This window comes from Perna viridis, chromosome 1 (genome assembly GCF_037379345.1).
Source record: "Perna viridis isolate PV_CMFRI_1.1 ecotype Kerala chromosome 1, ASM3737934v1, whole genome shotgun sequence".
Classification (NCBI taxonomy): domain Eukaryota; kingdom Metazoa; phylum Mollusca; class Bivalvia; order Mytilida; family Mytilidae; genus Perna; species Perna viridis.
The window spans coordinates 72,090,852-72,152,061 of NC_142445.1; the positions used below are offsets into that span (position 1 = coordinate 72,090,852).

The 61,210-nt window shown below is 33.9% G+C and overlaps 2 protein-coding genes and 1 long non-coding RNA gene across 15 annotated transcripts; 2 read left to right on the forward strand and 1 right to left on the reverse strand.

The window, feature by feature from the left end:
• Positions 1-23,706: 23,706 nt before the first annotated feature.
• LOC148630267 (uncharacterized) lies at positions 23,707-54,968 on the forward strand. 12 transcript variants are annotated; one of them, XM_088564490.1, is made up of 7 exons: positions 28,290-28,544; positions 28,695-28,774; positions 36,003-36,145; positions 36,271-36,416; positions 38,438-38,630; positions 39,390-39,647; positions 51,052-54,968. In XM_088564490.1, the coding sequence occupies exon 7, from the start codon at positions 52,897-52,899 to the stop codon at positions 54,214-54,216; it is 1,320 nt and encodes a 439-aa protein (XP_088420616.1). In that variant the 5' UTR covers positions 28,290-28,544; positions 28,695-28,774; positions 36,003-36,145; positions 36,271-36,416; positions 38,438-38,630; positions 39,390-39,647; positions 51,052-52,896; the 3' UTR covers positions 54,217-54,968. The 12 variants fall into 12 exon arrangements, with proteins under 12 accessions (XP_088420640.1, XP_088420648.1, XP_088420657.1 ...); XM_088564514.1 differs by lacking the exons at positions 28,290-28,544; positions 36,271-36,416 and adding an exon at positions 23,707-23,725; XM_088564522.1 differs by lacking the exons at positions 28,290-28,544; positions 36,271-36,416 and adding an exon at positions 28,077-28,095.
• Positions 48,651-55,306, reverse strand: LOC148630268 (uncharacterized). Of its 2 annotated transcripts, XR_015919245.1 has the most exons (3): positions 54,966-55,099; positions 50,714-50,826; positions 48,651-49,030 (listed from the first exon to the last, which is right to left on the reverse strand). It is a non-coding gene; the product is annotated as an uncharacterized LOC148630268 (long non-coding RNA). The 2 variants fall into 2 exon arrangements; XR_015919246.1 differs by lacking the exon at positions 54,966-55,099 and adding an exon at positions 55,193-55,306 and having other exon boundaries at positions 48,651-50,826.
• A 1,306-nt stretch (positions 55,307-56,612) lies between these two features.
• On the forward strand, positions 56,613-60,345 carry LOC148630269 (protein L-Myc-1b-like). Its single transcript, XM_088581032.1, has 3 exons — positions 56,613-56,712; positions 57,334-57,840; positions 58,109-60,345. Exons 1-3 carry the CDS (start codon positions 56,628-56,630, stop codon positions 58,759-58,761), a joined length of 1,245 nt encoding a protein of 414 aa, XP_088437158.1. The 5' UTR covers positions 56,613-56,627; the 3' UTR covers positions 58,762-60,345.
• Positions 60,346-61,210: the final 865 nt, after the last annotated feature.

Sequence of the window (61,210 nt, forward strand, 5' to 3'; positions counted from 1 at the left end):
CTGTGGTATGTGCCTAGTTTTACACTCAATACATGTACTCGTACTTGTCAGGTTTACTGTGGTATGTGCCTAGTTTTATACTCAATACAAGTGATCATATATGTCAGGTTTACCATGGTATGTGCCTTGTTTTGTACTCAATACATGTACTTGTACTTCTCAGATTTAATGCAGTATGTGCCTAGTTTTATACTCAATACATGTACATGTACTTGTCAGGTTTACTATGGTATGTGCCTAGTTTTATACTAATTACTTGTACTGGTACATGTCAAGTTTACCACACTATTTGCCTAGTTTTACACTAGTACATATCAGGTTTACCACAATATGTGCCTAGTTTGTCAGTTTAGGCAGAATGAGATAAGAGGAACTCACCCATGTAGTGTAGGTCTCAGTATCGTATTAATTTTCCCATAGACTTCTATAGTGAAGTGCATATTTTTAGGATTTTTAAAAAAATATGTAAATTGATTCAATAAAACTTTCACTTATGTAACATTTCTAAGGACATGTGAAAAAATAATTTCCCACAAAGAAAATAGGGTGAGTCCACGAAGATCGGACAGAAAAGTAGTCTTAAACTATAAATAGCCATTTTCCCTACTTTCACTTTCGTTTTGCACTCACCAAACCAACCTTTTCAGTGGAACATTTTTATGATATTATGTTAGATTTTCGTTTAAAAAAGTTCTTCATCTTACAGTGTGATGTTTGCTCTATTTTATAAGTCATTGTTCATATCTTTTGACAAAATATTAGTTTGTAGAGAGGCAAAAAGAAAATGCACCATATTTTTATAGCATCCATGTTTTGACGTACACCTGCTCAGGGATATGCAATACGATACTGGTACCTGTACTGGTACGTGTCAATTATATGTGTGCCTAGGTTTATACTCAATACAAGTACCTGGATATGTACTTTTTGTAGGTTCATGTCAGATATATTTGTGCCTAGGTTTATAATCAATACATGTACCTAGATATGTACTTAATATATGTGTAGGCACATGTCAGGTATATATTTTGTATGTGTGCCCAGGTTTAAATTTAATAGATGTGTACTTAATACATGTGTTGGTATATATTTATGTCAGATATATATAAACTTTTAGGCAAAAAAAATTAGTATGTCTGTTTGCTGCTACCCTAGTTTTTTATGCCTACTCTAAAAAATTTATGGCTATTTTGGCTCACGCAAGTTTAGATTGTCTCCTTATTAACTCAATCTAAAATGGTTTTTGCTAAATAAAATAATTTCCCTACCTTCTTACCCAATTTTTTTTCTTGCTGTTGGGCTGACTAATGACCTCATTGGTGAATATGCTGATTGTAATTAGAAGAGCAGGTGTAAGGAGTCACTTACTGGGTGCTGTGGCCAACCTCCTCCTCTCTATAAATTGTACCCTCCATGTTTTAGTGATTACAGGGTCATATTTCAATTGCTATCATTATTGTAATTACCTGCTTATTTTATATTTAAATAGCTAATTTTCCAATCAGTGAATGAGATGACATTTTTATTGGTGATAGGGTATAAATGATTTGATTAATGTGGTCAAGTGTCTATTCTCTATTGAATCTACTCTGTGTAAGACTGAGAACTTAGTATTTACATGCAGGTCACAGATATAGTATATAGTATAGACTTGCTGTGTGATGCACAAAGACTTATATGATGTTTTATGTTAATTTATTATGCTTGTAATACCATATAAAATACAAGTGGTAGCCTGAAGCGTGCTACTATGGCATTCCATCTATGTGTGAAATATTTTAATCTGTTATTTTATAATTTTATTGTCTTTAAAAGGTCAAATTCAAAACATTGTATGACTCAAAAAATGTTTTTATTGGTTAATTTAACGTCTTTTGTGTCCAATTTAATAGTTGTCTGTTAGTTTGATACTTTAGGATGATTTACATAAACAGATATATAATACTTATTATTGTACACAGAGTGACATCATTGGATTATGGTCTCAGATTTCAACACCTTACTGTTGTTAAGAATGTGACTGACGAAACAAAGACAGAATAACTGTTAAACTGTTAAGATAATTTAATTGTTGAAAATGTTCTGTCTAAGTTTTACTGCTCCAGTTAACACCAATGGGTGCATGTTGATACCCATCATCAGAAGTATATTTGATTTCTATCAAGGTAGCTGACCCTCGAGTTTTATTCCCCTGTCCCTGGCCTGGCCTTGCAGCTTATAGATGTACTGTAACAAATGAACACTTTTATGATATCCATATGGTACCAGTATCGTATTGCATATCCCTGAGCGGGTGTACGTCAAAACATGGATGCTATAAAAATATAGTGCATTTTCTTTTTGCCTCTCTACAAACTAATATTTTGTCAAAAGATATGAACAATGACTTATAAAATAGAGCAAACATCACACTGTAAGATGAAGAACTTTTTTAAAAGAAAATCTAACATAATATCATAAAAATGTTCCACTGAAAAGGTTGGTTTGGTGAGTGCAAAACGAAAGTGAAAGTAGGGAAAATGGCTATTTATAGTTCGAGACTACTTTTCTGTCCGATCTTCGTGGACTCACCCTATTTTCTTTGCGGGAAATTATTTTTTCACATGTCCTTAGAAATGCTACATAAGTGAAAGTTTTATTGAATCAATTTACATATTTTTTTAAAAATCCTAGCAATATGCACTTCACTATAGAAGTCTATGGGAAAATTAATACGATACTGAGACCATATGGATAGATATGATAAACTCAGAATACTGTAGAGTTACCTCCCCTTGATAGAGTATACGATAGAGTTACTGCCCATGATAGAGTATAATATGAAGTTTAAACCTTTTGAAAGGTTATATTGTATATATACCACCCCTGTAGATAACATTAGGTAATCGTGACTTCATCAGTATTAACCCTGTTAACCTTGGGTATTAAATGGTCTATGACAATGTGAAGAACCCTAAAATGGTTGTTGACATGCAACAGTATCAGTATACCAAAGGAATCAAGCAGACTGATGGTTATCTAACGGTAGGTATTCACTGAATTAGTCTGGCTGGAAAATTGGCCATTCATGCACCTATCATAAGGTAACCAATGTTATCATTGACTATGGTGGCTTTTCTGGATGATCAGATGTGTAACCATCCCTTTTAACCCTGTAATGACACAATAGGTCCTATCGATACTAACATCAGTACATTGTGTAAGGAATCAACCTATAGAAATGTTTTATACAATACAGCCTGATTATACAAGTAAATAGTTGCTCTGTTTTACTGTTTCAAAGTCTTGATACAATCTCCATTACTTCTTATTGACAATTTGTGTAACATGAAAACTTTTGTCATGGGATTTCTGTTAGATTTGTCACTTTCCCTGATAAAATCTATGTATACTGTATGAACTTAGAGAGTACACCTTGACACTCAACAATAGAACTATCACATTTCAATGTGTTGTCCAATAGTAATTTATAAATGTCTTAATGATGTGATGCCAGGTCCTGTCAGTTCCTGTAGAGTTCTCTTCAATGAACATCAGTCTTTGCCATATAAAATTCTGACAACAAGCTCAAGCTCAAACATTTTAATGAACTTATGTAGCAATCATTGGCATGTTAGCAAAATTCTGCAAGCCCACCAGCATTTTTATCGAGAATCTGTAATATCATTATTCGTCACTAGAATTGGGATTAAGACGATTCAATTGTGTTGTAATTTCAGTATAATTAATACATATGTAATGTTCAAATCTTATGCAAGATGAGTTCTGTTTTGATCTTATTTAATCTTGACACTAAGACGCTGCATGTGACCTTGGTTTATGAGAATCAGGATACTACCTATATAACCAGGGCCCAGTCTGCTTGATTAGACCCTTTCTTCTGATACATCATTGTATACCAATTTAATTATCTATCTAGGTTTAGTCGTAACACTTTGTAGAATTTTCTTCTCCATTGACCTTAGTTATCAAATCATTTAATGTTCTTCCCAAACCTTTTAATTAGCGAGTTATATATTTTTCCTGCCTGTTGACCATAAATACCATTGTATAATTGTATAGATAGTTTGATGGTCACTGGGTAGACGTTATCTGTATAGGGGGATAAAGTATCACATGATTATGATGGTCATTGATGGCATGATTTACTGAGGTGATGGGTTTTAACAATGTACTTTATCCCTCTGATGGTTATCAGGATGTTAACTACCCCTGGTGTGTACTCAGTTCACCTACTAACAGATGGACAGATTGAACTAAGGACATGGTAGATCTAATTCTTCTTTGAGGAGATTGTTTTGTTCCTTTTATAAAAAAAAAACAACCTCATTACACTTCATACTGTTATTATATTCTTTGTTTTTTTTTCACCTTATTTTTTTTTACTTATAGTAGTATTGCTTATTCATTTTATCTTCTGTCTTATATACTAGTATTGTGTCTATGCAGGGTTAGATTGGACATATGATTGTTGTTGTCAGTCCATCATTTACATTATGTATTATAACTCAACTCTACCAGTTGTCATTAAATTTTGATGAATTGCTTTGCTCTGTTTTCAATTTTTATAAAGTTCCAGTTAAGCAGTATTTTTTTATAGAACTTTTTATACAGAGAGGACTTCCTATTTTCTGATTGTAACTCAAAATCATTCCCAGAAATTTTGATTCCACATTTTGTTCTGTTAATATCCGTTCCATACCTCCCACTTGTGTTTTGAGTGATGCATATTGTGGGAGCATGTTTTTGTGAGCATTGCTCTTAATTAGCAAATAGTTCATGATACTGAGTGTCATGTGGTATTATAAGGATCCGTTCTGTAGCCTCAAAATCATATGGACCAACCATTCCATATATTTCAGTTTGATGAAAAGTAGCATGAACTATTTGCTATATTATACTTTTTATATATAGTTTACTCTTGAACTTTGTGGAAAAAAAAGAGAAAACATACATAAATTATTATGTATAACTTAACTATATTATGATATCAAAGTGAGGCAGTCCATACGACATTATATGGACTGGCAATTTTATCATAAAAGGTACACAAATAAAAATCTTATAAGTTTTCACCTTATGATATATATATAGATGAGCTTAAATGGGACTACAAATCATATGTTTTAAAATATTTATTGCATTTTAATATATAAGTGTCTTTCCTGATAAAGTGCCCATCTTTGGTAAATGTCTGTTAGCTTAATATACCCACTATTACATGTATCAGCTTCCAATATACCCACTGTTGCATGTATCATCTTCCAATATACCCACTATTGCATGTATCATCTTCCAATATACCTGATATTACATGTATCATCTTCCAATATACCCACTATTGCATGTATCATCTTCCAATATACCTGATATTACATGTATCAGCTTCCAATATACCCACTATTACATGTATCAGCTTCCAATATACCCACTGTTGCATGCATCACAGTCCAATATACCTGATATTGCATGTATCAACTTCCAATATACCCGCTATTGCATTTATTAGCTTCCAATATACCCACTATAACATGTATCATCTTCCAATATACCCGCTGTTGCATGTATCAGCTTCCAATATACCCACTATTGCATGTATCAGCTTCCAATATACCCACTATTACATGTATCATCTTCCAATATACCTGATATTGCATGTATCAGCTTCCAATGTACCCACTATTGCATGCATCATAGTCCAATATACCTGATATTGCATGTATCAACTTCCAATATACCCGCTATTGCATTTATTAGCTTCCAATATACCTACTATAACATGTATCATCTTCCAATATACCCGCTATTGCATGTATCAGCTTCCAATATACCCACTATTACATGTATCATCTTCCAATATACCTGATATTGCATGTATCAGCTTCCAATATACCCACTATTGCATGTATCATCTTCCAATATACCCACTATTACATGTATCATCTTCCAATATACCCACTATTGCACGTATCATCTTCCAATATACCCACTATTACATGTATCATCTTCCAATATACCCACTATTGCATGCATCACAGTAACCTATAAATGTGGTGTAAAGACAGAACATAGCCTACCTACAGTCCATTCCACTGGAGAACCAACTTTTACAACATGATAACAGAAAAATTGCATGGTTTTTGCATTTTAAAACTCTTAAATAATATAATGACAAAAAATAAAATCAAGTTATGTCAATCTCATTTAGATAAACTACTGTATGAAAATAATTAAAATTAAAATTACAGGATTAAAAAGCCACATGTGTGACAGTGAATAATTGGTCTTACAGATGTATTTATTATTCAAATCCTTGGATAGCCTTTGTAGTTAAAGGATAGAAAAAACTAATTTGATCAATAACCATACTAAAGGTTGTGAATTCAAGTACAATTAGCAATAAAATTCTGGTAGCATATTGTCCCACTAAAAAAAAATAAATCATGTCATTAAAAGTATGACATGGTTAAGTATTTTAGATATAACTGTGTGGGTAACATCTGGGACCTGATCTATTACTGTGTAGTGTACAATCTATTACTCTATAGTGTACAATATTGTTTGTACTTACAGTAAGATTGAATGCTCTGATATATTACAATATAGTGTACAATATTGTTGATGTAAATATAATTTTTGTTGCAATGTTCAGTAGTTAGTGAATGAGGTAATGATCATAAGATAAGTACAAATATTGGTAATGTTATGTAAATGGTGATTTTTATGGTTTAAGCCTTGTTGTATAAGATTTTAACCTAAGTAAACAAGTATTATTTGGCTATTGGTAACAGAGTATTGAGAGTCTAATAAAGACTGTAAATCTCACACTGTCAGACCAGACAGCAAACAAATGTCAATGTTTAATCTTTTATTAACTTGCTCAATTTTATGATGTTTTGTCAGTTTAAAAGCTTATGGTTATACATGTAGTTATCATCATTTTCAAAGCTCTTATTTTTATACTAGATTTTTTTTGGAGTTTGTTTTCATAATGGAAATTTCCACCAAAATTGCAACCTTTTTGTAAAAAAATCTATTTGCTATTTTAAAGCATAAGAATATTTCCCCTGCAACTCCCTGCCTTAATCTACTTGTGATGAACTCCCTTCTTCCCCCTGCCTTAATCTACCCGGGATGCACTCCTGTCATTCCCCAGACATAATCTACTTGTGATGCACTCCCTTCTTCCCCCTGCCTAACCCTAACCCCAACCCTTGGGATGCACTCCTGTCATTCCCCAGCCTTAATCTACTCATAATGCACTCCTGTCATTCCCCGTCTAAATCTACCCGGGATGCACTCTGGCCATACCCTTGCCTAAATCTACTAAGGACGATCTTTTCCTGGAATGACCATTTGATACTCTTTTCCCCTTCTTTTCTTTATACACATGAAATTATTATGATTTTTTGCCTTTAGAGGTATGTCATTAATTTGCATATTGTCAAATTTGATGGATCTGTTTTGATTTTAAAGAGTTATAGGTCAAGTTTTAAGTGGTCATTTCTCAAATGGTGGTGAAAAAGTTAATACATTATAAATTGTTAATCCACTTGAAAGAGAATCTATGTTGGCGACAGGAGAAGTGAATGTCCCACATACAACCCGTCACTATTGTTATACTGTCTATGATAAAAAGTGTTTCAGAATATTAATAATAGTCATCTATTCTGAGGTCCCTATTGTCTCCTACAATAACACAACTTCCAGTAAAATTGTTTAACTATAGTTAAGCATCGCAGGACCTAATCTAAAAGTGTACCTAGGGAACCCCATGACTTGTTACTGTGCCAAATTTCCTTTCTTCTTGCCATGTCATCACTGGTGATCTCAAACTTATTCAAAATAAGAATATCCATAAAGTGATATCTCATGGCCTGAAGATATGAAAATTGCGACAAGTAAACTGGTACCATAATTTTAGTATAATAGACACAGTTGAAGATTGTGCAAGAGCATGGATAAAGAGAGAGAAGGAACAGGAACTTCATTCACTGTCAGATTATGTTAAAGCAATTAGGTTTTTGGTATAGCATCACATTTGCAACCTCGAGCACTGCATGAATGATATTTAACCTAAATCAGTATTCATAGACAGAGAAGCTACAAAATGTCTCTTCTTCCTTAATGAGAAATTTTGTTGTTGTCCTTGCGGACAAAGCCTCCAACAACATTATTTTTGTATGTAAAGCTTATTACTATGACTACTGAATAAAAGAACTAAGAACAAACCGTAATTCAGGTAAACCAACATACACACACACACAGTATATTTTGGCTTAACCCACCATTTCCATTGAATGGTAGTTGATATTATTTAGAACCAATAAACTGAACTAAGCAGAGGGTTATGAGTGGGATTGGTAGTTAGGTACTTTATTTTATTATTAGATAAATTAATTTAGGGCACTCAGCATTTTGAATTTATTTTCTGTGTCTATTTGTAGTTTATTGGATATTTGAATATTTACATATTATCTTTCATTTTGACATCCTGCTGGTCATAAAAATAAACATCCTGTTTAAAAATTCATTGATTGCCTCAACACTCATTACCAGTATCTTTAAATTGCTTTTTTCCTTCTTTATAGTTCAGATTGGGTGTCCTTAATATTTTCGAAAAATGACAAGTGAAAAGTGTTTTGAATATGTAAACTGGAGTTGATTCCCGAGTGTCTCTGAACAAAGCAGATTTCACTCTCTATTTTGCTGTATAGTAAATTTTTATATATCATATATATATGCGGTTATATTTTATCTCCTGTTTTTCTATGAAGGGGGAAACCTTTTTGTTCATCTTATTTCTACTTTAATCAGACAATTTTTCAGTGTGGTGTAAACTGTTTTATAAACATAGGAACCATGGTAATTATCTTTTAGTAGCTATAAGACATCTATTTATTATATTTAAAACTAAATTGTTTAGATTTTCACCATTTTTAGGTAATTAAGAAATTTTGACATTCCATAGGTCATAGTTACGTGACTCTTTCTGAAGGAGTCCTGTTAACTTTTATCATTTTCTGGAGTGGTGTAAATCATTTACCCCTCCTTAATACAATAAAATCTTGGTCTGTTTTTGTTATTTTATTAGTATTTCCAAACAGGTATTGTGTTACTATCTTGATTTATCAGTGTTTGTCTCAGTCTTACCTGTTACAGGTGAAACAGTTCTGAAAAATCTAATGGTGAAATCCTTATTTACTGGACAACCAGTTTATCTTGGATCTTGCCTATAGGTGGCAAAATTGATGAAATTGTTATCAGCCTTTTATAATCATTCAATGGTATTATAAATATTGTAAAACCTAAGTCAATATGGACATCTTAAGACTGAACTATGGCCACCATCAAAGCAGGGTATAGACTAGTTAGTTTGTATAGGGATAAGATAACTTTAGTTTGATGGTCTTATAAAAATCTGAGAGGTCACTTTAAATTGTCATAATGACTGTTAGTTTTCCCAGACACTGTAGTTTATCAGCAAGTAACATCAGAGAAATAACCTGGAGTTAGCTTGTTCATCCTACTCAAGAAAGATAAGGGTAAATTCCTCAATCTCACCCCTTTTATATCCCCTCTTATAAATATAAATTAATCAAATTTTGAGAATTTACATAAATTAGACTGATGAGGATCAAAAAGGAATTAAAGAGAAAAATGATAGATATTTTTTTCTTTGCTGCTCATTATAATGGAAGTATAATTTAGTATCTTCCATAATTCCTTAAACGGTTAATTTTTGGTACCTACCAGTAATACACTGTTTTGTTTTCACTTTCAGTTTACTTTTATGTTGCTGGAGTATATAAGGGCAACTATTTCAATGTACCTATGTATTATGTTGTCTTTGGGCCAGCTGCAGTCTACTCTGTAGTCTGTGGGGTTCACCATTGTTCATTGAAGACTCATTGAAGGGTAGCCTTAAGTTGACATTTTTCATCCTGGTAGGGTTGTTGTCTCTTTGACATGTTCTCCTAATATTGACCAACCATTAGTATTGAAATGAACTGGAATAAAATGGAACTTTGTTTATAAACACCTTTTGTCTGACTATTGTCCGGCCCTTTAAGCTACATAGGAAACAATGAAATATATTTTGTCTAATTTTTACTTACACAAGAAAAACACAATAGAGATGTACCCTACACCACAATTTCTTGGAACCTGATACTTTTACAATGACTTCCTCCATTTTGTTTTACATTCTTCCCTTATTGAGTATAATGTGACCATTGTTGTAATAAACCCTGTTGACACACACTCCCCACTGTAGCTTACCTATTAAACTCCATTTAAAGAACTGATATTGCCACTAAAAAGCGAAATCATAATAAAAATCTTAGGTCACAATTATAAAAAGACCTGTTCTGGATCAAAACACCTTTACTAGTAATACTTAACTATTGTTAATTGTCTAAGATTACATTTAAGTTTTAGGGACATAGGTGATTTCTGGTCTAAGTTTTAGGGACATAGGTGATTTCTGGTCTAAGTTTAAGTGTAGAATAATACCTACAGACCAGAAAATCATCCCAGTGTAAATCTCCAATTAATGGATGTCTGAAAACCAATTCATAGTAGGTTTTATGATCCGATTTTTCACAGGTGATGACTTTCTGGATCATCTGTTAGTAGTTAAAGAAATAAATGATTGTCTGTGTTAAGTCATATATGATTCTTGTCAGATATTACTACAATTGACATAAGTGTTTAAATCTTTTGATGTCTTCTCTTCAACATCATTTTTTCTGCTTCGCATGTTAATGTACTAGAGAGGTGTGTGACAGATTTATCTGTTTGTCAGACAATGTCTTAACATTGTCCCACAGGGGCTTTAATATTGCATCTTTCCAGTGATTATTTTAGTACCCCATTTTTAGGTTTTAACAATGTTTGCTATTTGCTTTGTCCATCTGTTACTTTTATGTCTTTCAAGTTAAACAACTAATGATTGAATATGTTAATGGTAAAACAGTTTGTTTAGGCAAAAGTGAGCAAGTTTAATATTTCTGTTATGTTGCCACTCAACCTATACTGAGTAATTAAATTTTTGCCACTTCTCCTATCTTGAGCCTATAAGGTTGTGCCTTCCACCAATCCTTACCATTACCTATCCCGAGTCTACAAGGTTGTGCCCTTTATCTATCCTGAGTCTATAAGGTAGTGCCCTCCACATATCCTGAGTCTACATAGTTGTGCCCTTTACCTTTTCTAAGGTTGCAAGATTAGGCCCTCTACATGTCCTAAGCTTACCAAGTTGTGCCCTCTACCTATACTAAACTAACAAAGTTGTACTCTCTACAATGTTGTGTCACTCAACCTATCCTGCCTGCACCTGCCATTAAAGAGTAATCAAGGGAACCAAGGTTATAGCAGCAGTGAAAAGAATGTAATCCAGGGACAAAGACCAGACATGGAAAACAGACATACACAACAAATAACATAAAGTAATAAAATCATACATACAAAGTAACAAAAGCAAATGAGCAACTCGGACTCCACTAAAAACTGGGAGCATGGACCAGGTGCACCGGTAGGGTAAGCGTCCTCTGCTTTTCTAGATACACCGGCCGAGTTGCTCATAAAAAGTCAAGTCCGGGGTGGACAAACGAGGAAAGGAAAACTATGACCCGTTGAATAAATCAGTTTTCATGGTGCAGATGGATACACCATAACGATCCATGAGTTCATGATGATGACCATAAAACTTCTGTAGTGATGACTTCAATCTTGTCGCAACATAACCCTGTTCCAGAAGCCTATTTGTTCGAGTTCTAGTGCGATACAAAAAGTCTGCGTAGTTTCGGCAAGCTCTGGCATAATGTATGAGTTGTGATATGAACACTCCATACGCAGGTGCCGAAAGGAAAGTTGACAATTCTGAATGAAAAGTCATCACATTTGTCGTAAAGTTTGGTCAATAGTTTTCCTTTACCATCGATTTTTATGTGTAGGTCAAGATATGAGGCTGACTTCAGTATCCTTTATCTCAAGTTCTTTTGGGTAGATGCAATGTAACAAATCCCCGAAATTAGTATTTTTTAAAGATAATACGTCATCTATATAGCGGAAACTGAGATTGAAGGATCTAGCCAAACGATATTCTTTCTTTCTGATCAGATCGGCTATAAAGTCAGCCTCATAAGATTGAAGGAATAGATCAGCAAGTAAAGGAACACAATTCGTTCCCATTGGGATGGCGATCGTTTTAAATTTTGCTCTCCGCCTTTCCTAAGATTATAAGGTGGTGCCCTCCACCTTATCATCAAGTTGCAAGATTGAGCCTTCCACCTATTCTAAGTGAAACTTTGAAAATTACTTTTTTAACATGTAAAGTAATGGAAATGTTAGAAGTGGTTAGTGAGACCTAAGATTACAAAGTTGTGCCTTCCACATATACTGAGCCCATAATGTTGTCCTGCACCTACTATTGAATTGTAGCCTAGCTTCATTTATCCTGAGCTTACAAGGTTATGCCATTCTTCCTGTCCTGAGCATACAAGGTTATGCCTCTCAACCTGTCCCGAGCTTACAAGGTTATGCCACTCTACCTAGCTTGAGCTTAAGTTTATTACATTTTGATGAATTTCGGGGTCATACTAAGATAAAATGTTTGTTAGAATGTATGAGTTGGTCAATTTAGAAGTTATTGAGAACAATGTATTGTTTCTATCACATCTGTTACACTATTAGATTTAATTACTTGTTACAGTTAGTCACTGAGGTTGTAAGACCATGGTTCCAGAGACTGAACACTTCACACACACTCAGTATACTTCTCTTTGAGTAGTTCATATAAATATTGTAAATATGTTTGTTATTAAATTATTATGATGAATACTTAATGGCATGACTTTTTTTTGTATTGATCATATTTGTCATGTAAAGGAAAGGATATATGGGTACTTGAATGGATAAAGAAATGAAGTAAAATTAGTAACAGTGCATTGCAGATAACATGTATAGAAAGGTAAACACTGAATTCTGTCGTTTCTCGGTTTTCATAATATGCAGATAAGGGGTGGTAAAATATTCAACTTAAAGAAAAGTCAATAAGATCTAAAATGTTGACTTAATTCAATTTTTTAAAAGTTTAAATTATTCAAGTGAAATTGAATGTGTCCAATGAAATTGATGTACTAGCAAGCAGTACATTTATGAATGAAAAAAGGGAGTGGTATGAATCTAGGTCAGTGTAAATATTGGATTAAAAAGTAAGGTGATAAAATAGAATGTAGGTAACTACAGGTACATTATTGGGGAGGTCTATTGTCATATAAATATTTTGGCGGGAAATATTACTCTGCTCCTGGCAATATGAAAGAAAAGATTAGACAATCTAAGATTGTGATCATGAATGACCTGTCAGTTTGACCACTGATCATAGATCACCCCAAAATCACTACTGTCCACTGAGGTCATGATCACAGGTGTGGGGTTCACTGATTCTTCTTTGTGAATGTTACTTGAATATTAAATGTTTTATACTAGGGATGGATCCAGGATTTGGATTGGGGGGGGGGGGGGGGGGCGGAGCGTTAATTGAATTAAATGCCGTGCAAAGCAAGGCACAACATATGGGGTGAAACTTGTGGTTAAAAAAAAAATAAGATTTCATGTAAACATTTTTTTCTTACCAATTTAAGGTGGGGGGTGGGGGGGGGGCGTATATCTGACACGCCCGTCCTCAGATCTGCGCGTGTATACTGGAAAAACCCTACATTAAAAAACAATTTCAAAATTGTGTATAACATAGATCGTACTGGTTTTGGCAACATTGATGCCAATTTCAAGAAAAATTATTAGGGAAAACAAGAAAGGAAGACTTGTACTGTTAATGAAAAAAAGTTACGTATATTGTTGTTATGACCTTTATAAACTGCAGAGCATTTCTTCTTAAATTTCTTAAAATATGGTTGACTTGACCCTGAAGATATCTGGAGCGACATCAGACAAAGGACGGGAAGTGGTTTAAATAACATTTACTAAGGTATAAATTTGTGTATTTAACATGATTTTAGGGCTTTATATTGAGATACAATACACAGAAATAGAGAAGATAAATTGTGGTGTTTTTGACAAGTTTGTTTTTACCTGAGATTACCTTTAGCAGGTATTTCCTGTTGATGTGACACCTACACTTAAGAGTTTCCTTACATGATCTCCTTGATCTTACCGATACCTAACACCCGTTATACTGTCAGTCTGCTATATCAGAACTTCATTCTGAAACGGGAGACTGTTCATCGGTACTCAAATCTTGACTCTTTTGTTGAATAGTTGGTCCTATATATTAGATTGTAAGTAAATTATTGTCAATGAAATCCTGTTCTTACTAATTCTGTATTTTGTACAAGTATGTCTTCAATTAGATCCCATGACATCTGTTAGAACAATTTAAACATTAGGGGTGTCTTGGTTTTCAATTTTAGATTCTAAAATTGAAAAAAAAAAGAAAAACATCTATCTTACAGTTCCTGTCTCAGAACTAAGACTTAAAGAGTAATCAATGGAACCAAGATTCTATCAGAAATCAAAAGAATGTATTCCAGGGACATAGACCAGACATGGAAAACAGACAAACACAACAAAGAACATAAAAATAACTAAAAAAATACATACAAAATAACAAAAGTAAATGAGCAACTCAAGACTCCACTAAAAACTAGGATCATGGACCAGGTGCACCTGTAGGGTTATCGTCCTCTGCTTTTCTAGAAATACCTGCCGAGTTGCTCATAAAAAGTCAAGTTTGGGGTAGACGAAAGAGGAAAGAAAAACTATGACATGTTGAACAAATCAGTTTTCATGGTGCAGATGGTACACTATAACGATCCATGAGTTCATGATGACGACCATAAAACTTTTGTAGTGATGACTTCAATCTTGTAGCAACATTATCCGGAAGCTTATTTGTAAGAAGTCTAGTGCTATACAAAAAGGTAAGGGCTAGCTCTGGCATAATGTAAAAACTTCATACGCAGGTGCTGAAGGGATGTTGCCACAGGTGACAGGAAAGTTGACAAAAGGGAATGAAAAGTATCACATTTGTCGTATAGTTTGGTCAGTAGTTTTCCTTTACCGTAGGTCTCTAAATGTAGGTCAAGATATGAGGCTGACTTCACAGTGTAAGCCTCATATCTGATGAAATGAATCGCTCTCCACGATATGGAGATGGATCTGTGGTTAATTTATATGTTCATTTGGGGGGCATATTGTTTTACCCCTCTCAGTCCGTCCCGTTCAGGGTATATAGATATTCTGCTTAACTCCTCCTGCAGTATTTAGGGTAAGAAGTTGGTACTTTGTAGAATAATTATATATGGATTTAAGATGTGCATATTATCAGGGTTTTCATTTCTATCAATATTTGACATTTTTATAGATAGTTGGACAGTCATTTTGTTACCATTTTGAGTGAATAGGGTACATGTCTTCTGGATAACTCCTCCTTCAGTATTTAGGCTATAATAATAATAATAATAATAATAAAATCTTTATTTCAAGAGGGTTACAGTTAGTTTACAAGCAAATCTTCCCTGAGGCCCACACGCACAAAAACTATATCTATTAAAAATTAAAAATAAACAACACAACACAAAAACAAAAGCTGATTTAACAATACCAAATCACTTTAAGACAATACAATATAGAACATTAAAAAAAAAAAACAGTATAAGCAACAATTTTCTCTTTTAAGATACTCTATTCAAAAGCGTTAAGGTACTTCTTTAGATTGATTTTGAATGAGTTGACTGTGGCTTGATTATGTAAATTTTTGGGTAACTTATTCCACAAGACAGACCCAGAATATATGAATGAATGTCTGAAAAGTTCAGTTTTACTTTTTGGGATTATCAAGTTTCCATGTTCAGCATTTCTTAGTGATTAAGATTTGTTTCTTGAAACATAGTTTAACTTTTCTGATACATAACTTGGTGCTTCCCCATTGAGAGATTTATAGATTAATAGGTATTTGTGATAATTTTAATCCTTGTTTCTATTTTCATGATTCCTAATTGTTTGAACAAGGGTTCTGATGGAGAAAAAGGTTCAGCATCTGGAATGAGGCGAATAGCGCTTTTTTGGAGTTTAAGAATTTTGTCTAATCCTTCAGAGCCACAGCCACTCCATACAATACAACAGTATATGGATTGAAGATGTACATGTTATCAGAGTTTTCATTTCTATCACTATTTGACATCTTCATGGATAGTTGAGCTTAGTCATTTTGGCACCATTTTGAGGTTATGATGTTGGTAATTTGTAGAAAAGTTATGTATGGATTGGAGATGTGCAATTTATCAGAATTTTGATTTCTTTCTATATTTGACATCTTCATGAATAGTTGGACTTATCCATTTTGTCACCATTTTTAGGGAATTGGGTATATGTCTATTCTGGATAACTCCTCCTACAGTATTTAGGTTAGGAAATTGATGATTTGCAGAATAATTATTTATGGATTGAAGATGTACATATTATCAGGGTTTTGATTTCTATCAATATTTGACCTTTTCATGGATAGTTGGGCTTAGTGATTTTGTCACCATTTTGAGGAAATAGGGTACATGTCTATTCTGGATATCTCCTTCTACAGTACTTAAGATAGGTAGTAAATAATTTTGAATACTATAAATGTACTAATTTCGCTATTTTTGCGGTTGACAGAAAACCGTGAGAAATAGTGCACATCAAATTGATTTTTAATACTTTTTAAACACTAATAATTTTTTTGAAAATACGAAAAATTGATACCCGCGGATATGTTCACTTAACAGAATCTGCAAAAATTAGCAACCGTTAAAATTAATGTGTTTACAGTAATCATGAAGGTTATAAACAAGATCCTACACACAACACTGGATCAACATTAGATTTAGTGTTTGTTCCTGTAGACCAATGCTATCAAATCAGGACATTTTCAACTTCTTTCTCTGATCATTAAATTGTTGCCATTCTAAAGAATTCAAGCTTGTTAGTATAAACTGACTTTAATATATGTCAGATAGTACATGTGGGGCATCAATGTGTCTCTCAGACACAACAATCTTCTCATAAATGAATTTTGACAACCAAACATTATGTGGTAGCTGTGTTCAAATGCGGGGGCATCCCTTTGTCTAGTTGTTTTTTAAAGTCTTCAAATTCTCCCATTTTTGATTTCTTGTGAGTATGCAAGTCTGCTTCTAGTCCTGAAGTTTTTAAAATTTGAGAAGTTTACTGATACCAGAAAATATCCTTAAGGATCCGTTTTAAAGGATATAATGAAGTAAAGTTTAAGGCATTTTGTGAAAATTGTCTAAAGCCATCCCTGAAATAAATGAAAACCTGTTTAGACCAGACACTTTTTTAAGTCATTGAGAATCATTCAAATGTATTTTGAACCTGTGTTAACTGTGTTTTTACAGTCCAGTAAGGGTTCAGACTTTCAGTTTGACTAGTGATGATATAGAGCTGTAATACACTCTGTTAATTATAACATGTTTTCTTTGTCTCATAAAGTAGTTCCATATAATACTTTTGTATGACATTATTCTCAGCTTGAAATGCCAATAAGATAACTGGCTTCAAAATAATTCATTACACAGCACTGACTTGGTTTAACAGTGATTATGCATTGATTATCATAGGCATGCCAAGGCATAATATCATCTGTACTGACCCCATTATACCCAATAAAGAAAAACCAAATTTATCATCCACTCTTTATTTACTTTTTATTCTACAGGTTGATGAGGGTCTTTGACTGCTTTCATATGATCAATGTTAAGGTGCTGACAGAAGGAAATATCAGTTTTCTCAGTTTGCTTAACCTATCAAGTCTTGATATTGAGACTGTAAACAAAATATGATCCATCAGGATTCTCAAGCAAATATTTATCTGGAATGGCTTGATGTCAGGACTCTCTAGCAAATATCTATCCGAAATGGCTTGATGTCCTGAATCTCAAGCAAATATCTATCTGGAATTGCTTGATGTCAGGACTCTCAAGCAAATATCTATCTGGAATGGCTAAACGTCCTGACTCTCAAGCAAATATCTATCTGGAATGGTTTAATGTCCTGACTCTCAAGTAAATATCTATCTGGAATGGCTTGATGTCAGGACTCTCTAGCAAAAATCTATCTGGAATGGCTTAATGTCCTGACTCTCAAGCAAATATCTATCTGGACTGGAATGGCTTGATGTCAGGACTCTCAAGCAAATATCTATTTGGAATGGCTTAATGTCCTGACTCTCAAGCAAATATCTATCTTGAATGGCTTGATATCACGAGTATGTCTGGAATGGCTTGATATCGGGACTGTCAAGTTAACAGTCTGTCTAAAATCTTTCCTCAGTGCCAGTCCATTTAAGCTATAATAGGTAATGTACTAGTAATCTATCATCTTTGAGTCACAGATTCCATCCCCTGTCTATTTCTCCCCATCATCTGAAGAACCAGGGGCGTAGCTGCCGTTAGGCAAAAAGCTTTTGCCTGCACTTAATTTTGCCAATTTATTTTTATTTTTATTTTTTTTTTAGATAAAATACATCCAGGAGAGGCATAAATGATGCTCTAAAATGCTATCTCCACGGAGCTTCCAGGGGGGGCTTTGCCCCTCTGGACCTGCTGAGGGCCTTAAGCGGCCCCCGGACCCCCTGCCGTAATTTTGCCTACACTGCAATTTGGCCTCAGCCAAGTGCCTGAGAACATCTAGTGAGGCTTGCATGTCTACCACTGATGTATACTATATAGACAGATTCCATGCCCTGTCTATTTCTCCCCTCATCACAAGAACATCTGGTAAGGCTACTGATGATGCTGTATAGACTTTTACTATCATCTGTCATCACTGAAATTGTCATTAAACAACTTAGGTTAGAAATGCTTAGAATAGCTATGATTGTAGTTAGTCTGTGATTAGATATTGAGCATTCCTCTTCATCCCTGACAATGTAGGCAATGTTTTTATATGTCATGAAAATATAGATAATTGTCTTTTAGTTTCTGTTCGACTGAAAGCTTTTGTCTATAACTTGAAACCAAGTTAACAATGTTGATTCCAGCTGTTTAACCTGATTCAAACCAAGAAGTTTGTGTGAATGTCTGAAGAATACTTCCTAAGAAAAGACTCAATCAAACAGTCATAATGTATTGTGTATAAAAATATTTTATTAAAATGAAATTTACTTTCTATATGACCACAATAATTTAAGGGTTATATTTTTCTCACCTATTGACAAGTGTAAATACTGTTTTTTTTTTTTCAATAAAACACCACAGTTCAGAAGCAAATATTGTAAGCATGAAAAGTCTTGGTCTCAAAATATAAATTAATTGAAGCTATTATGTCTGATCTAAAAATCTGTATGCATGCGCAGGTTGGTTTTTTTTTTACCATGATCATAAAAAGACCTCTGATGTCTAATGACATCTTATTATCATGTCTATATGAACTTTTATGTATTTGAAAATGTTATGAATGGATTTTCACCAATGTAAGATATGGTATAAATGACCTTATCTTGATAGAAAATAGAAACCTAATTCTACTTTTCATGATGCTTAATTTATCAATGAAAAATGTAAATCAGTATAAAATACTACTGTTGTCTAATGTAACCCTATATGAACTTACTCCTTTGTCAAAACTATTCAGAAATATATGTACAGTGAACTGATACCATTTAATGAAATATTTAAGTAGAAAAAGCCTGTAGGTTTGTGTCAGATTAATCCTGTTGGCTAATATATTTTGTATTTTGAATGAAGGTAAACCACAGCTCTAACAGTGATGCATATTTACTTACTTCCTGGTTCATGTCCATCCCTAAACCATCTCTGCATTTCTTTAGATGGCACTATTGACTGACTTTCATTCCCTAATACATGAGCCCCGTGCAAAAGGGGCTGGTCCGGGTGTCAAAAGAATAGGCCTGCAGCAGCGCTAAGCTTGTCGTAAAAGGCGACTAAATAGTGCTCAGAACCCTAGCCAGGGGCTAGGCACTCTGCCCACAGAGCAACTGGGATGTCTTGCATGACCAGTAGGTCATGCCTTTTCCTACATCACTGAAAATGGCCTTACCTAATGTATTTTATCCCCCCCACACATGACCATACCCTGTTCTCTTTATCACTTTATATGATCTTGTTAAATCTGATGTTTCAAAGCTTTTGTAAGTACTAGAAACCTGATAGTATAATGAAATAGTGAATCTAGAAGTAAGACAATGTCTCTATTGATGTCACACCTAATACTTGTAATTCTTGTTGTTCTTGTTTGTATGATGACTGATGATGCCTTTCCATGATGTATGGTTTAATTAACCTACATGTGTGTGCTTTGTCATTTATATTGTTCAAGTTGATGAACTGATACATTTATATCAAGAAAAGCCATGAATGCTTTTTTAATCAATATCATTTAATGATAGGATAATTAAAGTGCAATGGTTGAAGAAAGTAGGAATGCTTAAATACAGAACTTTCTGTTTCATACGAATAATTAAAAAAAACTGTCCGTTTGATTATAGACTTTACATAAGGGTATATAATGAAACCATATAAATCATTAAATTCTGACTTAAAGGTAAAATATACCAGTACTATTATGGTACACCATTAGTATACAGGTTATAAAGGTATAGTATACAGGTAATACAATGTATAATGGTACACTACTGGTATACTGGTTATAAAGGTATAGTGTACCAGTACTACAATGTATAATGTTACACTCATTAGTATACAGGTTATAAAGGTATAGTATACCAGTAATACAATGTATAATGGTACACTACTGGTATACTGGTTATAAAGTTACAGTATACCGGTAATACAATGTATAATGTTACACTCATGGTATACTGGTTATAAAGGTACAGTATACCATTACTACAATGTATAATGTTGCACTCATGGTATACTGGTTATAAAGGTATAGTATACCATTATTACTACAATGTATAATGTTGCACTCATTGGTATACTGGTTATAAAGTTACAGTATACCAGTACTACAATGTATAATGTACGGGTTATAAAGGTATTGCCATAGTGGCCAAGTATACGCAAAGCTCTTGGCTGGTATATTTTAACCACAGAAGCCAAGTAGCTCATAATTCCAGGCTAGCCACAAAATAAAGAGACTTGTCAATAATCTACAGTTTATTATGATTATACAGAAAATACATGTTACAGAATGAAAAGTTATTTTGACAACCGGAAATTTTGCAAACTCACATATAAGGTGCGCTCAAACAAATTATTTTCAAAAAGCTCTCAAATTCCTTAATATGGATTGGATCCACATGACACAAGGGAACAACACAACAGATAGCAAGCGAGGAATTCTCCATATAGCGATAACTTCCTGTTAAGGCAAGTTATACTATCTTCAACAACCTTGGACCACCTTGTCCTGAATACAAATAATTCCTATTAAGGCAAGTATATGTCAAAATGTCAAAGAAACATCATCAACAATAACGAGTAAACTTCCAGTTACAGCAAGTTGCAACTCTCAAACTCTTGCACCACTTGTCACCAAAAACACATCCCTTAACCACATAAAATAAATTCAATCTTACATTCAGTCTGAAACCATATATTCCTAAACATCAAATCTCCAATTGCACATCACCCTTTCGCTCCCTCTTAATTTTTTTCCCCAGCTATTTCATTTTATTCCACTACTAAATTTCAATCTCCAATCTTCTTTAAACTGAAAATCAAAGCCCTTATATATTGTTCAACACCAATTGAACACCAACTATTTTAATAATCAAATCTTACATAGCTGACCTAAATTAAGCACCAATTCAATACTACCTTAGCACCAATTTCCAATAAATCAAAAACTTTGACAACTACTTAAAACAATATCCTGCATGGGTAACATGATACTGTACTTCATCACCTTTCCTATGGCAAACTGCTTAAGTAGCAGTCTTTATAAAAATCAGACAGAAGGTGATTCATGCATGTCAAAATCTCACCAAATTCAGTTATATTTCTTGTTCAGAAACAGATACTGATCACATAACCAGTCATAGTTTTTTTTTCATTTGGTTTTTGCGCTTTTGAGATAAAAAGCATATATATAGTACATCAAATTGGCACTTGGTAAGAGTTATTGGTCCTGATTTGGATTTGCTTGTTTAATTTTAGTGGGAGATAAATGTATGGTTTTCTAAAAAGTGCAGATCTAAATGCAGAAATGATTGCATGGCACATATAGACTGAAAAGGTATTGTTTGTATGGTGGATTTTTTTATGCCATGAATCACTTTACCATAGGTAGTGTATGAATTTTATGTGGACTGGTACTTAAAATTATAATAAAGATGAACTCCTGGATATAAGACAAACGATACAATGACTAAATGAAAATATGCTTACGTAGACATGCAACTTATGAAAATATACACCTCTACAGTATAATATACCAATACTATGATATTACACTACTGGTATACTGGTTAAAAAAGTATAGTATACCAGTAAAACAATAATATCATGTTACACTCATAGTATATCAATCATTGACTTATCTTCTTTATATAATTCTATTACAGACTTGCACTAAAACTGATACCAAATCTTTAGATAAATTGTGCATGTGTTTGTATTTAATAGTGCACTGTGCCAATTTATCTACTGGTTAGGTAAAAATTGTCTTCAAAACTGAAATAATAACAGTTTATATTGGTGAAGGTGAATGGCAGTAAAGCTAGAAGTCTTATAGGGATACCTGAAAGTCTAACGGAGGTACAGATTGAATGGTACTCTCACTAGAAGTCTTATAGGGATACCTGGAAGTCTAATGGAGGTAGATTGAATGGTACTCTGACTAGAAGTCTTATAGAGATACCTGGAAGTCTAACGGAGGTACAGATTGAATGGTACTCTAACTAGAAGTCTTATAGGGATACCTGGAAGTCTAATGGAGGTACAAATTGAATGGTACTCTCACTAGAAGTTTGATTTGGATACAGATTGAATGTTACTATAGTTTGAAGTTTGGTGGGAGTGAGTAATCAAGGGAACCAAGATTCTAGCGGAAATCAAAAGAATGTAATCCTGGGACAAAGACCAGACATGGAAAACAGACAAACATGACAAAAAAACATATAATAAATAAAATAATACATACAAAGTAACTCAATAAGCAACTCGGACTCCACTATAAGATTGAATGGTACTATAGCTGGAAGTCTGATGGAGTGGTTCTGTAGCTGAAGTCTGATGGAGATACATACACCTTTGGTACTATAGCTAGGAGTGCAATGGGATTACAGATTGAATGGTACTATAGTGGGAAGTCTGATGGAGTGGTTCTGTAGCTGGAAGTCTGATGGGGATATGGATTGAATGGTTCTATAACTGGAAATCTGATGGAGTGGTTCTGTAGCTGGAAGTCTGATGGAGATACAGATTGAATGGTACTATAGCGGGACGTCTGATGGGGATATAGATTGAAGGCTTCTATAGCTGGAAGTCTGATGGAGATACATATTGAATGGTACTATAGCAAGGAGTGCAATGGGATTACAGATTGAATGGAACTATAACTGGAAGTCTGATGGAGATACACACTGAATAGTTCTGTAGCTGGAAGTCTGTTGTGGTTCCAGATTAAATGTTTCTAAAACTGGAAATGAGATGGGGATACAGATTGAATGGTGCTATAGCTTTACAAGTTGAGTTGTTGATGGTTGTACCTCATAGTTGTGGTAATTAACATTTTATTGTGTATAAATGAATTACTACTGCACTTTCTATGATATAATGCTATTGCCCTTAATTTTGTTCTGCCATTTGAATGACTTTAGGGATTTCCTGATGCAATAGACGTTCTTTGTCATTCGTTGACCAAGGAGGTGAGGGCTTTTTGTAAACCGTAACTCCTCTTAAACCACTGAATAGAATTTAATGAAACTTTTGCAAATTATTTAATCACATGATACATTATGTACCTCCTATTTATTTTACCATTAGAAATGACTTTTATGGTTTTCCTGATACAAAACATAGACTAAGACATTTGTTGACCAAGGGGGCTAACTTCAAATAAGGAACTCTAAAACAGCTGCATGGAATTTTAAGAAACTCACAATTTTTTTTATTTAATGATCCCATTGTTCACCTCCTATTTAATGTTTCCATCCTACATTGAAAGGTTGTCAAAATACCACTGTGTTAATTAACAAACACCATGTTATTATACCCCCACTTGCAAAGTGGGGGTATATGTTGATAAGGGTGTCCGCCCATCCTTCCATTACACTTGGGGACCTATCTCTTATCTGCTACTCCTCACTGAATGGAATTTAATGAAACTTTCTCTTTATAACATGTTTCCGTTGTGTACCTCCTATTTAAGAATTTGATCAAAATCACTTTGGGGGTTTCACATTGCAAACCATGGACTTTGTCATTTTTTTATGGGCAAATTGGGGAACCCATCTCTTGTCTGTTACTTCTCTTATACCACTCTTAATGGAATTGAATGAAACTTTCACAGAATCTTTATTACATGGTCTTACTGTGCACCTCCTATTTTAGATTTTGACCCAAATCAAATGGGGAGTGGGGGTATCAAGTAAGTGAGCATCACTGACAGTTTTTTCCAGTTTTATAATGTACATGTATGCATATACAACAATCCAATCATCTCTAATAAGCTTAAATTTAAAACTAAACTAACTTCATTGAATTCAATTGTTGGTAATTCGATGAATGAAAAAATAAGTTAATGGCATGAAAACAGGATAACTGAGGACGAATGACAAGAAGATAATAATATTCAGATTAAATTATAAGAATTTAAAAATATTCAAAAATTTACATTTTATACACAATGGAATTAAACTCAAATTTCCAATAAATAAATTATTGTACATTTTTTGTAATTAAAGCCAATATATGTCCTAAAAGAATTTTAAAAAATCAGGATGCCAATTTGACCTAATTGAACTTAATCCTGGTTCCATTTTGATCACAAGTACAGGTTTTGATTTTAACCAAGTGCCAATTTGAATTACTACCGAGAAGCCAATTTAATTTAGTCAGGCCGCCGAATTAACCATTAAAGTATGTGTGCCGATTAAACCAGGTGTCAATTTCACTTTTTATCAACTGGTTCTGGTAATGTGAAAGGCAAAACAAAATAAAATTAGATATTCCATAGGGAACCAGTGCAAGATCCTTTGTGGTGAATCCACAAGCTCTGAACAGCGTCTGATGTGTGAAATTCACCATAGACGCTGCCACCTGCCCTCTCAGAAAATGCAAGAATCTTGCAAAGTGGGGAAAAAATGATTTTACGTGACATTTTGCGATTGTCAAATGACATATGATTTGAATAAGGCAATGGCTGCTTGTCCACGCATTTGTGGATGGGGAACCTCTTCAGGCTAAGCCTCCACACATCCGGTTTGCGTGAAAAACATACAGAATCGTGACGGAAGCACCTGATTCGTTACAGAAATGTTGTCGAACTTATCCACAAATGTACAGCTGTTAATGTCATTGTGAACTGTGTTCAGATCTAATAAACTTCAGTTTTCTGTTTGTATTATATAGCTATTTTGATTGCATATTTGATAGTGGGAACAAGACGCTGTGCTTCAAAATGGACGGGTTTTATGTTGGCCAGACACAGAACAAGTCATAGAAGTTATGATGACTGGTGCAAAAGTCAATGCAATGTCTTTACTAGATGTTTAAAAAAAATTATTAAATCTTGGCCGAAAATGTAAATGTCCCTTGTGTTGAAAAATGCATGGAATATTTTTAAATTTTGGTTTATACAAAGAAGGACCAGTGTGAATGGATATGTTTCAAATCTGCTGTCTGAAATGGCAGCAATATGATTTAAAATAAGCCAAATCTTTCTCAATATGCAAACTTTGTTTATAATAGTCTTTCAAGTTTGTTAAATGTATATTTTGTATTAATTCTGAATGAATTTTAATCGTTACATCTGATACGATTTAAATTGTATAGGTATCATTTTGTATATACTTGTATTAAAAGAATTTCTCACAATTTCTACATTACTAACGTAAATGAACCGTTTTTGTCATGAGGTTACAGACCACCAATTCAACCAATGAGCATTTGGAACGTACGCAAAAATAGTCCTACACAGAAATTACCCCTGTTCCTCATAGTGCTGTGAAAAAAGTTCTCATCTCATTTAAAAAATTTAAACAGTTTCTGAAAGGAAAAACATTTCTGTACATTTTATAGGTGCATTTTGCTTCTTGTGATGTGAAGCCTAATCTCCATAATGATTTCTAAATATACCCCTATCTTGTGAAAACACTGGGATTTCCCATGCTATTTATAGACACTTCACTTCCGTTGACCAGTACTGCACTGCAAGTCTGCTAACCCCACATGCCATTCTGAGGATTGTGAGCTGACATATGTAGAATCATGCTGATATATAGTCCTCTCAGGTTAAAGTTAAGGTAAAGTCCAGAGAAGCCATTGAATATTGTGAAATTAGCATAGAAGCCTATGGGAAGTGGAATTAGTGGTTTTTAGCCTTAAGCTGAGGCCATGGCAAAATGATAAGTTTCTTGGAATAGCTTTAAACTACTTGAAGATCTTGTAAACTTTGCTATGAGCGGAATACACTACAAAAATCCTTCAAAATATGCATTTTTTTAAGTTATAGGTCCAAATTATGGGAAATTGGTCTTTTTGGCTGAATTTTATGTCCTATCTTGTGAAAAGTGTAGAAAACTTAGTAAAAATATCAAATATTTAACTTTGAGGGCTATATTTACTTAAATATGGTGGTAATCAGCACTTGAAATCAAGTTTTGTGTAAATTTGAGCAAAAATTTGATTAGAAATGAGGAAAAACTCACTTTCATTACTGCGGTTAAGGACATTTAAGCATTTCCCTATGGCAACATGGAAAATGCATTTTTGAGTACTTTGTTTGCTTTAGGTGCCCTTTACTTGTCATGTTTTATTGTGAAAACACTGTATTTACAAATTTAAAGCCAAAGATATCACCTTTTGCGAAAATTTAAAAATTTAGGGTTTTTGACGTGTGATCAAGAAAAAGGGGGAGGCATGTCAGACAAGAATTTTTAATAATAGACCAATTTTTCAGAAAATGACTACTTTTAAAGGCTATCTCTTTATCAATATTGTTAAAAAACAAGTTGTGATTGATTTTTTTATTTGAAAAGTCAGAAAAAGTTCTTTGCAAATATTTAATGCATTTAAGTATGGTAGAATATTGTCACTTTTTTGCTCGCACAACTTGGTTACCCTATATTTAAAAATCAAATATTTAAAAAAGTGCTTGTCATATTTCACTGAAACTTTGCAAATGCATTCAGTATGTGTATAGAAAGATACTTGTATAGTTATTTATTTTTTCTAAGACAGAAAGTCACTCTTTAGGTTACAGACCACCAATTCAACCAATGAGCATTTGGAACGTACGCAAAAATAGTCCTACGCAGAAATTACGCCTGTTCCTCATAGTGCTGTGAAAAAAGTTCTCATCTCATTTAAAAAATTTAAACAGTTTCTGAAAGGAAAAACATTTCTGTACATTTTATAGGTGCATTTTGCTTCTTGTGATGTGAAGCCTAATCTCCATAATGATTTCTAAATATACCCCTATCTTGTGAAAACACTGGGATTTCCCATGCTATTTATAGACACTTCACTTCCGGTGACCAGTACTGCACTGCAAGTCTGCTAACCCCACATGCCATTCTGAGGATTGTGAGCTGACATATGTAGAATCATGCTGATATATAGTCCTCTCAGGTTAAAGTTAAGGTAAAGTCCAGAGAAGCCATTGAATATTGTGAAATTAGCATAGAAGCCTATGGGAAGTGGAATTAGTGGTTTTTAGCCATGATTCCGTGTGTTATTGACTGAAACCGGATGTGTGGACGATTAGCCTGTAGAGGCACCCAGTCCATGAATGCGTGGACGAGCAGCCACTGCCTTTGAATAACGCCTGTGAATTTCGAAAGGCCTGCAGCCGTTAGTAAAAGAGGAAACAAACGCCTGCAGCTGCGTGGAGCATGGTAAATCCAATTCTACTCACCGATCATTATCGGTGAGCAAAAATTCAGAGACCAACCTTGGGAAAAAAAGTATGTGATTTTTATACTATTGTGCACAACAAACATTAGCTCTCATACACATTCACACCGAAAATTGATCACTGCTTATGATGTATGTCCTGTTTTCACCTCTTAAAACCTTAATTGAGCAATATTTCCCGCGATTTAAAACATGGTACTTACCTCCCCTTTCTTCCCGGAAGTAGCTCTTGTTTTGGATCGAGGTTTGTTTTGGTTTTGGAAGGCAAGGTCTCAGAGCAAAAATACATGAAATTTGGTCGTTGGTGCCGTAACAAAATGGAGGGATCGATTGAACTAGCCACGAGGAGTTCAAAAATTTAAGACTAACAATTTTACTTCCATTATTTTCCATATGACAAATTGCAGATTCAGCAAATTAATCAGACTAAAGTAATGGACATCATGGCTGCCTGAGCACATGGTAATTTTCCTCTCGAAAAGTTGCTTAGATGGACAAACGTTCAAGGTTTTACGTATCGCTGAATATTTTAATGATATATTGAGGTTTCGCATTATTGATTTTAGTCGTCCTCATATTCAAATCATTTGTTATTTCTTCAATTTTCTTCAGGTTTGTGAGATGGTTAGAAACGTGCTTCAGCATGCTGACATCGGAATCACACTCTAAAGCAGTTGTGGAACTTAATGGTTGTAAGTATCATTGTCATAAAGAAGCAGTGGTAAAATACGAAAATGGTATATGTTATATAGATGGAAGTTGTTGGTGGAAAAAATGTACCAGTTCAAATGTGATTTTTACAAGATGTCACTAAAATATGCCATAAGGGCCTTAGACTGGTCACTTAATTTATTTATATTGTTCAATTTCCTTATGTTGAAGAACTAATTGCAGCACTTAAGAATGTATCAGAACATGCTGGTTTAAGTTAATCTGCTCTGGTCAGAATGTGTGTATTGTAATCAGAAATGGCTGTACCAAGGAAGCACCTACATGAACATGTACAAAATGTACATTTTCCATACAATGATTGGGATTAAGATGAAAAATTAATTTGAATTTTTATACTAATAATGCAGATGTGGAGCTGATATTAGAGTGATGTGCAGATGTGAGAGAAAGGTCCATAAAATAACCATCCAAAAAGTCATTTGCAAACTTTAAAATGAAACAGCACAGTTCAAATCGTACATTGTACCATTCTTTTAAAGTAAATCAACAAGAGGGCACTGTCTAAATCTTACATTATACCATTCCTATAACTTGAGAAATACATGTAGTTATGACCCTAACCATTTAAGAATTATGGGTCTAACAGTTATTTCATTGAATTTAACTATACAACTCCAATAAAAGCATAGGAATGTCTATGGTATTGCTCCACAATATTCTTTACCACAATGGTCAGACTTAGATTGATTTTTGAACAGTTCAGAAATTAAAGGCTGAAAATGGGGGCCAGAAACATGCATTTTCCTGATGTCCTGAGAATAATTTGGCTATTAGTGAAGGAATCTTTTTGAAATTATACTTGTATTAAAAGGTGCCATACTGCAAAAGGAAGACTGGGGATTGATGTTTGGGATTGTGACTTGAGCCAAATATGAATAAGGGGCCAAACAAGTAATTTTTTACTGATTTCTTGACTTTATTTCTGGTCTGATTTTAAAAATTTTATTTATTTGATTTCTCATGTAAAACTTTGCCTGCATTTTTCAGGTATCTTTCACAGTTTTTGAATTATAAGGGGCTAAAGGCAAAGGGGGCCATGCCCTAAAAAATTGTCTATTTTACCACAAAATATATGCAGTCATATATTGGTATTGGGCTGTTGTCATCAGTCATAGATACTTGGTTTTCGAGCATGAGTTGTGTTGTGGTTGACCAATTGTTATGAAATTTTGATATGATTTTAGTTGAACTATTTAAAGGAATGTTCCTATTCAATTTCAAGCTAGTGGTCCCAGCTTAAGAATAAGGGGCCAAAAAGGATAAAAATAGATGGGTTTTTTTTTTTTTAAGCCCATGTAGAGTGCTTGTTTTTCTTCTGATTTTTGATAATTATTTATTTTGTTGCTTATTTGATTCTGGTAAACTAATGTTTCAAACAGATTTGATGCATTTTGAACCGTTTTTGAGTTACAGGAGTTCAAATTGGTCTCACCCCCAACAATTGATTATTTAAAATGTTTTGGTCTGATTTCAATTTTTTTTTTATCTTATTCTCTTTGAATTAATTTAGATTTAAGATATTTCTTATGGCTTTCAAGTTATAAAGGGTCAAAGGAGCCACATCCAAAAAAATCAACTTTTTTTATTTTTGGTCTGATTTAAAAAAAAAATTATGTGCTTCCTAATGAAAATTCCTGCCTTCATTTTTCAATCAGATTTCAGATATCTCTTATAGTTTTTGAGTTACAAGGGGTCAAGAGAGGCACACCATAAAAATTGACTTCTTTATTTTTGGTCTGATTTTGAAAATTTTTTATTTGAATTTTAATTTTTGTGTCCAAACCAGCTGTTGTGCCCATAATGAATTGTAAGTCCCTATGCCTAATTATGTTAAAAGCACACTTTATGTCCACTTTTGCCCCAACTGTTCTGAGTTGTACTACATTGTATCATGCTGTGCTCTGTGAAGCTTTTTTTATTATTTTTGGTGTGATTTTGAACATTTTTTTTAATTGGATTTCATATGAAAATCCAGTTTAAATAGAAGAAGTTCAAGAAGTATGCTTACCAAATTATCCCTATCATTTACTCTTTTTGAAATAATAATGTGTTCTAGGATTCCACTTCCATGTCGAGTGCAATTTTGGTGTGGGAACGTTAAAGTTTATTCTGAGTTTTCCTGTGGAAACCTGAAAATTAAAAAATCCTAGAAGACTGAATAATGAGGTACAAAGTGATCCATGAATGCACCCTGAAGCAGACCTTTATCTTTAAATTGAACTTCAAAATATTGTGCAAAATGTTTCTGTAATGAACTGTAAGTCCCTATTTTTAGTGTGTCAAAAACTGTTATCATGTCTACACTTTCCTGAAGTGAACAGAGTTCACCTGGCTGGGGTCACATTATGTGTACTTGGCAAAGCTTTTAATTTACACATATTTCCTAATCTGTTAGGTTTAGCCAATTTATAATGTATGATAAGTTATATCTTTGGTCAAAATTTTATTAAAATATGTTGACTAAATGTTCAAGTTGTTTCCTCCTTTTTGGACGTATTTTTATTTTTTTATTTTATTACTTCAAAAAGCTGCTCAGAAACTATTGGACATCAAAACCTATGCTGCTTCAAACATTTAATTAGAATTAATATTCAGAGATACAGTGAAACTTCTTCAAACTGGCCACCACTGGGACAAGAAAAAATGACCAGTTTTGTGAAAAATAGCAATGCATTCTAAGAGCTGTTTCCATTAATGTGTTCTATAACCCTAAACCTTGTCAGTTTGTTGGTCAAGACATATTTAATGCCAATTCAAAACTATTGGCCTTTTATTACATTTCTAAGCTTGCATCATTTGTAAATGATTTGTTTTTACAAACGGTACTTCCGACAAAATAATGTTCATGGTTTTGAAAAAATGTGTATTAAAGATCAAAGGGCTATTGATGGTAATTAATTTTTGTATTCCTTTTTCGTAAATTACCTGTCAGCAAAGTCTAATAATTTCACCCCTATGTTGTTTTGGCTTGGGTACAGGTCATATTAATTGACAGAGTTAAAAGATCGTAAAGATCATACTATTAAATGAACCCAGTTGCCTGACGCATGTACACACCAATTAACAGCCAACCTGTGACAAAATATAATGTCTGGATTAAATTTGTTGTTTAAACTACTGTCCCCTTCAATTATCATCTATCCAATGACGAAATGCAAACTGGTCAGTGAATGAATTTTTAATTATGAAATATTACGTAATCATTTAGAGTTCAGTTGACACATTTACTACAGGTAAACAATAACCGGGTGGTGGGAATTGAGAGGATGTTTTTATTTGAAATATGTAACTAAAACTGTGAAAAACCTGCCAATGAACGGTTTATGGGGGTGGCTGGTCTATTTAAGACAAAACACACAGGTTTTAAGGTATATTGGCCAGGACTTCTGAAAACGGCCGGTTTGAAAGGAAGACAGGTTTTCTGAGGGTCCGGTTTGGAGAAGTTTCACTGTATTACTAGCTGGAATGTACTGACCATACTTTAAACACTTTTTAGGGCTTTACCACTACTGTCATATCAAGCTGTGCCCTGCAAAGCAGTTTACGTCTATTATATCAACACCAAATCTTGAAAAAGCAGACCTGGCGAAATCATTTTTCAACCTGTCTGACATTTGGTCCAGCAACCTAACAAAATCTGCTGGACTGAACAATTATCTGTCGGACTGAAATCATTTCTCTGATCCAATTTAAATTTGGCTCAATTCAGACGCCATCTTTAAACCGGAAGTTACGGTGTTCAGGCGTGTCTAATAAAAAAAAACGTACCAGACATCTTGTCTGGAAATCACACAAATTTTACCAGAGCGGCGGCTAAAAGTACCAGTCATGTCCGACGAATTTCGCCATGACTGAAAAAGAAAAAAAGAAATATTAATGGTATGAAAGTGAAACATGAATAAATATCAAAATCAATGTTACATGCACTTTTAATGAAGTTAAGTCATAGTATTGGTTAGCTTGTGTGTCTGAATGTATAATGTGAAGTTTGATCTCATTATCCACATACTAAAGATTTGTAAATATTGTGTTGGAGGATTCAAACGATGCACTTGATGTTATATATTTGGTCTGAGCACCTTGTTAATGGGTCAAGTTAAGGACTTGTTGTTGATTTTTGTTGTTGAACTTTGTTATTTTGGCTGTCACGAGGAAGTACCTTTTTTAAGTAATTATAACTCCACCAATTTAACAAAGTATTACTGAAACCCACACACCATTGTTAAAATATTGAAATGTGAGTTTGATTTGAAAAAAAAAGAATGATGCAAATTGTAAAATCTTCTCATTGTCAATGGAACCAATTTTTATAGGCCTATCTATTATGATGGGACTTGATAACAAAGTACACCTGTATCTGTCGGTCTGTCCATTGTTCACACTTTGCACTATATGAATATGCTGCCACCAATTTGTGTAGCTTTGGTGAGTTGTATCTTTTTATTGATGGGAGCTCCCTTTTGATTTTTTTTTCATATTTCTGAAATATGGGACTAATTCATAAAAAAGGAGAATTTCACATATTTTCACAATAATTTGTGTTGTCTGTGAGACATGTTGTATGTCTGTCTAAGAACCAATGGTGTTTGTGAGATATATTGTGTACTGTCTTAGTGCCAGTAGTATTGTATCTGAAAGATATGCTTTAGGTCTGTCCCATGGTCAGTAGCAGTGATTTAGCTAGAGCTAGTCACTTTAGTCATTGACTAATCAAATTGTCAAGTGACTAATCAGTTTTGCTCAAAAAGATACAACATTAGTCACTTTTTATATGATTTTCATTAAATTTAGCAAAAGTTACTAATGGTTTCAAAATCACTGGTCAGTAGTGTTGTCTGTGAGATATGGTGTAGGTCTGTCCCAGTGTCAGTAGTCTTGTTTGTGAGATGGTGTAGGTCTGTCCCAGTGTCAGTAGTCTTGTCTGTGAGATATGATGTAGGTCTGTCCCAGTGTCAGTAGTCTTGTCTGTGAGATATGATGTAGGTCTGTCCCCGTGTCAGTAGTCTTGTCTGTGAGATATGGTGTAGGTCTGTCCCAGTGTCAGTAGTCTTGTCTGTGAGATATGATGTAGGTTTGACCCAGTGTCAGTAGCGTTGTCTACATGATACATATTGTAGGTCTGTCCCAGGGACAGTACTGTTGAATGTGAGATGTGTTGTGGGTTTTTACCAGGGATAGTAGTGTTGTCTGTGAGATGTGTTGTAGGCCTGTCCAAGTGTCAGTAGTTTTGGTTGTGAGGTATGTTGTAGGTCTGTCTCAGTGTCAGAAGTGTTGTCTGTGAGATATGTAATAGGTCTGTCCCAGTGTCAGATGTGTTGTCTGTGAGATATGCTGTAGGTTTGTCCCATTGTCAGTAGTTTTGTCTGAGATATGCTTTAGGTCTGTCTTAGTAGTGTTGTCTGTGAATTTGAAAATAATTCATAAGTAGAATCTTAGGTGCAGTTTATCACAGTTTTCATATTTTTTATTGAAATCAATGAGTATTACAAAATTTATCTAGTAGAATGGAGAAAGTGTTTAGTCTTTCTAACAAATCTCTGTTGGTATCATGTCCATTATTTTAATATCTTGACTTTTGTTGATTTACATCTGTAGTTTCACCATAGAGGAGTTGTTGTGGGATTCTACTGTATTGAATCAGATTCTATCACATTTTAACAGACACTGTTGAAAATGTAGGTGACAGGGCTAGTATTAGAAGAAATAACTTTTTAAAACCAAATGCAGGCTTTTAGCTAGTGCAGCTAGTGGAGCTAGTTTTTGTCACGAATGGTTCAAAACCTTGCATGCTTGTTCCTTATGCTTTATTCATTTTAAGTGCAGTGCTTACATAGAATAAGATAGATTACCCCCAAATGATCAGGGATTTATATATGAACATTACGGTACAGTTTTAACCAGATCTTGGGAAATGGGGCTGAAATTCATACAAAATCAGATGTGTCTCATAGTCAGTTTTGTTGTCTGTGATACATTTTCTAGATCTACCCTATTTCTAATATTGTTATGATGAAGCTCCCCATTTTAATGATGTTGAAATTGGTACATTGTGAAAATATCTTTTCAAATAAATGTTGAGATACAACTGAATCAGGGTAAGATCTTGAGAGTACAAATGTATTACGTTGAAGTTGATTATGTGTAAAGGCTTCACTCTAACATGTGATACCTAGGTATGAATGCTTCCATTAACTAGAGTAGTGTGTACATGTTAACTTTTGTTTACTTATCCAAAAGCTTATTAAACCAGCAATAAATGTTTTAAATCTTGTACCTCTTACATGTACCTGTAAGTGAAATTACTGAAGGTTGTGAAATCTTGGACTACTTTTTATTGATCTGTCTGTGTCTGGTTGTCAATTTATGTATGGGGGTGTGGCTTATGTTAGATTGACATTCATAATCCTTTTGATGATGATATCTTGATTATCTGCAGGTTATGATTATTAATAATATGTTACAATAGTTATAGATAATCATGGTCTGATTTGTTAAAAAGATGTTAATCCTATATTGATACCTGGGGATTAAAGAAGGTGAGAAAATGAATCACTCCAGTACTTGAAAGTTAATAGGGCAGGCAGAAGTATTAAGTGTCTGTATTACATGTTTCTTCTGTGATCATTTAACTTCTCAACAGTCATGGGGGTATGTGGGTAGATTGGAAAAAATGGGCAATGGGGGTAAATTGGAATATAACATAGAGCAGAGGATACTAGAGGAACAGAAATAATTCAATGAAGATAAAGAATGTATATACATGTACTAACCAATGTTATTGATTACCAATCAGTTGGTTCAATGGACTAACTTTGTTGTAGATCAACATATCTTTTCTTTAAAGTAACAAAATGATATACCTGAACTGTAGTACCCTTAAGTACTAAGTGCTCCCAGGGATTTTATCAACCTTGGGCCTGGTAGTACTTTATGTTACCATAGCCATCACTTTATGGAAGTGTACCAAACCCCCACCAAAACTAACACCTACCCATTTATTTTTGTCAAATGAACCAAGATTGCTTATGTATGCAATAAGAACATTTTTATGAATTACCTCATTGGTTCTTTGAGCAATGGCTATTACGATCCCTGAAATTGAACTAACTGAATAATTTTTCCATCTTTACAATGAAAAGATTAGTCTAGAGTTGAGTCATTTGACAAAATCTGAATATACAACTGCAGGTCAAAGAAATCCAGGAATGTCCATATGATGAATAACTTTGATGGTTTAATGGAAGTTGATAGCATGTCACAGCTCATTTGGTGCCTAAATACATGTATCCTGGTCGGAGATCCAATGTATCCTGTGTACATTATATTTAGTGGTATGTTATGATAAGTATAATAACTTTTGACTTAATGTTATACCACAAACAACAAAGAAACGTACTTTTGTCACTATGGGTTACATTAGTCTTGAAATACAGCTCTGATAAATTGTCTTTTTTAGTGTTGAAATGTAAAGCCACCCAATCTGTGTGATAAAACTGAGTAACCTTTGGACAAAGATATACAAGATTTACTTAGTCACTGCATAGTTGATAATAAGTATGCCTGATCAACTTGTCTGAGAAATTATGTAAAGCTTGAGGTCAGGTAATCTTTAAGTTTTAAGACTCTTAACTATGGCTTCAAGGTAATGATGTGAACAAGCCCAGAACTTGAATTTCTTGACATTAATTCTATTGTGTGAACTATCAGATGATTATAAAGTTCAGAGATAAAATTTTGACCAAAAGTAGCTTTTCTCAGTTAATACCTGATAAGTATCAAGTGATCAGTCGGCTACTGATTAAGTTGTATAGATAAGTGGTTAGAACCGTCTTACAGCCATGTTTTAAGAAAGTGGCTTCTCATACTTAGGCTTGACCACTTAATCTGGACCTCCAGCATTCTGTCCAAAATCTCTAGTCTTTAATTAGCATGGATAAACTTTTGATGAAATATGATTCAGATTACCTACTAACAGCACTTCTCTCGTTTCTATAATTATGAGACAAAATTATGGAAAAAAATGTTTGGGTAGGCTATTGCATGTTTATTACTAACAGCACTTCTCTCGTTTCTATGATTATGAGACAAAATTGTGAAAAAAAAATGTTTGGGTAGGCTATTACATGTTCATTACTAATATGTACAACATTAAAAAAATATATAGTACCCGTTTTTAAGCAGTGTTCTAGAATGTTTCTACAGGAACACTCTAATGAAGATTAACTTTCCAACACTTGAAGTTTGATTTCCAAATTTAACATATGGTTATATCCTTTAAAAAATTACAGCTTTCTACTGGCCAAAGGAAGAGTGGGCCATATTAATCAACTTTCCTACACTAAAATTGCACTTGCCGCAGGTGGCAGGAAGTGGAAACACTGCGACATGTAGCAAATTCAATGTTTTATAAAAAAAAAAAAAAAAAAACTCATGGGTTTTAACTATTTCATTATCATAAAGAAAGTTATTTTATTTGTATTTCTAACAAGTTTGAAGAATGAAGTATTATTCTACAGAGATACATTATTTATTAATTATGGACTTTTAACGAAGTCAATATGTTATATATGGACCTGATCAGATTATATAATCTAACAGGTCCATGTATAACGCAGTGACTGAGTGAAAGTCTTTAATTTATATGTTGCATACATGTGTATGTAGATAATATATTTTCTTTTTGACTGCTTTGTCTGTTGTGCTTCCACCTTGATTGGCTGAGAGTAATTACGGAATGTTACGGTTTATATTCAGATCTAAATTTAGAAGTACAGCGTCAATATACATATTAATAGAAACATTGCATCAGTATATTTAAAAGTAGAAGCCTAGAGCAAGGCTTCAGAGGCCTTTCATTAAGAGGTGGTACCAGGTACTTTTACTCATTTAGGCTACTGAAAGGTACCTCCAGAATATAAAATTTTACATTGTGTTTAAAAGAGAAAATGATTAAAAGTACCTTCTTCAAAACCAAAGGTACCTGCATTGCAAATAATAAATGAAACCCCTGGGTTTTATGTATATGGAATATGCTTTCATCATGTGATCATAATGACCAATGGACAAAGAAGACGCCATATGTAATATATATTTATATATTGACCTCAATATAGTTCAGTTACGTCACGTTACAAGGTGAACTTATGCCCATTTGACCACAGTTACGCAGACGTATTGGTTTCTTATTGTCATCTAAGTTGTATTTACATTAGGATTATAAGCATTTTAAATCGGGTATTAAAGTTATAACATACAGATTCATGCCAATTTATTCTGATCCCTACATACATGTATGCCCTCTTTATGTGTACAAATGTATGTAATTGTACTCGACAAAAGTAATTCACACAAACTAAGAAAGTACAAAAATAGAAACCCTTCCACCCATAGTTTGCTTTGTCTTTATAATTTATCCACTACCCTAGTTTTTAAGTAATGTTTACCTTGTTGAATATGTCCAGATTTCAGAGCATATGATAAAGAACTTGAGAAATTGTTTAAAAAGTAAATGAATAGGCTTGTATGTATCAATAAAGTGTACATTAATGTGCATATAAATTAAAGAATGTTTATAAGGATGATGATTTGACCATTTTATCATTATTTATACAACTTCCCTTAAGATTTAACTAGTAATGCCACTGGAGGAATACTTGAAGCCTATAATAATGGAAACTGGACAACTCGGCCTGTGTCTCCTGTCCACTCCAACTGTATTTTCAAGGACTCGGAATGTCATACAAGACAATTCAGCCCATGTTGAATGAGTGCTCTGACAATATTTAAGGATTGTTTGGATACCACAATAAAGCCAAGGTAAGGAAATTGTATTTGGGACCCAGTCCATGAAACAAGACAACTCGGCCCGTGCTATTGATATCCTTCTCTATGAATTTACCGTTGTTTAAAAAAAGATTTTAAAAAAAACATGGAACAAAAAGTCTGCATTACAAAGTCTTTTATTTTCTTTTTTTTTTTAATTACATAATATAGAAAATGTTAAAAAGTTTACTTTTCTTGACATGAAATCATAAAAAAATAATATATTTGATATGTGTTAATTATATTTTTTTTTTATGACAAATAAGTAAAAGTATTTTAAACTCAGATATTTTGAAATCATAGTTTACACTTCAACTGCAAGATATCAATAATTGAATTTGATAGAGATTGTAAAATCAGAAGTTACAAATTATTTGATAACTTAATTTAAGTAAGCTTGAGTTGTCCTGTAACAAAGTACTATTAGTCCTGTAACACAGCCCAATTAGTTCGGAGACACGGTCGAGTGGTCCGCGGGCAGAGATGTCCGTAATTCATAATGATGTAAGTGTTGCCACTATTATCTGGAGGAATATGTGAAGCCTATAATAATGATGTTAAGTGATGCCACTGTAATCTAGAGGTTTAAGGTACCCTACATGTACAGTGGCATTTATTATAGTTTGTGTATTTAGTGCTCCCTTGGTACACGATAAAATTAAGTCGAATATTACATGAACAATGTACATAGACTTACAGCAGTATTTATTACTAGGACTGTGAAGTAACTTATTTAAGTCTTTTTCTTTTCAGAGACTACAATTTACCAAGGCTACACTTAAAGTATTGGATAACCAGTTGTGTTGAACCGGATAAATGTCTTATTCTTCTACAAATACATATCATTTGTTGATGGAATATTATTTGACTTCTGTGCATATTATTAAATGAGTATTTGTTGAGTGTGAGTGAAGTCAATATTCAGAAGGATTACCAGTGTGATGTGTATTCAGTAGGATTTATATGTTGACACAGATTTATTTCCTATGTTTGGATTTATATTAAAACCTTGTAAGTATAATATTTCTTAATAAATCAATTCAGGTGATGTTAGAGTGAATCATTGCTACGGCAACAGGTTTTTACCCTGCCTGTACTGCCAGGGATTGACTCTGTGGTTGAAGCATCATGTGGATAAATTTGATTAGACTCTTAGTTGATTATTACAGTTAGTTAAAGTTAATGAAGTTCTATTGGGTGACAATATCACAAGGCATGCAGTAAAGAAAACGGGGTCATACACTACAACAGAAACCATACACCACCGAATCTTGCACTCTCTGACTTAAACTTCTAAATTACTAATAACAAGGCATTAATGAAGTCAGATGTAAGACACATGTATATATAACAGTAAAAATAATGGTAGTGTTAATGTGCCAATAGGAGGGTTCAAATACAGGTTCTTTGGTCTGCCCCTGTTTTGTCTGTGTCACAGACTAGTGTGTCTGTCATGTTAAATTGTTGAGCCATTCCACCTACCAAGCTGTGAAGACTTTCAGCTATTTATCTACTGTGATAAGTTAGTTTTTCAATAAGTTGTTTTAAAGTACATTTTGTTAATGTGGATCCATATATCGGTGTATCTACGTGTGGCTGTGGGGGTGTCTATAATTGATGTACATATTTGTTCTGTAGTTTAGTTGTCAATGAGAGGAGAAAATTTGAATGAATTATATTTTTGCACTGTAATTCAATCCAGAATGTTTTGTGTCATTATTCAGAGCATTACATAATATTGGCTTAGTTTTTAATAACACTCCTTCACTTGATATGTTACATGAGGTTTGTGTATGTTTGGTTAGCTGTTAACTAATGTTATGCTTTTTCTGGATGTTGGAAAGGAATTACTTTATTTTACCAGACATATTCATGGAATGGCTTTAGTTAATGTTTCTTACTTTATAGTTTTTAAAGTTATTGGATACACTGGGTTTATCCAAGTATGTTAATGCCATTGCTTTGCATTGTAAGCAATGTGAGAAAAGACTTTTTAAGTATAACAAATGATCCTTCTAGTGTTCATTCCAGAAGATAGCAAAAGTGGGCAAGTGGCTCTTTTACAGTAAAACATTGGGTCATTTTCAGAAAAAAAGAGGCCAGTATGGCAGTGTGATGGAAGTCAATTTTAGATAACTGGAGATATTCAACCAACAAATAAGTTCACCTCAGATTATTATACACTTCATAGGTTCATTTTTGGGCGAGAGGTTTACCTCTAATGAATAAAACAATATTAGCAGATGTTGGTTATTAATAATGGCAATCTGCTGATTACAATTGTCATTCATTTTGATGATTCAGCTCCACTAAAAATCTCTTTGTTCTTATGGAGGTCATATCCCACCAAGGCCCACAGACATTCAGTTTTCCATTTTACTCAAATTTCTCCAGGTTTGCCGGCTGTGTCCATTTGTTTTCAGTCAGTCAGCGCATCTGTAATTTATTGCAGGGTCAGGGGAAACGAATGTGTCCCTTGCGGCACTGCTGGAAGTTTCCTTAAGTTGTTTTGATCCAAAAAATAGTTTTCTACGAATGGTCAATGCCATTGGTGCTTTAAATAATGAAAACTTGTCCGAATACAGAACTGAAAATAATCTGGGAATTCAGAGATTGGCCTCTGGAATACTGTGCACCCTCAGGCCCATATTCCACACTTTTTGGGTACCATACATTTTTGTATATTAAATATCTGCGCCAATAGGGTTTGTAAGTCTCGTCATGTGCTCCTGAGATTTCACGAGAATGGGTCCTAGTCTACCATTCAAAAGCATGGAGACTTGTCATTAAGAGAGTGTTGAGTTCAGTGTTGAGGGCAAAACATCTTTTTGTGTAAAAAAATACCAATAAAAAATAACAAATATCTATTTTTACATGATAAAGGTATTAAGAAAAAACATAAAATAGAAGATAAAGCATTGTTATACCACGTTTCAATTACCCGGAAGTAAACAATAAAATGCAGATTGGTCTTCAGTTTTCAATACATTCTACGTTGTAAATTCAGGTAAAGAAAATGAAACTAGAACGAGACTTACATACCCTATGGTGCAAGGTTCACAGCCTGGAATGAACACTGTCCTTCTTAGGCTTTAGTGTGGTACATTGTAGGTTGCAGGCTTGATCCTTGGTCAAGTCACACCAAAAAGCTCTAAAAAGTTGGTAGTCACTGCTTCTCAAGCAAGCTTGCAATATTTAAGGGGATAGAGTGAAGACTGGTTGGTTTGAAGTCAGAATGGTATACCTACATGTACCTGCAGACTGATGCTTCTATGAGTTTGCACAACAAAAATTTAGCTCAGAGTGTTGGACTACTACAAGACAGTGTCTGTTGGATTGGTCAGTCGTTCTCATTCTGAAATTCATCAAATATCTGCCATAGGACATTAAACCATAATCAGTTTTAGGTTTTGATAAGGTGACAAGCAGAGGCTTTCTCATTACAGATGTTATGAATTGGCTATGATGCAGTCAAAGTAATTAAAAAAACATATTTACAAGACGGGCAGACCTGTAACACTGTTAACATAATATAGGGTTCACAACAAGAAAATAATTAAATGGTATCATTAATTTATTCTCTGGAATACAGGAAGATCATTTGATGTTCTCTTTGTTTATGAATTGTAGCCAAGGTGGGTTATTCATCCAACTTTCCTTAAATTTCCCATGTCAATTTGTAGCGTTTTTACAGGAATTCGCTTCATCCCCTGTAACTTTTCTCTTCAAGGGCTTTCTGGGGATAGCCTCATCAATGTATTTCAGCATAAATGTCAGTTTTATGTTTTTAAATTTATGTACTACACACTTCTTGACTGGTGATATATTGAGTGACTGCCAAAAAAACCAGAAGTAATTCTGAATGAAAAGATAAAAGCATCAAGAAATCAGCACTTATTACATGCATGGTCAATTTTAATTCTAAAAATAGTAGAATACATCTAGAAAACAACAAAAAAGTCACAATATGCACATAGCGTATTTTCATTCTAAAAATTGTCCAATGCACCAACCTGACATCAAAACAAAAAGGTATAATATGCAAAAAGCGTATTTAATTCTTGGGTAAGGGTTAAAATTTCTTCGGACCTACAAAACTTAGAGATATATCGAACTGCAATATTTTTTATTGGTCACAGTCCATCAGACTGATGTAAATTTCAATAACTGATGTTGGCCTCTTCAGTCAAGTACAAAATATATCAATCATGTCAAATACATATACGTGGATTGAAAAATGATACTAATTCACCATACTGCTTTTGAAATCTCGTGGGTAGACACTGAATCAGTTGACATTTTGGCTTGAGCAATATGTGTTTCTTATGAATGTACATAGCTTACTTGTAGCCTGTTTATTTTATTGGCAAATTGGAAAATATATTTCTAGATATCAAATCTGGTATTCAAGTGATCGTCATTTCTGGTTATTCATCATTATTAGAAGTTCTGAAATGTTTTTGCTATATTACACACACTACATTGATGATTTCCAGTTGTCCATCCTCCTGACTCAATGACTACATTTTGTCTTTCATGAACCAACATATTTGTCTCCATGAATCAGTCAAACATGCCAAAGGTATAGAATTAGTGCCTTACTTTTTGTTCATGTAAGAAATAATTACAGATATGCCTTCAACACCTGTCAGTTACCTGTCACCTACTAAGCAATCAAAGAAATATTCCTGTTTGTTTACATGGGCAATACACATTATGCCTAGGGGTCTAGAATAGCATGTTATAAAGACTAGGATCAACATTTATCTACATACATGTATAAGATCCTCAGTCAGGACATGGGAACACCATTTTCAATTTTACAACTTTTAAGTAAAATGTGGAATTTGTATACTTCCACTTCTCAAGTTCACATGTACAGTGTACAATGTACATGTATGTAATACATGTAAGCCTTTCTTTCTCAAACTCTTTATATTAGATGGAAAGACCACCTTTGCATTAAGTTCTTATGATAAATCATACCTACGTAAACAAAAATAAATAACCTTTAATGCAAAATGTGCTTTTATAAAATGCTCAAGACTATGCAAAGTTTGAAATCCTTGAAATATAAGGGGATAGCCATCTTGCAGAACTCTCCTATCTGAAGGAAGATCATAGTCAGACTTTATTGATTTTAACCAATAGCTTCCGATTGGCTCGTAACATCACTAAGTCAGTTTGGTACTGATACAAGTACTGCAAAATAATATGTAAACAAAGAATATTCCGTAAATATTTCTATGATCCTGTTTATTTAACCACCAAAACATGATGACTTTTCAAGCTTACAATTGCGCAAATGATAAAAGAGAAATGTTCTAAAAGTTTTTTTTACCAGCAACACGAACATTCTTCTGAAGTCATTGAAGTAGCCATAAGATTTTCTTTACAAATACTAGCCATCTGGCTGCAAATCCCATTGTTCATCAATGATGTCTGACATATGCTTACATGTTGTGCCTCAATTTCCTCTTCTATTTATTTTGGGTTAAATTTATAGTGGGAAAGTCCCAAATTTGCGATTTCTTTGGGCATCGTAATCAATTACATGTATCTATTTACTTCCACTTTACAAACCGACTTTGTGACATCACAGTTCAACCGATCATGGTGGCACCTATAGGAGCGGGAAATTCAGATTTCCTAATTATATATCTCGATTAATTAATTAAGAAAAGGAAATTATTTTGTTTCAGTTTAATTTTCATGAATATTTAACAGATTAGTTTCGATATTTATGACTTGCACAAAAACATTGTCTTCTCCTTTAAGAAATTTTTTTTTTTTTTAATTGGAGTCCTGAGCTGCTCATTTGCTTTTGTTAGTTTGTACATGTATGTATTATTTGATATTTTAAATAGTTACTTTATGTTCTTTTTTGTGTATGTCCGTTTTCTATGTCTGGTCTTTGTCCCAGGATTATATTCTTTTGATTACCGCTAGAACCTTGGTTCCCTTGATTACTCTTGCTCAATAACTCAGAAATACTGCCACAAATTCTTGTGGAATTGTTTTGTTTTATTTTTTTTACTGAAAAAAGTTTGCAGTCATATAATGGTTTAGCACTGTCGTTGTCCATAGACTTTTGGTTTTGGTGTCATAACTTGAATATTAGTTGGTTGATTTTAATGAAATTTTATAACAGGGTACTAATAAACCACAAAAGGAAGGTTGGTATTGATTTTGGGGTTATGGTCCCAACTGTTTTGGAATTAGGGGTCAAGAGGGGTAAAAAAATCAAGCATTTCATGGAACTTATAACTTTATAACTTGAGTGAAAGCATAGGAACATATATGATATTGTTTCACATTATATAAGCCACGATAGTCAGACTGGTATTGATTTTTTTGGGGTTAGGACTTCAGTATATTAGAAATTATGGGCTAAAAAGGGGGTCAGAAACATGCATTTTCCTGATGTTCAGACAATAACTTGAGTATAAGTGGCTGGATTTCATGTAAATTTTACTACAAGGTGCCATAGCATTTAAGGAAGACTGGAATTATTATTTTTGGCTGTTAGAAGAACCTAGTAAGAATTAGTGGCCAGAAACTATAGGTGTCATTCCCCAAAGGAAGGTTTGGTTTGATTTAAGGTTATGACTGGAACCACTAAGGAATAAGGGCCAGGAAGTCCCCCCTGATTTTGGTCAGATATTTATCCTGTGTCTAATCCTAATCAACATTCAACACTGTATCAAGTTTGAATGGTGTCCATACTTGTCCCAACTTTTCATGGTTCAACCTCTGCAGTCATATAAACTGTGCCCTGTGAATCATTTCATTATTTCGAGTTACATGTATTATTACAAAAATGGGATGATTTTCTGTTTTCGGACTAACTTAAAAACTCTTGCAGTAATGTCAATTGAGATTTATAGAACTTTACTCATTATAAAAGGGGTTTTCCCTGCTGCAGAATACATGTACATGTAACTTGAAAACCCTTTTTGTAATTTTCATGCGACTTTGATGAATTGTTTCTTTCTATCAATTAAAGCTCATTTTTTTATTTTATTTTACACATGTACATGTATTTATTATCTGCTGTAAGGAATGGTAGTACATTGTCCGTGTCTCACACTGCCTCGTATCCCTGCTTCCATGCTTCGATGTCTGGTTTAGACAGATGCCCAATTTATTCTGTGTTTGGTCTAGACAGATTTTGCTGTTCATCTTGATTGAACCCTATTTGTGTTTATCTGGTGTAATATCATTTTAAAGTCACTGCAACATCATTGTGATGATGATTTCCCTTAAGAGTTCATTTTTTGTACAAGTTGTTTAAAGATAACTTTCAAGAACTAAACTTCTTAGAGTTGAAAATAACCAATCTGTGTTCTTAATGCTTGCTGTTATTCACATCTGTCACTCAACCTTGGGAAGGCTGTTTACATTATAACATAATTTACATATATCTTAGTGTACTAATAACTTATTTTTTTTGTCAAGTCCAAAATCTCAGATGTAAATAGTTGTTAGACTAAAATAACTATTGTTCTGATCAGATCAAGCCTTGTTTCCCTTTTTTATACCCTCCCTTTACTAAAAACAGGAGTTACATCGAATGATATACATGTACATTGTATATAGTGATCATGGTGTCCATCTGCTCATTTTTATACCCTTGTTACTTTGTTTGCAGAGGATATATACATGTAGGTTTCACCCTGTCCATATGTCTGTCTGCAACTATTTTCTAAGCAGCTTGCAGTATTGTTAGGAAACTTTATGTGAAGAAATATAACCAAATGAAGATGTGCAGGAATTTAAGTTTGGGCAAAAATTGTAGAAATGACGGCTGTTGGACTTTTTTCAGCAAAACTTGTTCTGATGTGTTGTCCACAACTCCTCCTCAACAACTTACAAGATTGTTATGAAACTTAGTTACATGTTAAATTACCATATTAGAATGTACATGTACATATGCCAGTATTTTATGTTTTTGCAAAAATTGTAGAAATGATGGCTGTTGGACTTGGGTATTATTATTGAGCAAATATTGGGTCTGATGTGTTGTCTGCAACTCCTCCTTAACAACTTGCAGGATTGTTATGGAACTTGATAGAGTGTTAGATTACCATATAGATGTGTGCATTTTGTTAGGAATTTATGTTTAAGTAAATTTACAGTCATATTGATAATTCTGTGATTGTGTTTTCAACAACAAAAAATAGTACTGAAATCTGTTTGGAGTAGAATGTTTCAGAATCGTTTGTCAAAAGTGCTTAGTCTATCCCCCCATAAAAATTGGGTCCAAAATGAATCGTATGTCCATACTGGTCCCCAAATATACAGGGTTCAATATGCTGCGGGGGGTATTAGGGGCAATGTTTAGTTTGTTACAGTTTTATGGTCAACTAGTCTACATGTACTTACATGTATGTAGTAATGCAATACATTGGGATTTGATTTCAGATTGAAGCATTTGCTGGGCCTTGTTTATATTTTGACTATACCTCTATGATTTTAATACAAAATTTTCATAATATTTTTTTCTGCAACAACCTTTATGTACCTGTATATCCAGCCCCACTTGATTTTTTGACAGAAAGGATGATTATGGGATTATATGGCCATATGGTTTATGGGGGGATATCCTTGAGTAAGCTTTGCTCAGTTTTTCTAAATTTATATCAAGGAATGGCGTTAAAGATTATCCTATCGCCAGGGACAAGTGAAACTAAATTAAAACATTAACTAACTTGAAGTTCAATTATACTTCCCCAGAGGACAAAAAGTTCGATTATTTTTGCCCAGACGACAACCAAATTTCATTCTTTTTTTCAACATCCATTTACTACATGTAGATTTCAATTTGGGCAAGTAGAATTTTCATCAACTTCTCCAATAGGACAAGTTTCATAAAATGTTAACATTATACCCTGATCCTCTTTTTTTGGTCATTAACATGTACAATGAGAACCGTTTAACTTTGTGACAATTGCACTGTACACATATATAACAATGAGAACTGTTTAACTTTGTGACAATTGCACTGTACACACATATATATATATATATATTTTTTTTTTTTACAAATCCATGTATACATCTTAATTGTATTGTGGTTTGTCAGTCTTTACTCATCTTCTAAATTCTAAGGTATTGGACTGATCATTTCTATAACTGCATATTGGTTATTACAGAATCACTAGTCAGGTTGAGGATTTAAAAATAGAGTAATTCTCTAATGTGTACTTTTAGCTGTATATATGTATTGACCCCTTGTATTTCATATTTCTGTTGTAATACAGTTATATACATATATTGATTTGGCAGTTGTTCAAGTATTAGTCTTGTATCGAGATCACTTCTAGCTTGTACATGGAGAATATTGGTTTTCATGGTGGATGACTTTTTTCCATGGTTTATTTTTTGACATGATCTGTTTGTTATAATTTTAGATAAGTTGATTTATTTTTCAATGTACTTGACATTTATTGTGGTGTACCAGTACTAAATGGCTGCTTGGCAAATGTCCCTTTTATGTGTAAAGCTTCTTAGGAACAGAACAGGCAAGGAAGGGAGAACAAGGATAATATTAGATGGTTAAGTGTTAACCCAGGTTAAATGATGGAATTCAATGAAAATCTACTGTCAACTTCATGTGTCGTTATTTAATTGACCAGCACCCTACAGCATTACTTTCAACATGTATTACCTGGTACCAATGTGAAAGGGCCCAAACTTCTGAAGTGATCACATACTGACCATAGTGTGAATATCCTATTACTCCAACGATTTTCAGAAATTTAGCGATAGGGGTAACAGAAAGGCCAAAATTACAGAGACAAAAATTAGCTGTTGCCCATGACTACTTAACTTTGAGCTTAGCTACCAAACTTTTGGGAGAAATTTAGTTGAACATATAGAAAATATTAAACAAAAATACATATGCGAGTACAGAAATTACAAGTGCAAGAAGTCGCTAACAATATTAGTGACTAAAAAGTGACAGAGAATGAAAATAAAATTCTTTTCAGACCTATCTACCCTATATTTTTCTTGCTGGTAGTAGAAATCAATATTTTAATTTTTTTTAGTTTATTGGTTTTTTTTTTGGCCTTACTGGCATGTGGATTATCTGGATAGAATGCTGTGTAATGTATTTCTGGATGACTCTAACCATACAATAGTGACAGTCTAGCAGTTTTTTTAAAATTTCTAAATATGAAATTCTGAATAAGATATTTTGATAGTCCAGTTCCAGAGAAGGTCATAAAAGTTGTCCTACTGTCGGCATCAGGGATGTACATGTACATGTGTACCTTTATAAGGACTGCAAAGTTTTTCCTGTACATCAAGGAATGCCCTATAAATCTTCACTGTAAAGTTCATCTTGCATGTGTGTAGCTGCATGTGTAATTACCAATAATTTGCCATTCCTGAAATACACTGAAAATTAAAAAGTAACAAAAGAAAAAGATACATATATGAATATCAGTGTTTTTACACAGCATGCATACTGACTCCCCCATCCACAGAAGTAACTTGTCATACACAAATACTAAGTTGTGTGGTACCGTATATTTTGCTGTCCTACTGACCATCCTAAAACTAATGCTGTCCTAATTACCACCCTGTAGCTAATGCTGTCCTAATGAATACCCTGTAACCAATGCTGTCCTACTGACCACCCTGAAACTAATACTGTCCTACTGACCACCCTGAAAATAATGCTGTCCTACTGACCACCCTGAAAATAATGCTGTCCTACTGACCACCCTGTAACTAAAGCTGTCCTAATGACTACCCTGTAAGTAATGCTGTCCTAATGACTACCCTGAAACTAATGCTGTCCTACTGACCACCCTGAAACTAATGCTGTCGTAATGACTACCCTGAAACTAATGCTGTCGTAATGACCACCCTGTAACTAAAGCTGTCCTACTGACCACCCTGTAACTAATGCTGTCCTGTCCTACTGACCACCCTGAAACTAATGCTGTCCTACTGACCACCCTGTAACTAATGCTGTTCTACTGACCACCCTGTAACTAATGCTGTCCTAATGACCACCCTGTAACTTAATGCTGTCCTACTGACCACCCTGTAACTAATGCTGTCCTACTGACCACCCTGTAACTAATGCTGCCCTACTGACCACCCTGTAACTAATGCTGTCCTACTGACCACCCTGTAACTAATGCTGTCCTACTGACCACCCTGTAACTAATGCTGCCCTACTGACCACCCTTAACTTAATGCTGTCCTAATGACCACCCTGTAACCAATGCTGCCCTACTGACCACCCTGTAACTAATGCTGTCCTACTGACCACCCTGTAACTAATGCTGTCCTACTGACCACCCTGTAACTTAATGCTGTCCTACTGACCACCCTGTAACTAATGCTGTCCTACTGACCACCCTGTAACTAATGCTGTCCTACTGACCACCTTGTAACTAATGCTGTCCTATTGACCACCCTGTAACTAATGCTGCCCTACTTACTGGCCTGTTAATTGGTCAATTTAGTCTGTTGATATCATTAGCCAATATCTTTGATGATACATGTATATGTACCTGTACATTATTGTACATGACAACTGACAGCTTTGTACAATAACCTGTTATGGTTAGATCTCTTATATCAGTCAACATTGAACAAAATGAAACGTTTTAGACACAAGCGACATTTTTGTACATTGAATATTGTGGAGAAAGCAAGAAGTGATTGTATCAAATGTATAACTATCACTATGTCAATGTGACTATTATAATTGTTACTGCATCTGTTTCTTGTCTTGTAACTGTTAGTTTACCATTAGTGTTCTTGTCTATAATAATTACACTGTCTTCTTACTGTTGAAATGATGGTAATGTAAAATGGTCAGACTGTGTTCGATTCTGGCTTGATTCTGGCCAAATTCTTATCCTGTGTCAAATATCTAATTGTAATCAAATTTCAAAGCTGTATAAAGTTCGAATGGTGCGTCTGTTATACTTGCCAAAACTGTTTGGGGGTTCAACCTTTGCAGTTGTATTAAGCTGTGCCCTGTGAAGCATTTTATTTGGCTTTGCCTTAAAAAATTCAACTTGTAGATTCTATGGGGAGAATAGTAATACTTGTTTCACTTTTGGCATGTCACATGTTTTTTCTTTGTTCCATGATTCCACTGTTAGTATCCCTATGGTCTTGTCATCTATACTCCCATGTGATGGTGTATCATTATATGATCCTATAAAAGATTATAAACAGCTAATGGAATGGAATTAGTTGAATATAAATTCAGTATTGATATTTTACAGTCTGGTCTAAATGGTTGACTATTTTACTACTGCATGTTATTGATTATTGACATTATGTAATATTTACTTGTGTGTTGTTATTCATCTCTTGTGTGTCATTCCAGTGCTTAATAACCTTTTAAATTATTGTTGAATCATTCTGTTTTTCATTGCAGGTTCAACATATGCACAGATGAAGAAATAAATGGAAAAAAAGAGAGAGCTTCTGTAGCCCTGACATTATTACCATCATACTATCAGCCATCAATTAGTTCCTTGTGTCAATAAAACAGCTCAAACAAGATTCTTCCTTTACTTTAACATGGATGCTTCATTTTCTTGTCCCCTGTAGCATTGGATGTCTGTCCATCTGAATGGTCTTGGGAAATCATTTCCTCCTTTGAAACTGCTGTTCAGATTCCTTCCATGTTCAATGGGATTTATTATTGTACATATCATACTACTATTTTGACATTTTAGGAGTTATGGGAGTTGCATATATGTATGGTCGGTAGAAGTGAAAATTCTAGCTTTATCAATATTAGGTGCATCTCCTCTGAAAACCATTTCTTCCATATTTGGAGTGATCATGGAAGACCTTATGAACATATCTCCATAGAAACTGCTTTTGTAGGATTTATATTGTGTTGAAGTTTTTATGTTCATAGTGACTACCGTTAGGGCACTTCTGTATTTATTTCATTTTCAAGATTTCTAAAAAATACATGAATACCTTGTAGATGAATCTCCTTCTGCTTGATGCATTACTGTTTACTAGGATGTACTAGTATGTGTACTACATTGTTTTGTATAGAGCAAATTTTATAAGAGTTTTCAAGGGTTTTTTAATATGCTAAGGGTTGTTCTATTGCCAATGATAGTTAAAATCAAGTCAAATTATGCTTGTTTGAAAGATGACCAAGTTTTCTTTTTTACCGTCTTATGTTCAGTTTGGGCAAGTTCCCTGAACTTTCATTTAAGGCCCAATAGGACAAGGTTTACAAAATGTCAATATCATATCCTGTAGTAGCTAATGATGCATCTTCTCTAAAACTGCCTGGCAATTTGATTCTGTATTTTGTAGAATGCATTATGAAGTTCAGCTGTGCATACTACACAACCATTTTGATGAAACATTTTTATATGAAATTTGAGATTTGGGCAGTAACTTCGAATGGGGATATATAACTACTTGCAGTAGTAGTTTTTTTATGTGCCAATCTTTGTATTATAATGTACCATTGTTTATCAATCTGTTGGTCCATCCTTCACACTTCAAACAAGAACTCGACAATGCACTTAAAAATACTGTTCCTTTCCACTGATTTTCAATTTTACCATTTTTGTACATAAAAAGGGGGACATTTCCCTTTTCAAATTGATCTCATCTTCCATATGTTTTGGGATCAAATGCATATTATGGTGGCATGGTTTTTGTTTTGTTTTGTTTTTTTTGGGGGGATGGGATATAATCTGAGCATATGTAAATATTACTACAGGCTTAAAAGAGATGGGTGTATAATGCAGTGGCGGTACAGTTTTTTATTGAACTGAGAAATATCAGTCAACAGAACACTATAGTATTATTAGTTAACTCCTCCTTTTAATTCTGTTACAATATGATATTGTACCCCTATTTTATCTGGTTGGAGTACTGTAGTTTTGTAATTATGTTTTGTTTTGGCTATGGCTGACAACAATAAGTTATCAATTGAAATTGTACAGCAAGGTTGCATACCAAAGAGGAAAGGTGGGGATTTACGATGGGGTTGTGACAGGGCCCATTTAGTAATTATGGCCAAAAAGGATCGTATTCATTTATTTATCCTGTGTCAATTGTCTTATCTCAATAAAAAAAAATCGAATCTGTATCGAACATACTTGTTCCTACTTTTATTTGACAAAAAAAGTTCTTATGGATGCCGTCGAGGACTATGCAAGAAAATGGATAAAACGAGAACAAGAAAACTGATTCTCTGTCAGAGTGGTTAAAGGCCGTGAGGTCTTTAATTTTGAAACGAATGAAAGTTTTAAGTAGGTCAATGAGTGCCAAGGCTACATCAGTTTTCAAAGACCCCGATGTAGCAAAAACATTGTCTACTATACATGACAAATATGTTGTCGTACCAGCAGACAAAGCCCAAAACAACATTGTTTTTGTCAGCAAAACGTTTTATATCCAGTGTTTATTATCAGAGGTAGACGTAGAAAATAATAGCAGTGATAAGACCTATAATGCTACCACCCTCTCCAAAGAAGAGATTGTGGAAAACCATAAATCTGTGTTATCCTCTTTTGGTCTCTCTACCAAGGACGATGATTGTGATTTGCCGTCTATGTACTGGATTCCTAAACTTCACAAGAATCCATACAAACAAAGTTTCATAGCTGGATCTACAAAATGTACCACCAAACCTCTTTCAAAACTTTTAACTTCTATACTCACAATTGTCAAAGAGGGTCTGCAGTCCTACCACAACACTTGTTACTCCCGTAGTGGTATTAATTCAATGTGGATCCTCAAAACTTCGAAAGATCTTTTGGGGACAATCAGTTCAAGACTATTATCTGAATATAATAGCATTAAAACCTATGATTTTTCAACACTGTATACTTCTATTCCCCATACTCAATTAAAATCCCGACTTAAAAACATTATGCATCGTTGTTTTTCCAAAAAAGATGGTACACCTAGATACAAATATATAGTTCTTGGTAGAGATTCCTCATACTTTGTAAGAAATAATTCCAAATCATCTTCCAAATATACAGAGGAAGATGTTTACAAAATGCTGGAATTTTTAATCGACAACATGTTTGTGCAGCGTGGTGGACGTGTTTTTCAACAAACGGTCGGCATTCTTATGGGAACAAATTGTGCTCCTTTACTTGCTGACCTATTTCTTCACTTTTATGAGGCTGACTTTATAGCTGATTTGATCAGAAAGAAAGAATATCGTTTGGCTAGATCCTTCAATCTCAGTTTCCGCTATATAGATGACGTATTATCTTTAAACAATCCTAATTTCGGGGATTTGATACATCGCATCTACCCAAAAGAACTTCAGATAAAGGATATTACAGATACTTTGAAGTCAGCCTCATATCTTGACCTACACTTAGAAATCGATGGTAAAGGAAAACTATCGACCAAACTTTACGACAAACGTGATGACTTTTCATTCAGCATTGTCAACTTTCCTTTCATCTGTGGCAACATCCCTTTGGCTCCTGCGTATGGAGTGTTCATATCACAACTCATACATTATGCCAGAGCTTGTCGAAACTACGCAGACTTTTTGTATCGCGCTAGAACTCTAACAAATAGGCTTCTGGAATAGGGTTATGTTGCTACAAGATTGAAGTCATCACTACAGAAGTTTTATGATCATCATCATGAACTCGTGGATCGTTATGATTTCAACGGGTCATAGTTTGCCTTTCCTCGTTTGTCTACCCCGGACTTGACTTTTTATGAGCAACTCGGCGGGTGTTTCTAGAAAAGCAGAGGACGCTTACCCTACCGGTGCACCTGGTCCATACTCCCAGTTTTTAGTGGAGTCCGAGTTACTCATTTACTTTTGTTACTTTGTATGTATGATTTTAGTTACTTTATGTTCTTTGTTGTGTGTGTCTGTTTTCCATGTCTGGTCTTTGTCCCTGGATTACATTCTTTTGATTACCGCTATAACCTTGGTTCCCTTGATTACTCTTTGTGGGCTCGATCTCAACTTTTGTATCAAGCTTGACAAGATATTTATCCAATTTAAGATTTTCAAGTTTAATAAAAATATGACCGCAGTAATTTTGGGGAAAAACGTTAAGCTGTGTCAAATATTCAATCAGAACCCAATTTTAGTTAAGGACCAAGCTTGAATATAGTGTCCATATACGTGCATGGTTTATCCTCTGCTGTCATATCAAACTGAATCTACAGAGCATTAAATAATTTTTTGTGGTGTCAGTATATTTTTTTATGTTATTGTATCAATGAAAACATTGAACCTAAAAAAACAAATATAAAAGAGATAAACACATAATAAATAGAAAATAAAGAGAACCTTAGCTATTGCACTATGTTATTTCCTACCAGAGATGTTGAAAGCTTTCTGGTCCTCGCTATTAAATGACAAACCCAACAACTGTTTCTTAACTTTGACCATCTCAGAAGGGGCCACTCACTAGTCCGAAGCTCAAGTTTGTATATAGCAATCCTTAACAACTTGATGATTGATATTAAGGTTAGATTACAGCAAATTACAGATAACAATTTTAATCTTCGTTCTGAAAACAATTTCTCAAAAGAGGAAATCTTACATAGTCTTTAATAAGAGCGCCTGTTGTTCTTCCCTCAAGATATTTGACTTTCCGTCCATCATGTTTATTTCTCGTTTTCTCCATTAAATTGGGGGATCTGTGAGGTAATGTTGATTAATGTACACGAGTAAACGATTTTTGGAAACTGAACTGTGTTGCGAGAAATCATGCGGGGTCCATTGTTGTGGTTGGGCAGTAGAATAATTCTGATGAAATGTTGAGTCAGTGCAGTATAGGCTTCTATATGTGGATACTACCATAATAGTTTTTAGTTGAGTGCTCCGGTTTAGTCCATGCAGAGATAATACCGAAAACACAAGGAAGTGATTACGAGAAAAAAACTAAATCGCCACGTATTAGTTAAATAAGTTTATAATACTGTGGCTTACTTTGTGGGTTTCATCTGTTCACATCAGTCACATTATTGCTGTAAATATGTAAATCATAATTACGGGTGGTAGACAACGGCCAATACACGATATCTGCATACAGGTGGGACAGGTGTTTTTCTACTAACAATACACATCACTTGAATATATTTGTCGCACCTATCCATTCAAGACTGACATATTTTTAAACCGTTGTAATCAATTCAATTTTCAACGTCCAGTTGTACGGAAAGCACGCGATTTTCATGTTAAATTTTGGAAGGGGTACGTACGATTTTGTCAATTTCTTTTTCTAAGATATTACATTTTCATGTGAGAGTTAGGATTTTGTTATGTATTATCGGGAATACAAAGATCCTGATTATTTATGTTTCCCTATACATTTGTACCTCGTTTGATTCATATGCATTGTTGAAAACAAAGTCCTAGGAATGACAATGATATACCTTGAAACTAACCTCTAGTATCTTCCTAGTAGGCAAAAACATCTGGCAATAATCAAGAGGACAAGTCAAAAGAAGGAATAAAAAAAGCATGTACGTTGCAAAACCAAAACGAGTTCGTTTCAATTATACACAAATGAACGAGAATTGTAAAGTTTATCCACATTCGAAACAGAACATTTATGCTAAAAATGCACTAGAAAATTTTAGTGAGATGGGACAATAATATTTAAGAAATATTCCTTTTCTTCAAAGTCTCATATTACAAGCTTGTATGACCAGTCATTCATGAATGAAAAATTAAATGTGGGCGTTACTTCAAGAACCATTGGTTTTTGAGCCACGCCTCCCAACTTTCCCGCGTTTTGGTCGCTTTACTCAAATAGTATTTTCCATGGGCAGACTGAAATAGTTCGATTTATGTTTTTTGTATGTACTATAAATAATAAACTTGTATGTAACTTATGCAAATAGGACTTTTGATTTTAGCATTGTAACATTTTGGATACTCTTCTACTATTGATAGCATGTAATAACACAAATGCGTAAATATGACCTTGGGTTTATCAGTCTGGCGGACTAATTTATCTTATATGCATATCAATGATGCGTATTTTCTCTGAAATAGTCATACCAAGACGTTTTGAGAACAGTTGCCAAGTTGTCACCCAAATTGGACATACTGGATATTAACTATTCGCATAAAACTGGTAAGCGATTATTAAAGTACTTACTTATAACCATATTTTCAAGGTCCTGACTTAACCTATAGTATCTGTAGTATACATCAGATATTACAGTATTAATCCGTCTCTTAGATCAACCGTAATTTTTATAAATAGCTAATGAGGAGACGTCAAATGCCTTCGGAAATGACAAGTAAAATATTATCTTTAAATGAATTGGTAATTATTCGAGTAACTTTTTTTGATAGTATTCGCTAATAAGGACATGTTCACAAGGAAATTTTCAGCGTGACTTCTTTGTTTTTTGAGTTATTTCATGAAACATGGTAAGATGAAAAGTAGGTCAAAATGCCGGCTCACGTGTACATCCAGCCATGTCATGATATAACATACTGTACTTTTTTTCTATTTTATTGAATGAAGGTAGAGTTTCTTTACGGATAAAAAGTGATGTTTTTGTAAGAGCAAATCCTTGTTGACGCTGTCATTCGACGACAATGCATACTTAGCACTAAAATCACGAATTCCTCGTGCCGTTTAAAAGTGGGCGGGGCACCTGCCAATTTTTTTTTACGTCAGTTGTTGAGGCAATGTCATTTAATATTGTAATTTTTACTTTTTAGCGAGGATGGCGAGAATGTGCAAACAGTGTGACATGGATAATTCCCATGTTCTACAACATTGTATGTATGAACCGGAGTATGCCTCACCAGCTTCACTTCCAAGTGATGATATATGGAAAAAATTTGAGCTGATTCCAACACCTCCACGTTCTCCAGAGAGGGAGGAGCCCTTCGAGATGGATTTAGGATTGGATTTAGAGGATATGAATTTTCCATTTGATGCTAATTTCTTTGAAAGTGAGGATTTCAATCCTAAGGAAACTTTTTCCGAGTCTCCTCCGTCACCAAATCTTTGTTCCAAGCTCATTCAAGATTGCATGTGGTCAGGCGATAATTTCTCTAAAACAGAACAGGATAAGATATCTACATCATTTGATATGAAAACTGTTGATCCTATGGCTGTATTCCCATGTTCAGTCAATAACTCCTCAAATACGCACAGTATCACAGGATATTTAAGTGAAACCAAACTTCACAGCCTTGGCACTGAAACCCCATCAGATTCAGGTAAGTTTTAGACAGCTTTTCATTAACAATAGTCAAATCTTACTAAATATTTTGAACAAAATGAGGTGTGAGCTGTTGGAGGCTTGTATGCGCAAACCAAATGTAGACAGTTGGGTACAAATTGAACTGTTTTACTTGTCAGCTCTCATCAGTTACACACTTTTTTTTTCATACCATCTGCTCTTGTTATATCTTTAAAAAGAATGTTCTAAGGGAGATAAATCAAGTTATAATTGTGATATTAATGTGATATCAAATTGTATTTCAGAGGAAGAAATTGATGTTGTTACAGTTGAAAAATTGCAACAGAATTCCACAACTACAGGACCTACTATCAACAAATCAAATATACAGACAAGGAGCACAGTGAAAACACAAATTAAGATTGAAAAGAACAATGGTGAAAAAGTGGAAATAATTCCATTGAAAACAACGACTTTAAAAATTAGGGTTGAAACCCCAGACTTGCACAATTATAGTTTACCTCATTCACATCAGCCTAAGCGAGTGCGGTCTTACCCTGTGTCACCATCAAACTCTCCATTACCTCAGAAAAAATCCAAAAAGGATCTTAGTGTACCAGACTTGAAACGTGTGTGTCAAAAACTTCGAGCAAGCAAGAGCTCTTCAGACTCTGAGGAATGTATAAGTGAAGGGGGTAAACGGACTCAACATAATGTTCTTGAAAGAAAACGTAGGAATGATTTAAAGTTTAGTTTCTTTGCTTTACGTGACAGTGTTCCAGAATTGAACAATCAGGAACGTGCTCCTAAAGTGCTCATTCTGAAAAAGGCTGCTGACTATGTACATTCTTTGAATACAGAAAACAGGAGACTTGAAAATGAAAAAACAACTTTGTTAGCCAAACAACAGAAGTTACAACGGACATTAGACTTGCTACAAGATTCAGATTTTTTTTAGATGTGCAAATTAGTTGTACTTTTATAGGGCAAGGTTTAATAATGTATTTCTTGGTCAAAATGAATTGCAACTTCATTGCTGATAACATGTTTTGACTAACTAATATGTGGGTTTCGCTGCAAATAGCTTGTTAATATTATTATACCCAGTTTGTGTTCAATTGATATTTTTTTAACCCTGGGACCTATTTTAGGGTGTGTGGCATTTGTATTTTGCAACTACTATTAATAGCATTTTTTTTTCTATCACTGCCAATATTTTGACTATTAGTTTGAATATTTATTTGAACATTACCACAAGTAACTAGACAATTCTCAGGAATAGAGAGATATCAACTAATCAGGAATGGATTATATCTGGTATGGCTGTATTTAATACTGTAATTGTTTTGCTGCTACATGTATTTGTACTGCAGGTTGAAGAAATTCCATGTGTGTGTTATATTAGTTGATATTTTGTTAGGTTTGAGAAATATTTTAACATTTGTTGAGTCTTTTTTGACAAGAGTTTTTCACATTATTCACTTTTGTTTGTAGTATAAAACTGCAATAAGCAGTTGTTTGTTTTGTTAAGTTAGCTTCAGAGTATATCCATTTTCTGACCAAGTAAAACAGTCTGTAATTCTGGTAATCTTTTTACTTATTGATTTTTTTTCTTACTAGACTAGTTTTAACAGTGTTAGAAACTGAATTTTTTGTCAACATAGACCCATCATAACTTCACATAGACAGCACTGTACATTTTGAAGCAACTTTCACCAATTTCACAATAGACCTGCTTGATTTTACATCGACTTGGTCTGTAGCTCTACTGCTTACTTTTTTCACTGTTTTAACCAGAATTTTAGACTAAATTAGGATGGTTAAGTGGGGTTGATATAGATCAGATTTGTCTTCTTACCTTGAGCACAGAATTTGTTTTTACTTGGCAGATTTTGCAATGTTTTATTTGTTAAGTACATGTTATGAAAGATTTAAGTAATCATTAAAAGTATGTCTATCATATTTAAATAATATAATAATAATAATAATACAATAGATGCAAATGGAATTTTACCATATCTGTGCACCTGATCCGCATCAGCTCCTCATTTTCGAATTGTGTAGTCTAAGTTTTTCCTTTGAAACTCTGTTACTTGTTACTGAAATATATATTATTATTATTACTATATTATTATAGTGATTAAAATTATGTCTATCATATATACATATGTGATATTACATAAAAATTAGTGCTACTCTAAAACTTACATTTTTCTATTTTGTGTTTACATGTACTTTTTAAAATTGTCTGAGTTGTAAATAACTTTCTTTCTGAGGCTATTGTTCATTTACAATGTTTTACAAACTTAATTTTGCATAATTCTACATGTAAATAAGTAAAATTCTAAACCAGACTGATTTTCTGAAACAAAAATATCATTTTAAATTTGTCTTTTTTGTTTACCTGCAAGGTACAAGTTTGTAATCCATTGAACTTGATTATGGTCTGTTCATGAACAGCAATAGGAGAAGCTGTCATTTTTTATGCTTTATGAAATGAACTTTTCACAAATGAAGAGAATTAAAATATTTTGAAGCTTTATTTGTTTATGTTTATAGATTTGTCTGGAAGTTTATGCTATAATGTTCAGTATACATGTATTTCTCATAAGGAGCAGAGTCAATACAATGATTGTTTTAGCAGACTGTCATATATGCAACACCCATCTTACCTTAAAATAAAAGGCAGTTCTAGGGTCATGACATTTCATTCAATTTCATGAGAGATTGATATTTATCAATTAATGCCAATATATGGTGTTCTTTGACTTGGTCATTCTGGTGTCTTAAAAATTCACAGTAGTTGTCATGTTTGAAGAAAAACAAATAACAGTGTTTGAGTTGGGAGTTCAATCCCCTCATTCACAGCTTTCTTACACAATTGAAGTACATTTTGTATATTGACTAAATTGGTTCCATATGTTTTTGCAAAATAAGAAATACAAAAACCTGCAATATTCGCCACCTTGTTCATACATGTAGTGCCATTAATCACTGACTTCAAAAGTTACATTAAGGAAAAATCGATAGTTTATGTTTATCGTCTAAGGAGATTTTGTGTATTGCTGATTAAGTATGTCTGGTATTTAGGTCAGCAGGAAGTTCTGACGTATTGGCGGGAAAACTTCCGAACAAAGAAAGGTTACCCTGGTACAACTTTCCCGCCAAATGTTAACGGTTGTCGACAGACCGTGACAATGTTTCGTTTATTTAATAACATGGACAATAAATTAGGGAGTAAGATGTACCGAGATCGGGACAGTGGGTCAACTGTGTTAATATAGTCATAAATCCCGTGGGGCAAGTAATTTAGCTAGAACTGTTGTCGTCAATCGGTAAATAAAGTACATGGGGAGACTAGTAGAACCTTTTTCAGTTCAGTTACGAAAACTTTATTTTGAATCGGT

What these genes read in the sequence shown, in the direction of transcription:
- LOC148630269 (XM_088581032.1), top strand. Translation starts at nt 56,628, where the DNA reads ATGATGCGTATTTTCTCTGAAATAGTCATACCAAGACGTTTTGAGAAC. An exon ending in CCAAATTGGACATACTGGAT is followed by an intron (nt 56,713 to 57,333) that starts ATTAACTATTCG and finishes TTTACTTTTTAG; the next exon opens with CGAGGATGGCGAGAATGTGC. An exon ending in TGAAACCCCATCAGATTCAG is followed by an intron (nt 57,841 to 58,108) that starts GTAAGTTTTAGA and finishes ATTGTATTTCAG; the next exon opens with AGGAAGAAATTGATGTTGTT.
- LOC148630267 (XM_088564514.1), top strand. Translation starts at nt 52,897, where the DNA reads ATGAAAGTTTTAAGTAGGTCAATGAGTGCCAAGGCTACATCAGTTTTC.